The 71844-nt window shown below is 37.8% G+C and overlaps 4 protein-coding genes and 1 long non-coding RNA gene across 7 annotated transcripts; 1 reads left to right on the top strand and 4 right to left on the bottom strand.

Moving 5' to 3' along the window:
* Window positions 1-15487: 15487 nt before the first annotated feature.
* LOC112193550 (cytokinin riboside 5'-monophosphate phosphoribohydrolase LOG7) lies at window positions 15488-19791 on the top strand. Its single transcript, XM_024333735.2, has 7 exons — window positions 15488-15595; window positions 16670-16767; window positions 17474-17504; window positions 17715-17814; window positions 18017-18087; window positions 18761-18904; window positions 19355-19791. The coding sequence occupies exons 1-7, from the start codon at window positions 15488-15490 to the stop codon at window positions 19448-19450; spliced, it is 648 nt and encodes a 215-aa protein (XP_024189503.1). The 3' UTR covers window positions 19451-19791.
* A 17879-nt stretch (window positions 19792-37670) lies between these two features.
* On the bottom strand, window positions 37671-40219 carry LOC112194279 (zinc finger MYM-type protein 1-like). The gene is made up of 3 exons (XM_040516996.1): window positions 39443-40219; window positions 39213-39371; window positions 37671-38999 (listed from the first exon to the last, which is right to left on the bottom strand). Exons 1-3 carry the CDS (start codon window positions 40217-40219, stop codon window positions 37671-37673), a joined length of 2265 nt encoding a protein of 754 aa, XP_040372930.1.
* Window positions 40220-40514: 295 nt separating this feature from the next.
* Window positions 40515-48129, bottom strand: LOC112191303. Of its 2 annotated transcripts, none has more exons than XR_005808040.1 (3): window positions 47723-48129; window positions 45574-45992; window positions 40515-41254 (listed from the first exon to the last, which is right to left on the bottom strand). It is a non-coding gene; the product is annotated as an uncharacterized LOC112191303 (long non-coding RNA). The 2 variants fall into 2 exon arrangements; XR_002932908.2 differs by lacking the exon at window positions 47723-48129 and adding an exon at window positions 47188-47234.
* Window positions 48130-59762: 11633 nt separating this feature from the next.
* LOC112193319 lies at window positions 59763-60922 on the bottom strand. Of its 2 annotated transcripts, none has more exons than XM_024333407.2 (4): window positions 60484-60922; window positions 60250-60371; window positions 60099-60162; window positions 59763-59994 (listed from the first exon to the last, which is right to left on the bottom strand). In XM_024333407.2, exons 1-3 carry the CDS (start codon window positions 60812-60814, stop codon window positions 60100-60102), a joined length of 516 nt encoding a protein of 171 aa, XP_024189175.1. In that variant the 5' UTR covers window positions 60815-60922; the 3' UTR covers window positions 59763-59994; window position 60099. The 2 variants fall into 2 exon arrangements, with proteins under 2 accessions (XP_024189175.1, XP_024189174.1); XM_024333406.2 differs by having other exon boundaries at window positions 59763-59989; window positions 60484-60918.
* Window positions 60923-61195: 273 nt separating this feature from the next.
* On the bottom strand, window positions 61196-63960 carry LOC112193318 (2-Cys peroxiredoxin BAS1, chloroplastic). Its single transcript, XM_024333405.2, has 7 exons — window positions 63655-63960; window positions 63492-63566; window positions 63319-63400; window positions 63134-63213; window positions 62041-62166; window positions 61824-61937; window positions 61196-61673 (listed from the first exon to the last, which is right to left on the bottom strand). Exons 1-7 carry the CDS (start codon window positions 63865-63867, stop codon window positions 61557-61559), a joined length of 807 nt encoding a protein of 268 aa, XP_024189173.1. The 5' UTR covers window positions 63868-63960; the 3' UTR covers window positions 61196-61556.
* Window positions 63961-71844: the final 7884 nt, after the last annotated feature.

Genomic DNA, 71844 nt, shown 5'->3' with positions numbered 1-71844 from the left:
AAATATGATTTATACACAGTACAATGGTCAGATCAAGCTCTTTCGGTCTGACAATTGGGGGGGGGGGGGGGGGGGGAGTATATGAGCAATGAGTTCCAGGAGTATCTTTGTACACAGGGTATCATACATCAAACCACATGTCCTCAAACCCCATAACAGAATGGTGTTTTTGAGCGTAAGGATCGTCACCTTTTTGAAGTTGCTCGTTTGATTCTCTTTAGTGCAAATATGCCCAAGTATCTGTGGGGAGAAGCAGTTCTCACTGCCTCTCATCTTATCAATGGGATGTCGTCTAGTGTTCTCCAGAATCAAATTCCATTTGAGGTCCTTTCGTCTCATGTATCGCTTCCTTCTTTCTATAATCTTCCTGCTCGAGTCTTTGGGTGCATTGCCTTTGTTCATATTCCTAAGAACCAATGCTCGAAGTTAGAACCTCATGTCTTGAAGTGTGTGTTTGTCGGGTTTGGGACACATCAGAAGGGTTATAAGTGTTTCCATCCTCTTACCAAAAAATTCTATGTGACTATGGATGTCACATTTTTAAGAGGACGCCTGTTATTTTCCTCCCACTCACTCTTCTCTTCAAGGGGAGCAATATGGTTATTTTGAAGAGACAGTGAGTGACGGTGGCAGCAGTACAAAGGACAAAGAAGAAAAAGCAAACGAAAAAGAAAGCGCAAAAAAAGAAGGGAAAGAAATAGAAGACAAAGAAAGAGAAGAAAACGACAGAGCTGGAAAAGAAGGAAAAGAAATAAAGGGAAAATAAGAAGAAAACGACAAAGCTGGAAAAGAAGGAAAAGAAATAAAAGAAAAAGAAAGAGAAGACAACGGAAGAGCTGGAACAGACGGAAAAGAAATAGAAGAAAAAGGAAGAGAAGGAAAAGCAGAAAACGAAATAGAAGCTGATGGAGGCACTGAAAAGCTTGTTAACGGTGGCACCGAAGGAGAAACAAGGAACCCGACCATCTCTGGTCGACGTAGGCTGCCGGGAATGGAGGAAGGGGACTAGCGCGAACTGGATTGCGACGGTGAACTGATTGGAGTTGGTGATCTAGAGACGGGGAAGGACAGCGACGTAGTTTCTTCTCGTGGGTAGAACATTGTTTTGGATAACGAACAGGAAGACGTCGTTTCTGCTCAAGGACAGAATGACATTGTGTTTGACAACAGAGAATTTGACTTGGAAAACAGAACATCTCCCTCTCCTTCATCTCTTCCCTCGAGCCAAACTCTCCAAGATCCTGAAGGTCAACGTGAGGTAATACCTGAACCCAATTTATCTGTTTTACCTTTTCGTTCTACTCGTGGTAAACCACCAAAGAAATATGAACCCAGTCTCAAAGCTAAGTCTAGGTACCCGGTTGCCAATTATGTATCTACACATAGGTTGTCCAAGTCATATGAGTCGTGTGTGCATCAGATATCCTTTGTATCTATTCCTAACAAAGTGCAGCATGCTCTAAGAGATCCGAAGTGGTCAAGAGCGATGGAAGAAGAAATGGAAGCTCTACAAAAGAATAACACTTGGGAATTGATGGTCTTACCTAAAGGAAAAAAACCAGTCGGATGTAAATGGGTGTACACAATTAAACATGATTCAGATGGCTCGGTTAGTAGATATAAGGCAAGGTTGGTAGCAAAAGGGTTTACACAGACATATGGTGTAGAGTGTAGACTATGATGAGACGTTTGCACCCGTAGCCAAGATTAATACTATCAAAGTGCTTCTCTCTTTGGCGACCAATCTGGATTGGCATCTCAAGCAACTGGATGTGAAAAATGCTTTTCTACATGGAGATTTAGCTGAAGAAGTGTATATGAGTCTACCTCCCGGATATGAGACCGCTGATCAAACGGATGTTGTGTGTAGGTTGAAGAAGTCGCTCTATGGTTTGAAACAATCACCCCGTGCGTGGTTTGGGCGCTTTACACAGGCAATGAAGTGGTTTGGTTACAAACAGAGCAACTCGGATCATACTCTCTTCCTTAAGCATCAAAAGGGTAAAGTAACAGCGTTAATCATCTATGTTGATGATATGGTGGTCATAGGTGATGATCGAGATGAAATTAGAAGGTTACAGCAGCAGTTAGCTTCGGAATTTGAGATGAAAGATCTTGGTGACTTGAGATACTTCCTTGGGATAGAGGTAGCTATGGGGAGTAGCAGCATCTTCTTGTGCCAAAGAAAATATGTTCTAGACTTGCTGTCAGAAACGGGCATGTTAGATTGCAGACCAGCTGATACACCTATTGAACAGAATCACTGGTTAGCGGAGTACCCTGATCAAGTTCTGACTGATAGGGAGAGATATCAAAAGTTAGTTGGTAGATTAATCTATTTGGGTCACACTAGACCTGATTTGGCATATGCAGTAAGTGTGTTGAGCCAGTTCATGCATAATCCTAGTGAAGATCATATGGATGCAGTCGTGCGGATCCTGCGGTATCTAAAGAAAGCTCTTGGGAAGGGTCTCATGTTCTCAAAACATCATTGCATAGAGATGAGTGGTTATACTGATGCTGATTGGGTTGGTTGTATTAATGATAGGAGGTCGACCTCAGGTTACTTTTTATTTGTTGGAAGGAACCTTGTCACTTGAAAGAGTAAAAAACAAAAGGTGGTGGCAAGGTCTAGTGCAGAAGCCGAGTATAGAGGTATGGCACATGGAGTATGTGAGTTGTTATGGTTACGTAATTTATTGCATGATTTGGGTTTCAAGCCAAAAAGGGCTATGGAGTTGTTTTGTGATAACAAAGCAGCTATTAAAATTTCACATAACCCAGTACATCATGATCGTACGAAGTATGTGGAAGTTGACAAACACTTTATCAAAGAGAAGTTGGACGCAAACCTGATTGACTTCCCATTTGTACCAACTAAGGAGCAGTTAGCAGATGCTCTGACTAAAGGTGTATCTGTCAAAGCATTTCATGACTCACTTGACAAGTTGGGCATTCGAGATGTGTATGCTCCAACTTGAGGGGGAGTGTTGTGAGTCATAGATATTTTAGGATTACTATTAGGAATAGAATTATACTAATTATATAGAATCAGGATTGTAATTGTGATTTGATTACTTTCCTTGTTAGTCTAGAATTAGGGTTGTATAAGGTTGTATAAATATGCCTCTGTATATTGAATGAAAGTGTGAGAGAATTCATCCTCTAAAGCTTCTTGTTCTCTAGAGATTCTTAGTTTTAACTAAAATAGTGTCCTATTATTGGCCGTTACGAGTTTCAGTTAGTTCTGTAATTTGTGAGACACTACATAAAGATCGTCTGCATTATCTTCTTGCATAGAGTAACTTTCTGATCTGTAATTCAGGATTTCAACTCTGATTCTTAAATATTGTTCTTTCTCGGATTCATTGATACCATTCAGTTATCATGTGGAAGGTAATGTTTATATCTATTCGTCATTAAACGTACTATTGAAACCATGTGCCCTATCTACGTTTGCCCTAGCTCTATGCCTTGCATATCTACGTTTGTCTTTGAGTACTCTTGAATGGTCAAAATTCTGGATCTGACCGGCAACTGAAAATCTGGCAATTCATGATCCCAGAATATTATCCACAAACCCCATCTTAGGTTTCAAATACACATTGAAATAGGTATATATGGATCGAGTAGAACAAATTAGATGCTTTGTGACATAATCAAATCTTTTGTTTATAAAGTACGTCAGCTGAGGTTTGGCCAACCACTAAGTTCAATGGCATGTTGCCATGTTCTGCGTTTGCCGATCTCAATAAGATTACTCAATCAAGATATGAGGGATCCTAGTTTCTATATTCAACTCATAAAGGATTGCTTTTGGATGAATGAAATTCTAAAGGCGAATTGGAGATTATTAATTCCCAAGAGTTCTATCTACACGACTACTCATGTTTAGAGACTACAATATTATTTCCAACTCACTTGAGATTGAATATTGTTCCAACTTATTACATCGCACAATATTGTTTCGCAAACTGATAATTTTTAGTTTTTTTTTTTTTTTGACACCCTTTTTTCTTATTGATCACTGTATTCCAAAGACTTTATAGGCCCCAAAAACTAATCATCTGGAGGCCCTTGTTAATATGGCATTGCAGCCCCTTCCTTGGCCACGTTTGTAATTCAGCAATTACACTAAATGAATCCAGTGTTCAAACGCAAGACGTGGGGGTTTCATATCTTGAATGTTCTCACGGGAGGACCCAATACATCCATTGCATTGCATCACTTACGATGATTGTTTAATTTTAAATTTAATTTCTCTTAAATCGATAACATCATTTCTGGTCAAAATACCAAACATGTTCTCATTGTCTCATTTATTTATTACATTTACAAGCTCAGAAAATGAGCAAAAGAGCTACTAAAAAAATACTTACATTTAGAGAGAGTTTAAATTTTATGTGTTAAACATTCCTAGTACTCGATAACATTTATTAAGAATGTAAAGTGTATATCATACTCGACAAGTACAACTTCAATTAAGAATGTATAATTTGGTCTCTTAGGTTCCCACTTATCCCCATATGGTTTTGAGTGTGATGTTTTTAATTAGAATATTTTATTATGATATTAAAGAAGGTTAGTCATATATGAAATTGTGAATGTCTTGCGATAACACATGCTTCCCAGTATCTGGTATAAGTTATATACATATGACATATTTAAGGTTCGAGTCTCTCCATATATTGCTAACTAATTTTGAGTGTGATACTCGATAGAGTTAACTGTCTTCATGTTTATGAATTGTACAGAGCCATGAATCCAACCAAATGATAAGTGATCCGATCAAATGATATAGACATAAGAGAATTAGCAATGCTTCGCTGAGAGCTCAAATATAATAGACGGAAATGGACTATGAATTACACAAATGGAATTCCGAAGTCATACATAGGCCTGCATGAGGGATGCCACTTGAGGCAATCACCTCAGTCCACCGATCTCCCAGAGCCGTCTCAAAATTTTTAGAGGCCCTGTGCGAGATTGAGAATACGGCCCTCTTTACCCGGTTATTTTTTTTTTTGAAAGGGGGCTGGTGCGGCTGTCCTCAAGTCTTGATTAATGAAATTGCAGAATACATAGGGGGACATAGAGCCTAAACCCCATATTACAATAAGCATAAAAAGAGCATCCCCAAAATAATATCAGAATTCTCTACAAAATCTATGTATTCTAGCAAGCACCAATTAACAAAGAGTGCATCAATGGCTACTCTATTTGCTTTCATATAGCGGTGACATACCAGAAGGATGACTCTATCACTAAGAAGCATCATTACAAAAAGCACAGTTTTCCCATTATGTTGCCGCACGAAAATAAATCCGGCTACACTCAATTTCATCCTGCCACTAGGAGGTTGCGTCCATTTGATTAAGTAAATAGCTTGTCGCCTCGCTAGGACAGACGAGGCACACTGAGTGTGCATACTGAGACAAAACCCATATCTCCCTACCAAAAAAGAATAAGCAGTGGTGGAGCCAAGAATTTAAGTTTACTGGGACACAAAAAAAATATAAATATAAAAACATACAAAATCTTTAAATGTAATTTCTATCTATTACAATGGTAATTTTCCTTGACTAGATTTCATATTACATTAGGATGACAACTTAAAATTGGAGGATGATTTCCAGGATCAGAAGGATATTTTTCATTAACGTTGGGACAAGGCTTTTCAGAATTACTATCATTTTTCTTTGTTTTTTTGACGGGGGATGACTCCAATGAGGTATTTATACTCGACGACTCCTGTGCACCAAGATTTTCTTTTCTTTTAAAGTATCTTAACATATTTGAATGAAGAATAGAGAAGTAATGAGAACCAAAAGAAACGACTACATCAATACTCTTCACAAAAGAATTGATTGAGAATTGTTACTTGATGAGATATATATATATATATATATATATATATTGATGTAATAGAATATTTTGTTAATTGTTTTTCTATTGGACTTGAAAATCTAAAAGTAATAAAGAAATAGAAATCATTAAATGTAAAAGGATATAAGAAAGAAAAATATTATATGATTCATATAAAAAAAATTTATATGATATTAATAAAAGGTCAAACATGGGACGAGTAAAGCCCATCAAAAAAAAAAAGAAAAAAAAAAAAAAAGAGCACGTGAAGATGATTGAAAGAGTACATTCATCAGGTTGAGAAAATAATATAAAAATATAACGTATAAACCTGATATTAATATAATATTAATATTAATATGTATATGTATATATATATATGTTTTTTTTTTTTTTCTGAAAAGCTGAGTGGGGCACGGGACCCAGTGGGCCCCTGCCTCCCTCCGCCCCTGAGAATAAGGACTTATTGCTGGCAATAAGCCATTCCTAAATAAAATTGAAAATAAATCAATTAAAATAGTAAAATAGTTAAGGTCTAAGGCCCAAGCCCAAGCCCAGACCCAATAACGAGCTGGCCCAAGCCCAAGCATTAGGTTGCAGGACCCAAAACGCCGCCACCTCGTCCGCGCTATCCGTATCGTCCCTCCATCGGCAATGACGCCACCTTCATCGTCCTCACGCCCATTTGAAGCGTCGACCCTCCCCAGATCGAAGCTAGACAACCCAAACCAGCTCGGATCCAATAGATCCGATCGAACCCGGTCTTACATAAATATATTATTGAAAATTTTTGTTATATATCTTATATAATTAAGCCAATTCTTGAGTGAATGGTTAAATTTTTAAAGTACCATATATGCCCTCATATAATATAAATATTAATAAATAAATTATTTATATATGAGGATAAGATAGTCAATAGAGTATATTATATTTGAAAAAATTGTAATACCTCTCATAAAAAAATATGAGAGAAATTGAAATTTAAAAAAAATAAATAATAAAAACTAATTGACATGTGCAGAGCACATGTTAATGGGCTAGTATATACAAATATAAATATATATATATATATATATATTTTAATGTTTGTTTTTTTTTTTAGCCTCTTATATATCTTATATCACTATTCCACTTCTTTAAAAACAAAAAACAAAAGGAAAGAAGGGAGGACTAAAACTTGTAAACAAAAATTCCATTAAAACAAGCAAAACTACAACTGAATTATTAACGAAGATTAATACAATACAATACGATACTACTAAAAAAAATATAATAAATGAAAGAATGATCAAGGATAAATGTATTATCAACAAAAAATAAATTAAAAAAAAGGACAAAGGAGAAGGAAGATAAATATAATTTTTTGGGTAGTACAAAAATAAATGAAAGCAGACTATAAAAAAAAACAAGAAAATAGAGGAAGGAAAAGGACCCCCAGGAAAAAAACGAAAAAAAAAACAAATGATATGCAATGTGAATCAAACTTAACTGTTTTGTAGTACATTCATGTAATTGGGTCCCTTACAAACAAATATATAATAGTACAAAGAATTATATAGGGCCCATAATTTGGGGCTCTATTCCATTGCACATGTTGCACGGCATCTAAGCCGGCTCTGCGATCTCCGGTTGTTTAAGACGAGATTCAGTCATGATTACCTGGTCACCTACTGACCAAATATTATTTATTTGGTCAGTCACCGTTAGATTGACATCGGACGGTTGACAGCTACCGTCCGATGTCAATCGAACGGTGATATTTGGTCAGTAGGTGACCATGTGAACGGGGCCGTAAAAATGAGACCGCAATTTAATTTTTCGTCTCCGGCCTCCGAAACGCCCTGGTCATACAGTAGTACTGAACTGAATTAAAGAGTAGCACTGTTGCAAAATATGACACTGCAGCTACCCATGCAGGTGGTAATGATTAAAGCTACTCGATCTACTCTCTGTTTCTCTGGGCAGGGATATCAACACGATCCCATATTTTACTGCGGTCACTATCATTTCTCTCTGATTGATAAATATCTGTCCAAAACAATTACATCTCCACGGTCTTCATTCAGCTGCACCGCCGTACTTATTGGTTCTCTTCCGAACGCGTGGATCGATCTGGTCCAGTGTTCTCCTCTGAACTATAAACGTGACACAGTAGAATTCTGCAGAAACTGCGGTTCTGAAGAAAGTTTAACCTAGCTTCAGTTCCTTTGCCGTCACTATTCATCAGCAGTGATCGAACTGGCTTTTCTCTACACAAATGCCATGTGAATGACTTAAGGCCCACTGCTGAGCTCCACGTACGAGACGCCATCCTCGAGCCGGCTAGCTACTGACTGTGAGAGAGACAATTAGCCAGCAGACAGTATTGACTATTCATCAGCAGTGAACCGCAAATTAATCAGCTTTTTCTTGGATGTCACGTGAGATATCTTAAGGCCGTACGGTGTCTGCATTCATGGAGATATATCTTTGCCAAAGAGGGAAAAAAAAAAAAGGATCGATGGAGATAGCAAGCACACGTGCGACACGCCACCGGCAAGCAACCGACTGACATAGAGAGAGGCGCGGAAGAAGAAGAAGAAAGCAATTGACATACCTATTGTCGTTCGAAAGTAATGGGGCTCTGCATGCCTCGAGATGTGCAATGTTTTCCCTCCAAATCTATCTCCTCGTTTTCTTTAACTTGTTTATCTGTTTATCAGTTTATCAATGAGACAATGACTTCTCGATTTCTTTTCTGTCCTGGTACCGAGGCTGCATATTCCCTATTCTTCACTTCAGGTCTTCAGCTGATTAATTATGTGAATTTTTCTGTCGACAAGGAAGGTGCAGTACTTGGTATTGCGAGTGACATGATCTATATTTCAGCTGATGATGTTACTAATTAGAGAAAGGCTAATATAGTTGGCTTCTTCGTGAAATCGTCGTATAAATTAATAAGTCCAAATTTTTTGTTTTTGGTTAAAATATAATTGGAGAGAGCAGGTCTCCCAACCTGATATATTAAAAGAGTTAGATGTTACAAACAGAAGAAGGGTGAACAACGCCCATGCCCCTAGCCAAAAATAGAAGAACAACAGAGGTGCTAACCTCCAGTCTAACAGATTACAAGAGATAAGAGAACTACAACTCAAATAAATCGAAAATTCGGAAACTCAAGTTAAACTCAAGCATGAACGATTTCATAATTATTATGCTCGATTTAAATCAAGCGAAAGAATAAAATTTAAAAATAAATATATTTTCCCATGCGCAAGTTTACTAAAATAAATCAGAAATTCAGAAATCCAAGTTAAACTCCTGAATGATTTCTTAGTTATTATGCTCGATTTAGATCAAGCGAAAGAACAAAGTTCAAAAAAAAATATATTTTTCCTTGGCTACATTGGGGCCTTGATTCTCCTTGACTTTTAATCCAGACCATTAACTGCATATCCAATGGCTTATATGAAGATTAAATACAAAAGTTGGCTTTCTAGGTTAACGTCATCTTTTTTTTTTTTAACAGAAGACATCTCATCTGCCATTAACGCTTCTTGGATATCAAGATTTTTAGTTTTTCTACAATGACCCCACGATGCCGGGTAAAGTATCTACAATAGGATGCCTTTTCCTCTTTATTATTATGGATTTATGACTATCTATAAATTCAGCCGATTTGGGTTAGGTTTGACTGAGGTTTGGAATCATAGTTGGATTTCTCATGAGCTCCGGCTGATTCGGGGTAGAGTGAAATGATTGAGGTGGAAATAAATTGTTTGCTTTATTTATTTATTTTTGTGATTTTTGATTGATTCAGAGAAATTGAACAAGAAAAGATGCTAGAGAGAAATTTTCAAAAACCCTAAATTCGTTCATAGCTTTGACAAATCTAAAGATTGAAGATGGGATTCCAAATTTTCAAAAGGAAGGATAATTGATATCAACAAAATGAACAGACCTGAACATGTAAAGATGAAATGATAAGAAACAATACATGTGCAAGCCGTTGTTCATGCCGTTCATGGCAGAAGAGGGAAATTTCGGAGATAGAAAATGAAAAAGAAAGCAGAAAAGGAAAATAGAGAATAAAAGTTGAACATATGAAATTTTTTTTCTCAAAATTACATATCTCTTAAGGGCACCATAGCTACCGCTATCGTTCTTCACCGTGACCCAGGTGTTTTTGAATCTGTAGTGGAAAGAGATGAGGGGAGAATATGATGATTTTTGAGAGTTAACGCTGAAGTCGAAGAAAATTGACGGAGTTATGTTGTAAAAGGGCATTTCTTTCAGCAATTAACAGTGAAATAGTGAGGTGGATAAACACTAACCTTTGGACACTTAATGGATGGCTCAGACTAATAGTCAAGGAAGCCAAGGACTAAAACTAGCCAAGGAGAGGATCTGGATCCTAGATGGTGGTGCTACCGCCAAATAAGCTCAAATATTTCAATTTTAACCTTACGATTAAGAAAAATAAAATAAATTAAAAAAATGAAAAATTGCAACAATCCCCAGCACTCTTGCTACGACCCGCACCTCTACCTCTGCGGCACACTAGCCTCTATCCCTTTCTTCCTTTAACGTTATTTTGTTCTGTTCTCTTTTTTGTTGCTCCATCAATCAAGTGTCCTGCGAGAATGGTGAATCCAATTGTGACGAGCCCTGTTCATTTGATGCTACCTTTTTTAAATTTCAGATCAAAAACAATTATGGATTTACTTTGTATTAAGCTTTTTAAAAGTCAAAATCATCTCCACTAAACGAGCCAAATGGGATATTGTTGACAAAAGCACGAGATTTGCAAAAAGGAAAATGGGGAGAGAGAAGTAGATGCTAAAGATTTGGTTGTTAGGATGAGAGAGTCTACCGAAGGTTTAGTTGAGAATGTCTTAAAGCAACTGGAAATCTTTACTGACTACCAGCTAAAACTAAAGAGAGATCTATTTAAGAAGAAGAAGAGGTGGCACTGCGGTTTGGTTCAACAAATGTGTGGTATGATATCTTTGCAACAGGCTAACGGGAGACGGCAGTATTGCAGTTTTTGTTTTATGTTTTGGACTTAAACCAAAACAAGGGTACTGGAAATTTTGGTGAAAAAAATTAGATGTAGAGTGAACTGAGAAAATTATTGGGTGAATATAGCCTCACCATTTTTATTATAGTTAATCATGGCTAACCTCTATACAATATGATAAATTTTAATTGGGAATTTCCTAGCAAATTTGAATCTCAATTTAATAAAGTGAACTACATATTTCTTGGAAGAATTGAATATACAAATTTGCTGAAATGACACTTGAGAGTTGAGAGTTGCAAATTTACCCTTGGGTGAATTTAGGGATGCATTTTAATCCCAAAGTACAATGGTGTTTGGCAATCCAATATTCAAAACATGCGAAGCAGTGTATCACTCCTCCGACATATAATTGAATTCCTGTTCGATTAATTTTTGGGTGTGGCTATTGCTACCCTATTATTTTCTTTGTTCACCCTACTTACTCGTTACACATACGTTTTAATTTCAATTATTAAATTTACTTATCTAAACCATTTATCTTTCCAAAAATATCATTATATAACATATTCAATTATAAAAAAATAACTAAAATCTCTCAATTAATTTATACCAATAAAAAACTAAAATATGCTAAATTTTCCTAATAAAATCATAATCTGATTTACTTTCATTAAAAAAAAAAAAATTTAAGTATCATCGTTTGTCTATTTCCACCTATATTAAAAGATTAGTAATTTAACAACTATAAGCAAAAAAGAAGAGATTTGTTTTTTGTGTTTTAAATTTTTACTTTCGGTGTTCACAAAGGGTATTGCAAAGATTTTGATGAAATTAACATTAATAGTTTTGTGAATTGAATAATAAACTCACTGAGGAGGCAAGTAGGCAACAAAGAGACAAAAAAAAAATTTAATAAATTCAAATTTGGATGAAGAAGATGAAGATTAATGTTATCCAATGAGAAATTAAGTAGTTTTTGTATTTGATTAATTGGTTATGTATACAGTTTTCCTTATAGATTTGGATTTTAGAAAATTAGTGTAATTATTAGTCATTTTGCACTTGGGTAATATAGTTATTCAATAATTCAAATGTTTATAAGGTGAACTAAGAAAATGGAAGGGTGGCAATAGCCGCACCCCCTTAATTTTTCTCTCCCTAGAAAAAACAACTTTCTAAATTCTATTATAATATTTCTTAATAAAGAAATCATATTTTCAACCTTCCAAATAGAAGAGTGCTATAGTTCAAGGACTAAAATATTGAATATTGAGGAAATATCGATAGTTCAAAAAAATGAAAATTTTGATGGAAATATCGAGGAAATTTCAATCTAAGTAAATTTTTGAAAAAAAATGAGGGAAGTATAGAAAGTAACATGGAAATCATTAATGAATTTTCATGAAATGTTTACATGATCAATTCCTTATAGTATTTTTAAAAAAGTGTTTGATAAACTTAATTATATAATGATTGTAGTAATTTAGAGTATAATAAGATACACCGACATGACAAGGAAATGAAATTTTACATGAGAAATCTCAAAATGACTTAAATAGGAGATTAGGAGAGTTAATTATTAATTATAATAAGGTATAATTCAATCACAACTAGGAAGATCAAAATGCTCTCTCGTTCTCTCGAGAGAAAAACCCTAAGGCTGCAACCTGCTTTGATTGGCGGTGGTGGGGCTGCAAATGTATTGACTCTTGGTAGAGAGGTTTCCCGACTACGCAGTGGCTCTATAGTTCGGAGTTGGAAGGGTGGAGGCGCTCCTCTTTCTTCTCCTCTAATTGGTGGCGACGGCGAATGGCTTCGTCAGTGTCCCATGATGGTGGTCAGTTTCGTTGCGAAGACCCGAGATTTCCTCTCGTCGGTGTCACGCAGGGCTGGGCCTTTCGCTTTGAGGGAGGTCAAAGGGGGACTCGTTGAGGGCTGGGCTCATGTTTATCTGGGTTCAGATCCAATCGGGGGCACTTTGGAAGTGATGGATTGCTGGGATCGAGTAGTCTTTGAGGGTGAGATGCGTTGTCCCAGGGGCTATGCGTTGTCAAAGGGTGGAATTGCTGCGGATTTGGCTGTGTTCGGTAGGCTTTATGGGGAGGACGAAGATGATGGTGCGGCGGCTTTGACGGCGAGTGTCGGCGGCGACGTGGCTGATGGCTTTGGGCTGGCAAAACACATGTGGGCTTATTGGGTTAGGGCTGCTCTTTGGGCCTGCATTTGGAGTGGATGGGCTGCGTGCGCCTTGATCTGGTCTGTGGGCCTCAGCTTTGGGCTCACCGATCTAGGGGTTCAAGTGGGTTGGATTACCCTTTTGCTATGGGGCGGGATGGATTGGGTCTCTATGGCCCATAATACTGTTTCATTTTTGTTTGGGTCGCAAAAACCAGAGCCTTAGTTGGAACCTTTTTATGTAAGCTTCGAGATTTTTAGGTTTTTGTTAGAATAATGGTGCGTGAATTTCCTAAAAGGTGGGTGTACTCGAGATTTTTTGGGATGTTATTATTCTAGAATAGGGTTTCATGAGATTCTAAGGAACGATTCTTTCTGTCGACTCCATAGGGGTGTTTCGTTTTGTATTGCTTGCTGAATTTTAATGAAAAGGCTGACCTATTTCCATTCAAAAAAAAAAATTATTAATTATAATAATATTTTACAATTAAATAGATGTATTAAAATAAACATCGGTCTTCAAACAAACAGAAAAAGAAATAGAAAATGGTCCATAGAAATACATATAATTTTTTTTTTTTTAATAGAGCCAAATGTTTTCTAGTTAGCAAATTAGATAATCAAAATATTTATAAGCATGGAGGGAAAAGACTCAAAGAGCGATACATGACCCTATAAATTTATACAGTTTAGTCGGATTGGATAAGGACATGGCTAGTTTTCAAGCGGTATCAGGTTCGAACCCTAACCTCTTCAAAATTTGGTTTCAATTTTGGTCAAAATACTTTCTGAGCAACCCAAATATTGTGAGAGATAACAATAATCTCGTAATTTCTGGAGAATATCAGGAATTTTAAGAAAATTTCAAATATTTCCGGAAATATCGTGAAAATTTTGAATATTTCTGGAATATCGCGAAATTTCAAAAATTTCTCACGATATTCTCTTGGTAAGTTAAAGATTTTTTTTTTTAATGAAAAAATGTCAGCCCATTATATAGATTCAGCAAGCAATACAAAAACGAAACACTCCTATGAGGTTGACAGAAAGAATCGTTCATTAGGGAACCCTAAACACCTATTCTATGACAAGAACAAGCCCAGGCCGCCCCGAGTACACTCACCTTTTAAGGAAAATAACGCACATTTATTTCAAACAAAGATCAACATCCTCCGAAGCAAATAGTAAAATAAATCCTAAGAGAATATGATTTTTGCGACCTAATAAAAATTTAAACAGTACCCTGGGCCCCTATCCATCCAATCCCCCAATAAAGGGATGGTCCAAGCCTTGTGAAACCATAATCCAATGAGGCCATAAATGAGGCCCACAAACCACTTCAAGGCCCATGAGGTCCAATCCATCAAAATTTCCAGCAGAGGAGAAAGAGAAGCTGTCATGCCGCCTGACCAGACACCATCACCACTTCCATCTCCACCTCCATTGTTACCGTCGTTATCTTTGAAACTTTGATCCGGCATAGACCATACCGATCCGGTGTCCGCCAGCCACCCCAAGGAAGTGCAGACAAAATCCACTCTTTCCCTACTGTAAACCGAGAGGTCCCTGACCCAAAAGACAACACACCTCCAGCACCATAGAATCCTTGCACCGACAACCTTCCTGACACAGCAACCCACGAACCAGAAAACTCCGGCCAAGAGAGGCCAGTGCCCTTCCCACTACCACCCACGATGCTAAAACCGATCCAGACCCCAACCAACCGCCTTCAGAGACAAAAGATCCACCTAGCCAAACTGGATTCCCCTAGCCTCCGCCATGAACTTTTGCCTTCCCATCACCTTGAGACACCAAAATTGCCCCAAAAATCACCAGCCACGATCGAAAACTACCTGTCTTTAGCCACAAAAATGCAGAGAAACTCTACAAAGAAGAGGATACGACATAAGCCGACCTTGATTTACCAAACATCGAAGAAGATGTTGGCACAGTACACCATCAAGGATGGTGAATGGTGCAGAGGTGCTAATAACCTCCCAACCCTAGCAGAGCGCTGCTAGGCATTTTATCAACTTTTTGTCTCTTATGAAAGAAGCTACCTTATTTTGTTAAAAAAAAAAAACTATCAATAATAAGTTAAAGATATATCAAGACTCTAAAAAAAATATATATCGAAAATATTATCTATTTTTTCTCTCTCAAAAAAACAACTTTCTAAATTCTATTATAATATTCCTTCATAAAGAAATCATATTTTCAACCTTCCAAATAGAAGATATAGCGAGTTATATAGCCTATAGCCTCTCTCCTACATATAATATATAAAAAGAAAAATGTCAATTTACTTGGCAAAGGCGTTATTGATATATAAACAAATACCCACTTTGTTTTCATTCTCAACCATCCCCTCCACCTTTCCTCAAGCAGATCATTATTCTCTAAGATCACAGAGAGAGAAGGAAAGAGAGAGAGAAGAGAGAGATGGAAGAGACAAACTCGAGATTCAATAGGATTTGTGTTTTCTGTGGTAGCAGTTCAGGCAAGAAAGCTAGCTACCAAGAAGCTGCTGTTGAACTCGGCAAGGAGCTGGTAATTGCCATGTCTATTTCTCATCTAAGTTTCTTTCATTCATTCATTCAGTCAGTCTCTCATTTTATTTCCTTCTCCCTCTATTTTTCTTTCTTCTATAAATTCACCCTCATCCCCATCCCTTCTGGGTTCCTTTCCTAACATTTCATCAACAAAAACCAATCTAGACTTTCTGCATCTAAATGGGTCATGGGTGTAATCATCATTAGAAATCTATTTCCTTGAAACAGTGGGAGGCCTATACAGAATATCCATATGGGTTTGCTAGCCTTTGTGGGTGCATTTTGTTCATCGATCAGTTATATAATGGGTAGAATTTGCCAACTCTTATCATGAGAAAAAGAAAAATTCTTATTCTTCAAAATGATGTCTTTTGGTCTGGATTCTCCATATTTTGTGTTCCACCTCATTTTATTGAACTTTTTTTTCCATCGTTTTGTTAAATTTTCATAACTCCTTTCTGGGTTTTGCTCTGAAATTATTTTCTCATTGTCAAGACTGCTGGGTGTGAGTGGTTGTTGCGTGTTGTAACCAAACAAGCTCTCAACGTGGGCTTATGATTGTTGGAGACCTTAGGCTTCAAATTAGGGTTTAGTGTGGCATGAGAGAGAAGGGTGAAAGAGTTGAGGTGCTAGCTGTAACAGGGCTGTCAGTTGAGCAGCCTTCTTGCATGATCTTAGTTTTTGATTTTTAAACCCCCCTTAATTTATTTTTATTTAATAATAATCACAGGCTCCAGCTGCTTCTTAATTCTCAACTGGGGGAACCAAACGTGCTCTCTCGAAATCATGAGTCCTTTAAGCGTGTTCAGTTTTCTTAGCCTTCCATTCCATCCCACCCATGATTTTTGTTTATGGGGTTCCATGAAATATTATGACCATAACTTCACTCAACAGCCTCTTGACCTATGCTATCTGCTACTAGACTAAGGTTTTTCGTTCATTAATATTATTATTTACCATGTTCTCTCTACCCAGCTCGTTCAATCAATCATGTTTATTTATTTTCTTTTGTGATGGATGAATTGGGTTTCTGACACGTGTGCATGGGTTTGGCTTTCGATGTGCCTTGAAGGTGGAGAGAAGGATTAATTTGGTGTATGGTGGTGGAAGCGTGGGATTGATGGGTCTTGTTTCTCAGGCAGTTCATGATGGCGGGCGCCATGTCCTAGGGTTTGTATTTTCATCTCTCTCTCTCTGACGCACTAATTTTAATGTTTCATCATTATTATTCATTGGACAAACAAAATGAAATGTTTTACATTGAAATCGGAAAGCATTATTTGTTACTTCAGAACCATACCATGCAGATTAACCCCAGATATCTATTATAAGGTGGGTTCTCAAAGGCAGACAACATATATAGGATCAAATGCTGTCCCAGATGATCTTATAATAGAATTTCTGCATTCCTTTTTTATTGAGCCAAAAGATTCATATTTTTATGGCAAATTATTGTGTCTTCTAGATATTGTGAACATGGTACTAAAAACAGTTGAGTTGAGCACTTTATCCGGTCTAAACAGTTGAATCTTAAATGTGTTTAGATTAGGGGGTTGTCTCTTGAAAAGCTCTGATCAGTTTGGATAAAGTTAAAACCCCTTTACAATTCATTCCTACCTGAAGTTTCAGTTAGATAGAGACTGTAGAAAGTTAAATGGTAAAAGTATGGGGACGGACCTTTAGAAAGTGGTAGTTCCATGTTAAAACTGGAAAAGTAAAAGCCTGGCTGCCTTGTAATGAAAGAATTTGTGGTCTTTGTATGCCAACAATTTAACATGTCCATGGTCCTTTGCTACTTTGAAGGGGTGTCCAAACTTTTTTGTCATTATGTGTAGAATTTAACTAACAAATGCTCATTGTGTATTTATTTTTGCAGAGTTATTCCAAGGACCCTAATGCCCAGAGAGGTAATATTCAAAAACCTGTGTTTTAAATTAGTTCTTATTTTCTGAAAATGGGTTTTCTGGGGACAGGATCATGTGTGATTACCGAACATTTATTGTGAATTTGTGATTGATTCCTTTTTTTTAGCTTACTGTGTTCACTTTGAGTGACATCTGCTGACATAAATTTAAATTGACATAATAAATAATGTAAGCATTGCTTAAATATTGCAGATAACTGGTGAGACTGTTGGAGAAGTGAGAACTGTATCAGGTATGCACCAAAGGAAAGCAGAGATGGCTCGTCAAGCCGATGCTTTCATTGCTCTCCCGGGTATGCTTTTCATCTTTCATACATTGAAATAACACTATAATAGGATGATATAGATCATTGTCCACTCTTGTGACTGTGGGACTGTACATGTTGATGCAAATGGATGCTAAATCTTGTACAGATGAGCATTTGATAGTCATCCGCACGCATGATTTTAGATACATATTCTCTATAGAGATTAACTTGGAATTAATATCACCAGGCGGTTATGGCACCCTAGAAGAATTGCTTGAAGTCATTACCTGGGCTCAGCTTGGAATCCACCGCAAACCTGTAAGAAATCTACGTTTTACTTTACGGTTCTTGAATGTCATAAATAATTCTATAAATCATTCGAACCTCTCTGATGAAGCAAACACTCACATGATGCCATGTACTTATGTTTGTTCAAATGTAGTTGTGATGTCTCCAAAGCCCTTCTAATCCCTGATTATTAATCAATCAAATATCAAATTAACAATATTTTATCGTGTCCCTTGTCTCCATGAATAGAACTTTATTATATGTGGCTACCATAAATATATAAGTTCATCATGTTTCTCAAGTACACGACTCTCATTCCATGATATTTTGGTTTTGGAGTCAATGTTATTGAGTGGTATGGGTGTAATGAAAAATTTAAGTATCATATATAGAATAGAATAGAATCAATGCATGTGGGACTTAATTCTATTTCACATGGAAAGATAGCATAAGATTTGCCATTTGATTTTGAGTTGGGTCATAGTCGTGCTATATGATTAGGTGGTTTGATTATTGGGAGGATCTCCGTTTGAATGGGAGAAAGGTTCTTGTGAGTTTAAAATAAGAGGTTGTTGGTCAAAGAAAAGAGTTTTTGGTCTTGTGACAGTGAGAACACACATAATTAACAGCATCCATAAAATATATGATACTAATCAGATGGAGGATTTGGATATTATACTTAAGTTGGTATTATTTTTTGTAGGTGGGGCTTTTGAATGTGGACGGCTACTACAATTCCTTGTTGAGTTTCATCGATAAGGCCGTCGATGAAGGCTTTATTTCTCCTACTGCACGTCATATCATCGTGTCTGCTCCAACCGCCAAGCAATTGGTTAGACAACTAGAGGTAATTAATACATCAATTTCATCATGCATCATCGAGTGGGATCATCACCATGATAAATATTTGACGCTCCTGACTGATGTCTCGGGTATAAGGATATATTTCTCTTGATTGGTAGAGCTGCAATCTCTTGGTCTCGTTGATGAGTTACTGTTAACTGGGTATCATTAACGGACTATCCTGGTCTTGACCTAGCTCGAAGATATTCCCAAACCTTGTCTGGTCCGGTCTAACAACCATGCCAGGCCCCGTCCACAATATGACAGCAAGGCCTAAAAAGATTATGAAGTGAAAATTGACAGAACAAGTTTAGCTTATTTTGATCTTCATGCAGTTGTAGTCGTATGGCAGAATTAGGAAAGTAGAAACACAAGCATAGATCGATACAGTTCTTATTTCATCACACCAGCTTCATCTATGATGTTAATTTTCCTTTTGTTTTTTTGGGTCCAGGAATATATTCCAGAGTATGATGAATTAACGTCCAAGTTGGTGTGGGAAGAGGTGGACAGGATAAATTACGTGTCTGAGTCGGGGGTCGCCACGTGAAAGGGGTGCAGGAATCATGCATGTCCCCCTTTTTGTGTTATGAAGTGCAGTGTATACATCATCAGGAGTGGAACTTTGGGTCTTTTTGTAGCCGAGCCGGAGAAGGCTGTACACTTCCTCCCAAAAGTTTCTAATATATATTAATGTCTGAACGAAAACAGAAGAAAAGAGTAGGATTAAGAAAATTATTTTTATCGTCCATGGCTTTCCCCTTCTGTAAAAGTTTTACAGTAAAACTATGAAGGAATCAATTCAAGTTTCTTCTTTCTACATGTTTCATACTCCATTTGAATTTTATGTAACAATGGCTTGCACAGTTTATACAAATTTGTCAAAAAGAAATTATGAGAGTACTGAAGATGTAAAGGAATACAAAAGTACTTGCAATTTTTTTTCTTCTTTTGTAGATGAGGTGAAACTCATGATATGGGGGGATTGGAGTCGTCAAATTTGTTCAATGATTTGGTATATATTACTTAACATATTATATATATATATATATATATATATATATATCGTATCAAATAAAGTGTTCATTAGAATTTGAACAAATATACAATATCTGTTGTAGGAAAATATGATTAGAGAGAATTGTGAGAGAAATTGTGTGTGTTCTATTATTGTTAATAGGAGCCCTTTATATAGGGATTTACAAAGTACATAATCTTGTCATACAAGGAAATAGAATCTAAATATAATTAGGAAATCTAGAACCTTCTCTCCTATTACAACTCTAGAACTAAACCCTAGTTTGAAGAGGCACACACAATGTCGATATCCTTCAACTCTCCACCTTGTGCCGCTCAAACTTGGTGATGACGCTTTGATCGTTGCCTCATTAAAAACCTTGTCAGGTAACAAAAATCCAGTGGGACAAAAATAACTCTGGTCGAAGGACAAAAAGAGCACAACACGTCCTTCACTTTTCGAGATTGATCATGTAGTCATCATTCCTCCCCCTGATGTTGACATCTCTCCCTGATTGCTACAATCATGGGAGTTCGGATAATTTTCTCAATCCGAGGCTCTTCACATGTTTCTCGAATGTGGATTTAGGTAACGACTTAGTGAATAAATCTGCTACATTATCCTCTGATCGGATTTGATTCACTTCAATCTTTAGAAGTGATTAATGTTGTTGCTGATTGTAAAAGAATTTAGGCGATATATGCTTGGTGTTGTTGCCCTTGATGAAACCTAATTACATTTGCTCAATTCATAAATGCATGTAGGTTTATCTGTGGTAGACTTCAAACCACAAGTTCCTCGAATATGTCTAATTACAAACCTTAGCCATATGCATTCACGCACAGCTTTATGTAGAGTAATAGTCTTCGCATGATTCGAGGAAGTAGCAACAAGGGTCTGTTTTATAGACGTCCGAGATATCGCGGTGCTTCTCATGGTAAAAACATAACCCATTTGGGAGTGACCTTTGTGAGGGTCAGAGAGATACCCGGCATCAGCAAACATCACCATCGTTTTGGTGTAAGGGAGGAGGATGACGCCGGCCACCCTTGGCGGTGGCAGCTTTGCCTGTCATGGCGTCTTGGATGACGCCTCTTGGGCTAATGAGATCCGTTCTCATTCTTCCGTCATTCTTCTCTCTGCAGGGATAGAACAAGCCCATATCTATCGTACATTTTAAGTAACGAAAGATTGTCTTTATACCAGTCCAATGGTGTTGCGTTGACGCAGGGCTATATCTAGCCAACAAGTTCATAACAAATGAGGTGTCCGGTCTTGTATTGTGTCAAGTACAATAATGCGCCTATTGCACTTATGTAAGACACTTCTGCCAATTAACACGTCTTCGTCATCATCCCTGGGATGAAACGTATCCCTCTTAGGGTCAAGACTACGGACGACCATGGGAGTGCATCTTTGACTTTATCAAAATGCAAACCATTTATTGACACGGTATACAAGTTCTAAATCTAAACAAAACCGTGTTCTCCCCAGGTCCTTCATCTCAAACTCGGATTTCAGGTGTTCGGCGGTTTCCCTTAACTCTCAAATGTTCCAATTATGTTTATCAACATGAACCGTGACAATTGCAAATCCAGAACTTGTCATGAAAACGTAGGGGCATAGTTCATCACATCCCTTCCCAATCAAGTAGTCACTTTAGTAAGCGTTTCACCCTTATTGCAAACGCTCTCCGTGGTCAAGAGCCACTTGATTTGGGTAAATAAAGTACACAAGACCCTTCATTATATTCTGTATCTAGATCCCCATAGAGATACGTAGTGACCACATTTGTAAGCTGCATGTTCAGTTATTCAGAAACTACCAAACTGACAAGGTAGTGGAGTGTAATGACATCCATTACGAGAGAATATGTCTTCTCGTAGTCGATTGTAGTGCGTTTTGTGAGAAGCCTTGCGCCATAAGGCGAGATTATCATCTCTTTTTTTCATCACTCTATCTAACGAAGACCTATTAATGTCAACAGGTTTTATGTTAGGAGGTGTTAGCATCTCAGGCCCGAAATCCTTCCTCTTCGTTAGTGAATCCAATTCAACCTGGATCGCATATTTCCATTTAGGCCAATTTTCTCTACGTTGACATTCTTCAACGGAGTAAGGTTCAATGCCATTGGTCTCAATAATTCCACGTCTTCATGTACACTAGTGTAATTCATAGAGATCTCAATATTCTCCAGAATTGGTTCTAACATTGAGGCGTCCCTCAATGATGTCTCGTGGACATAACCACAATCTAGAATATTCTCATGAGACGGATTTTGAGTATCAATGATCAATGGATCAAGTTGTGCCAAAATCGCTCTCTTCCGAGGGCGAGAATTCATCGAACCTATGGGTCTCCTACGCTCTCTAGCAGAACCCATGGCCTATGACGCCATTATGCCACATTTGTGGCGTCACCATACCACCATCCATGGTAGTGGGGTGCCGTACCCATCTCCTCTAGGTGACACCATGTCCTCTTATGGGGACATCAATCCTGGCAGACTTGTTTGCAGCAGGTATATGTGATCTCGTTACTTTTAGGGGATCAAGATGAGACATAGTGGGGACAGATCACGACAATTCCTGTCATTCCTGTTGAACATTGACGTTCTAATCTCCCCCTAACGACTGGAAGATTATCTCATCAAAGTGACAATTCGCAAATTCAGCGAAAAAGAAATTGCCTGTCAAGGGTTCTACATAGCGGACTTGTGGTTGGAGACGTATGTCCAACACAAATATATATATATATATATATATATATGCATTTGTTGCAATGACTCATGTTAATGCGCTGTGGCGGCGCAATTGGCACATAAACCGCACACTCAAATATGCATAAGTACGAGATATTAGACTCGAACCTAGTCACTAGCTGTAACGCAAATAAAAGTTGAGTGACTGCTATGAGTCGTAGACGAATTAGCATAGCTGTATGCGATATTTCATAACCCAAGCGGAAATATTAGTGCGCATTACCAAAGTCCGGGCTACCATCGTAGTTTTTTAATGGTGGCTTTTCCGCAAGACCAATGGGGTGTGTACATGGGAATATGATACTTGATATCAATACCCAATTATATGGAATAGTCATCGAAATTTTTTGATGTAAACTCTCTAGCATTATAAGTCAAATTGACTGAATGAGATGATCTGGGTAGTGAGCCCGTAGCCATATGTTCTGGGCTAGGAGTTCATCATAAGCAGCATTACGAGTGGATGATAGCGCGACACATGACCAGCGTGTCCACACATTAACCAACACCATAAAACATCTAAGCAGTCCGCAAGTTGGTTGAATCGATCCACAAAATCTCCTTGGATTCTATGTAAGAATGGAATTATTTCTTTAGTGTCCTTTGCATAGGATGATCTTGATCGTAAAAAAACATACTTTACAGAACGAAAGATTGGCCTTAAAATCAACCAATGAAGGTTTTGGTTGAGCCATGATGTCACAATTTACTTTGAGAAGTAGAGAGAGGAGCCAAGTCTCCTTACATGGCGTCAAAGCCATGATTTTGCCCCAAGGGGATCACGGCGCCGGCGTTGGCCGGCTGGTGGTGCATGGCGGTGGCACCCCCAGGCGCGGCGGCGGTGCAATGCTCTCTTTGAATCGACTTTTGATTCTCACTTCTCTTCGTTCTGAAGAAGAGATGTCCCTGTGAAGTCTTTAGTATCACGGATCATCGTATCATGACCTGGGTGTCTCAAACGGTCGTGCCAAAGTCTATATGTGTCAGAATCCCATAAGTCATCTCTCATGACATGGTTGGATTCAATGACTCAAATAGTGGTTGCATACAACCCACTACAACCCACTAGAGCGACACATAAGTTTCTCTAATACTCCGTTTATGTTCGTAGTCATTAGAGGTGATGCAAAGGAACTCTTGTCCATTCTCACAATGTGTTTCCACATGAAAACCATTAACTTTTATATCTTTCAAATAAAGTTCAAATTAAGGTATGTCCAAGACATTAAGTAAAAGAATCAACACTTTATTAATAGTCAATGATTACATCAAAGTTTCTTAACCAAAGTCTACTCTAAAATAAAAATCAAACTTAGACAAATCGTAGTCACTCTATCCATTTGGTGACTCCAATCAAATATGACCAGGGAAGTAGAGAGAGATGTCGGTGGAGCAAGGCTCTCTTAAGTACCACTAATCTCAATCACTTTCCTATACATCATACTTCATTGGATGCGCCACTTGAGAAAGAGTTAATACAAAATTGTCATTTATTGATTAAGGCATAATTGCTATTACATAATTCTTGGAAAAATAAAATAAAAGACTATTCGAAATAAAAATCTAAGGCATTTTGTCTTTATTGCCAAATTTAAAGTCTTTTTGAACTCGATGTCTTGATCACCATTGATCAAGTACTCCATAAAACATAATGTAGAGGATGCTCTCTTGATTGAGGCGTATTGACGCAATATAAATGGTCCCTAGGATCATTGGCGTTGGAATAGTGTTACCATGGCCAAAAGTGGCGCCATGGTGTCCAACCCCCAACCCTCAACGTCATGACTCCTTTGGTCATGTATTTGCCAACTATGGCGATTACCTTCATGAGCATGTTGATCATATCATCCATGGGGACTTCTTCTAGCCATTGAACGGTGCTCATGGTAGCCATCCTTGAGGCCTACCATATTTTCCATTCACAAAGTTCATGACTGTGCCTTTCAACACATGCCATAGCTCCAATTAGCTTATGGAAATTTGTGATCCGTCTTGCGTTACATGAGTCCATAATAAATCAGAGGACCTCATAGCATAGACAGGGAATGTATTGAGGGTTTTCTCAATCAATTGTTCTTCTATGATAGTTTTTCACAGGCATGCATCAATGTTTGATGCGGAGAGCTTCCGAACAATATTCCATAACTTTGTCAAAGTTAGAGAAGCAGAGATAATTCCATCATGCTTCTAAGTTTGGAAAATTGTGAATGTTGTTAAAACATTCACGAAGTGCTACCCAAAGGTTTCTATCGCTATCCTCATTCATGTACTCAAACTGGAGTGCCATCTCCATGTGGCGCTTTAGCAGGGTAAGTGCCCTGGAATTATCTATCTCAGTTTGTGAATCTTGAGCGGTTCCTTTAGAACATGGCTCTTGGATTGTAGCCAATAAATATCCCGTGCCCGTAGAATCCAATGGAATAAAATCGAGCTCGTTCAAGTTTCATATCCAAAAAGGAGAAACAAGAACGGATTAGTTTCGGAGTCAATGCTTCCACGAAAACTAATATTAAGATTTCCGAGCCTTAATGCTACCAAGAAATTGATTTCCAAGAAATTTGGATTAGACCGAAATAATGATGTTTAATATGGTCAAAAATAGATGCTTGCGGACGCTCTTAGTCCGAAGATTATGAACACTCATAGTCCATTGATTATGAATGCTCTTAGTTTGTTTAGCGTGAATCCCCACAATTCCGCTTATTAAATAATCGAACTCATGTTCGTATATTGCAAATCCTGCAGCAAATAAAGAAATTTAAAAGACAAGAAAGCAGGAACTTTAATCACAAAAACTTACTTGATGATTCAGGGCTTGAGAACACGCGCGTGTTGATGCAGGCATGTTAGGGCAGCAGTAGCAACAAGGGGCAACAAGTGGTAGCAACAGCAATCGGTGGTAGCAATCTGTGTCGGATGCACGGGGCAGCAGGGGCAGCAGAAACGTAGGGCTGCAGGTGCGTTGCAGGGACGCTGCTACTGGGTGAGCAAGGGCTGGGGGCTGTTTGGCTGTAAGGCTGCGGGGTTGCTGGGCAGGCTGGTGAGCGGGTTGCGGGGGACAGACGCTAGCGTGGGCTAGCTGTGTGAGGTGGTTGCGGAGGCAGCGGGTGAGTGTATGGCTACGGGGGAAGCAGATGCGGGGTGCGCACGCGGGGAGCAGCAAGAACAGGGGCGTGTGGGAGCTGCGGGGGCAGAGAGTGCAGGGGCAGCAAGCACGAGGTTGCAAGGCTAGGGCTTGCGGCAGATTTTGTGAGAAGAGTTTTAGGGTTTTGATTTTTAAGGCTAGGGTTAGGGCTCGTGCTGATAACGTGTTGTAGGAAAATATGATTCGAGAGAAATTGTGTGTGTTCTATTATTGATAATAGGAGCCCTTTATATAGAGATTGACAAAGTACATAATCTTGTCATACAAGGAAATAGAATCCAAATATAATTAGGAAATCTAGAACCTTCTCTCCTATTACAACTCTAGAACTAAACCCTAGTTTGAAGAGGCACACACAATGTCGATATCCTTCAACACCAAGTAAATATATACCATATAATGCTACTTAAAGATGTACAAAAGCTATGTGATCACATGGAAAGTGCACTAAGAATTGGTTGCATTGGTTCAAAGAGCAGTGTTTGGTAGGAGAGGAGCAAGTAACCAAGTGATTCAATTTTGGAAAATAGAAGTATTTATGAATAGCACCAAGTCCGACTTAGAGCTAACGTCTGTAATAGAGATGTCATTCTCTTTTCAATTTCATGTAATACAATTCAATGGTCGAGTTAATTCTTTGGCCTCTGAAATTACAGAATGTATATGTATTTCTCGACTAATGCAACTGATCAATATGACAATAACTTTAGGAATTAGTCTTAGGAGTGCAGGCCTATTCGCATCCTAATATAGGATTGCAGTATAACTTGAATCCTATTCGAAACTACAGATCAATCTCATTAAGTCTAATGATGTTATGCTTTACTCAATTAACCAAATCATTCAAAATAAACTCATCACACATAACACAAGATCTGTTGACGTAGTAAAACCCTCCAAAGAGGTAAACAATTGCTGGCACTATACTGGTGAACAATCCACTAGATGAATAGGAAAGTACATAAAGATCTTACACAACTCATCTACTAGAACTAATCTAGTGGGCAGCGGTGTCTTATCATCTTTGCTACTTTCAGATCAGTGAACTTGTTCTCCTTTGTCAATCTTGAGATGGCACAACTCTCACCTTGATTGTCAATCACCTCAAGGCACAAATCATGTATGAACTACCAACACACATGAATCATAAAACTAGAAAACTTTTTTGACAAAAAAAGTTTGGGATTTGATAATCCTTCAAAAGCTAAACAAGGAACAGCTTATGAAAGATTCTCACATGAAACTTTAGCTCAATCTTTCTGAAGATAAAGGCAGAAAACTCTTTATAAACATATCAAATATATGTTTTCTGTTCTAGTGTCCAAACCCTAACAATGTGAAAAACACATATATAAGATATGAATGAACTAGGGTCTCCTAGGGTTTCTAATACCTAAAGGCTTTTCAAAAGAGGTTTTTATCCATGGATTAAAATCAGACGTTTGAAAGGAAAAGTCCAAAAACTAATTTAAGAAAGTTTGAATGCTTTGGATAAAACCTTCCAAAAATTCGCATATCAGTACATTAGGATTGAAAAGATTTTTGCATCCTACAATATGATTTAAAGAAAAGTTCAGTCCTAACCACTTGACAAGCATGCACATGTATGCAAGACATACCTAATTGATGAGAGTTGTGCCTGAAGCTTGAAGCATTCCATTCTTCTAAGGATCCAAGAGTAGAAAGTTATTACATGAAAACATGACTCTGTTGGCGTGAGTCACTCTCCATAATTGTAGGAATTGTACTATAATTAGGATTGTATAGTTAAGGGGAGAATATCACGGTGTAATTAGTTTCCTATTAGGAATGGGTATACTTTATATATGTACTCCATCTTTGGAGAAGATCAATACATAAGAAATTCCCAAACTTTCTCTTTGTCTTTGTTCTGTTTGACTTGGTATCAGAGCAGAGATCCGTTTGGACTCTGTTCGTTTGTTTCCACTGCAGATTTGTCTTTGTTCTCTTTAAGAGTTTGTCCTTTGTCTTCATCCTCTGTTCCTTTTGCCCTAAAACCCTAAAGTTTGCAATACCTTGCCGTCAGCCTCTCCTTCCTTAGCCTTGTCAAATTTTGTGGTTTGTGTTGCTGCTTGAAGAAGAAGAATGGCAGATTTGTCCCATAGTTCATTGTTCAACATTCAGGTGACTTGCAACTATTGTAAGACCGTTGGCCACTATAAGATTCAATGCCCCAAGTTCCTAAGACTCAACTCCAATAACTCTGGTTGGAAAAGAAGTAACAATGGTTAGAAAAACAAGGTGGCAATCCAACTAGTGCAGGAGCAAGAACCTGATTTCTATGATGTGGAGGGTCAAGATCAAACTAAGGGTAGTGTTTCCCTAACTCAGGAGAATCGAGGTAAAATTGGTGTCACTTTAAATGTTTATGGCTTTACTGGTAGTAATACATGGATAATTGATTCTGGTGCGTCTGATCATATGACCTATGATAAGTCTTTCTTCGTCACGTTGTCCTCCCCATCCATAACACATGTCTCTAATGCCAATGGTGAGTCATTTCTGGTCTTAGAAATTGGGTCAGTCCAGGTTACATATACAAAGAGAAAGTTTGAGAATTTCTTATGTATTGATCTTCTCCAAAGATGGAGTACATATACAAAGTATACACATTTCTAATAGGAAACTAATTACACCGTGATATTCTCCCCTTAACAACATGATATCCTCCTTAACTATATAATCCTAATTATAGTACAATTCCTACAATTATGGAGAGTGACTCACGCCAACATTCCCCCTCAAGTTGGAGCATACAGATCACGGATGCCCAACTTGTCAAGTGAGTCACAAAACGCCTTGCTAGAAACTGCCTTTGTAAGAATGTCCGCCAACTGCTCCTCAGTAGGTACTAAAGGAAAAGAGATGATTTGTTGATCCTGCTTCTCTTTGATGAAGTTTCTATCAACCTCCACATGTTTTGTGCGATCATGTTGGACAGGATTATGAGAAATTTCAACTGCAGCTTTGTTATCACAGAATAAGGGCATGGCTTTCTTCTGCTTGAACCCAAAATCCCTCAACAAGTGCCTTAACCACAATATCTCACAAACTGCACGAGCCATTCTCTATATTCTGCTTCAGCACTAGAACGAGCCACCACCTTCTGTTTCTTACTCTTCCAAGTAACTAAATTCCCACCTAAAAACGTAAAGTATCCGGAAGTGGACCGTCGATCAGTTATATAACCTGCCCAGCCTGCATCTGTATATCCCAAAACATCCAAATGTCTATGCTTAGAAAACACCAACCCCCTTCCAGGAGTAAACTTCAAGTACCTTAAGATCCGAACTATAGCTTCCATATGAGCCTTACTAGGATTATGCATGAATTGACTCACAACACTAACTGCATAAGCTAAGTCTGGTCTAGTGTGTGACAAATAAATTAATCTTCCAACTAACCTCTGATATCTTGCCTTATTTGTGGGTACTTGATCTGGATACTCAGCTAACCGATGGTTTTGCTCAATCGAGCATACCCGTTTCTGCTAATAAGTCAAGGACATACTTTCTCTGGTTCAACATAATACAATCTTTTCCTCTAGCAACTTCAATTCCCAAGAAATATTTCAAACTCCCCAAGTCTTTCATTTCAAATTCTGCTGACAATGCACTCTGCAACTTCTTAATCTCCTCAAGATCATTACCTGTCACCACCATGTCATCCACATAAATAATTAAAGCTGTAACTTTACCCTTCTGATGCTTAAGGAATAGGGTATGATTTGAATTGCTCTGCCTGTACCCAATCCTCCTCATGAATGTCGTGAATTGACCAAACCAAGCTCTTGGAGATTGTTTGAGGCCATATAGGGACTTCCTTAAACGACACACCACCTTGACTCCAATGGAAGTACCATATCGCGAAGGCAAGTCCATGTATACTTCTTCATTCAAATCACCATGCAAGAATCAAATTGTTGCAGAGGCCAATCAAGATTAGCAGCTAGAGACATAAGTACCCGGATTTTATTGATCTTTGCTACTGGTGCAAAAGTTTCATCATAGTCCACACCATACTTCTGGGTATAACCCTTCGCTACTAGCCTTGCCTTGTATCTGTCCACCGACCCATCTGAATTGTGCTTCACTGTATACACCCATCGGCACCCAACTGTTTTCTTTCTAGGAGGTAGTGATACTAACTCCCACGTTTGATTTTTTTTCAAGTGCATCCATCTCTACAGCCATTGCTTTTGCCCACTTCTCATCCTTCATTGCATCCTGCACTTTACTAGGAAGTGACACATAAGATAATTGATTAACAAAGGCTACATATGGTTTAGACAACCTATGAGTAGACACATAATTAGCTACAGGATATTTGGTCTTAGCACACATACTTGGTTCATATTTCTTGGCAGGTTGGCCACAGTTGGACCGTTCTGGTAAGACTAGTGTTGGAACATGTGTAGAATCAGTTAAAGGAGTAACACTATCAGACAAAGGTGGGTTATGGGATAAAGGCAAACTACTACGTACCTCAGATGAAGATTGAACAAGGGAGACCACTGATGGAGAGGGAGAGACTGACTGATTAGGAGCTTCTTCTTGTAGGGTAGACGATTCGGCAATTATCTTTTCTGTTTCAGAATTCACAATGCTCTGTTCAGCAGTTGCATGGTGAAGAGTAGACGATTTAGTAATTGCCTTTTCTGTTTCGGAACTTGTAATGCTCTGTTCGGCAGTTGCATGGCGAAGGCTAGATGATTCAGCAATTTCCTTTTCCGTTTCGAAACTCACAACACTCTGTTCGACAATTACCTTTTCTATTTCTATAGGTGTGCCGTTGGTTTCTGGGGCATTGGACACTTCCTCTTCACTAATCGATCAATCATTTGAGATAAATCGATCGATCATTGGCCCTGTTTGGCATTGTCCTTCATAAAAACACCCTGCTCCCCCTGACTATGAATTGTAGAAGGTGGAAAATAACATGTATCCTCACTGAATGTCACATCCATGGTGACATAAAATCGTTGAGAGGGAGGATGATAACACTTGTATCCTTTCTGCTGAGTCCCATACCCGACAAAGACACACTTGAGAGCTCTTGCATCTAACTTAGAACGTTGGTTCTTATAGAGATGGACATAGGCTACACAACTAAAGACACGAGCAGGAAGGACATTAAGAGATGGGATAGAGACATAACTATACAATACCTCGAATGGAATACGACCTTGAAGAGAGGAAGATAGGAGACGATTAATAAGATGGGAGGCACACAACACTGCCACTCCCCAAAGGTATTTAGGCATATTGGCACTAAGGAGAAGGGCGCGACCAATGTCTAACAAATGAAGATTCTTCCGCTCAGAGACCCCATTCTGTTCTGGTGTTTGTGGGCAAGTGGTTTGGTGAACAATTCCATGAGATTAGAAGTAATCACGAAATGAATGATTAACAAACTCCCCACCCCCCCCCCCCCAATTATCAGACCTAAAGACCTTAATACGAGCATCATATTAGGTGCGAACAAGATTATGGAAGGCTGTAAAGGCAGAGAAAACTGCATCTTTTGACTTAAGCAAAACAACCCAAGTTAATCTAGTGAAGTCATCAATGAATAAAACAAAATAATGCATTCCTGAAAGAGTTGAATTTTTGGAAGGTCCCCATAAATCGGAATGAATTAATTCAAAAGGAATTGTACTAGACTGAAAGCTAGAAGGATAACTAGACCTCTGACTCTTGGCTAAAGAACAGGTTTCGCAATTTAGACTAGAATCACTTATTCCTAAAAAAAGGGAAGGCATGGACTTCTTCATGACACCAAAAGGTGGGTGGCCCAAACGGCAGTGCCACAACCATAATTCATTCATCCGATCAGAAGTCAATGTCAGGGCAACAGGACCTTGTGGACTTGATGGTGCTTGTGTTGGTCCTCCGTACATGCAATCCAAGTGAAACAGTCTCTCCCTCAAATCTCCCTTGCCAATTATCACCCGAGTACACAGATCCTGAAAGATAACATACATAGGATAAAAGGTGACAGAGCATTTGTTTTGTGTGTTTAATTGAGACACAGACAAAAGATGATGAGATAAAGAGGGTACATAGAGGACATTATAAAGAGTAATGGACGGTGTAACCTAGACTGACCCAATTCCTAAGACCGAAAAGGATTCACCATTGGCATTAGAGACATGTGTTATGGATGGGGAGGACAACGTAACGAAGAAAGACTTATCATAGTTCATATGATCAGACGCACCAGAATCAATTATCCATGTATTACTACCAGTAAAGCCAGAAACATTTAAAGCGACACCAATTTTACCTCGATTCTCCTGAGTTAGGGAAACACTACCCTTAGTTTGATCTTGACCCTCCACATTATACAAATCAGGTTCTTGCTCCTGCACTAGTTGATTGCCGCCTTGCTTTTCTGACCATTGTTACTTATTTTCCAACCAGAGTTATTGGAGTTGAGTCTTAGCAACTTGAGGCATTGACTCTTGTAGTGGCCAACAGTCTTACAATTGTAGGAATTGTACTATAATTAGGATTGTATAGTTAAGGAGGATATTATGTAATTAAGGGGAGAATATCATGGTGTAATTAGTTTTCTATTAGGAATGTGTATACTTTGTATATGTACTCCATCTTTGGAGAAGATCAATACATAAGAAATTCCTAAACTTTCTCTTTGTCTTTGTTCTGTTTGACTGACTCTTGGTTGTTGTGCTTAGGAAATGTCAATCAATTAAACATTGCACTAACAGCCTCTCTACAACGATTTGATCAAGGGCGTGTAGACATCTTAAAGGATGATTAATGATTTGATGATGAACATCGATCTGCATAAAAATAACCAAATAGCAATTTTGCTTTGTAGTTGCATGTAGACATCTACAATCCATCAGAGAAATCTAAAATGACAAAGACGATAATCAAATGATTTCTAATTTAGTTAATTTTGCGCAAAAATTATTTGTGATGAAAGACTTAAAAAGTGAAAGGTTGGATCATTGAGCTACAGAGTCCACAAAAACAGACATCCTTCATCCTCCCTTCGTGTACGTTCCAATTCTAGTGTGTGAGTGTGTGTATGTCTTTTTTCTGGAATTATAACAGTACAAGTTCCAGGTTATATCTGTCTCAACTTGAGAATCTCAAGTACGTACTAATTAAAATGTAATAAAAAAGAATAAACAAAAAAAGTTTTGAGTTATGACACTAGAACATCCACTTCTCAAATTATATATGGAGGAGTCTCCAAGATTAAGGAACCAATTACAAGGCTCTTAGTTATTTTGTAAATATATAATGTGTTTCATGCATAGCATATTTAGACTTGTTAAAAAGCAGCTAAGCAGCACAACAACTGAGTTGACAGATGACCCTTGACCGGTCCAAACAATGTTTGATTTCATTTTACAACAGCAAGAGGCATATGTTAATTAATTAGTCTTATACTCCTTGTATTGTTAGCTCTCTAATCTCTACTATTAATTGTTAGCTAGTCTTATAAAAGGGGTTGTCATCTAATTGGAAGGCAGTTTGTTACTTGGTTTCTCAAGGCCAGGTGGTGTTAGCATGTGAGGCACATGAAGAATATTAATCTGCAACTGCATTTTGATTAGATTATTTATACAGATCCAATGCAATCCGAACTAAGATCCTAATCTTTAAAGGTCAACCAAAATATAGTCAAACAATCTAAGGCTCCTAGCTTGATCCTTTTTTGTTGGTAGAAGAACGTCAAAATAAAGCAAAATGAATTTTTCCAACAATGGATAGACTCGGCTCTCTGCTGTAAGTCATTAGATCAGCTGCTATCATTCCTTGATCAACTAATCTAATCATAAATAACTCAAATACCTGGTCCTAGTATCTATCTTTTGATGTAACATAGATAGCTCGTATCCTAGCTCTTTGGTGTCTTTTAATAAAATCTTAGGAAGAATGCCAAACATGCTGCCCTTTTTTTTATGAACATGAATGACAAGATAATGATTAGCTATCACAAAATGGGTTAAGCTTTGTTAAAGAGAGGAAGTTGAAATTGGTTAGATTTAGTTAATGAGATAAGAATCACGTGAACTTTGAACACAATGATCTCTAGTTGTAATGGCTTAAATTTTCAGATTGAACATAGTGGGGTGGGTTCAGTTTGATTATGTTCGATCTTTGGTCGAAACTGAGAACCGAATCGAACTTGGACTTTAGTTCGGTTTTGCGTTTTTTAAAAGTTGAAACTGAAAACCGAACTGACTGATTCGATTCGGTCGAGTTCGATTTTGTTTGTTTGTTGGTAAAACAGATTTTTACCACTTCTACTTCTACCTCTTTAGTATTTTAACTCGGGATGTTTTTTGTTTCTTCAAACCTATAATAATAATTCATAACAATGAGTTTACAAGTTCACTAATGCATGCTTTATACTTCAATAGACAATAATCTATACTCCATACTTCATAGTCCATATCCATAGTTCATAACTCAAACTTCAAAACTTCAAAATAAAGAATTTAGTCCAAAATTTATAGTCCATCAACAATACAGTCCATCAACGTATGAAATGGTCAAAAAGTATAGAGTCTAAAATTAGTCCATCAAGTCTTTAACACTAACCTCACAAATTAAAAATGTTTAAGTTCACTAAAAGATTAAACATCACAAAGACAATGAACAAACATCAACATATGAAGGAGGGCATGAACTCAAGCTAGGAAAGATGAAGTCTTTTACTTTGGGGGTAACATACCACCCTGACTACTCCCCACTGCAGCTCCACATGGCATCTTAAGCAATTCTACATTGGCATAAGAGAATAATAATAAAAAGAAAAACATTAGAAAAGAAATACATACAATCATATATAAGATAAAAATTAGAACTTCATTAACCCAAAAAACATTAAATAAGAAAATAGAACAATTACCTCTTTCTGCTTCTTCACACAACTCCATCTCCTCAATGATAGGTACATGTTCTAAATACACATTTTCATTCCTAAGCCAATTTTGGCTACATATCAAGGCCTCCACCATTTTAGGACTTAGGGAGCTACGATATAGATCAATAATCCTCCCAGTACTTGTGCTAAAGAAAGATTCTGAAGTTATGGTTGACACCGGAACAGCTAGAATCTCCTTTGCAATGCGAGCCAATGTGGGATATTTACAAACTCTATTCACCCTCCACCAATTCAACAAGTCAAAGTCTTCACCATCACCTTCAATTGAATCTCTAAGATATCTATCCACATCATTATTGATGATCTCGGTTTTATTTGCTTTCTCCTTTGCTCCTTCTCTTTCAACCTCTTTTCTAACTCCATACAACCTTTACTTGAAGAAGACACCCCCTCACTTGATGCTTGAGTACCACTAACCTCACTAACACCACTTCCCCTTCCCTCTTCTTCATACACCTTGTAAAGGTCATACAAGAGATCTTTCACACTCTTTGTGTTAGCTTCCACCTTTTCATCGATCCATCTCCCATCAATAATCTCAAAATAATCAACCACTTTTTCAAGCTTATGACGTGGATCGAGAACAATACCAATGAACAAATAGGGATTCAACTTTTCAAAGCTTGTTAAACTTGTCTTGCATGGGTGATGCAATCTCCAACAAGCACGGGTTAGATTGTTCTTGCAAAACACCATAAATATGAAGTAAATCATCAAAGGTGTTATGAATAGTAGGAGAAGTAGAACAACACACCGTTAAAGTGACTTCATAAAATGGTTTCAAGAAATACGCAAACTGCTCCCCATACTCCCAATCAACACTTGTCAGTGGCCCTTCTTTTGGCTTTTCATTCATGTCACCTTGGAGCCATGCCCAAAAATTACCGACATCATCTTCTGTCATTCTATCAAAGGCTTTTTGTAGTTTCAAAGCCCGTTCCAACATCAAGAATGTGGAATTCCACCTAGTAGGGACATCCAAAATCACAATCCCTTTGCACTCTAGTTTCACACTTTCAACACACCCTTTGAAAAAATCAAGTCTTTGTGGGAAGGATCTAACATACCTCACTGAATTCCGAATGGCCTTAATGGTCATCCTCATTACATTCAACCAAGGTTCTAAAAAACGCTAGGCGCTAGTCTGGCGGAGACCCGGGGACTAGCGCCTAGGGGATTAGACGGGAGCCTAGGCGGTTTTTTATTTTTTAAATTTTTAATTATTTTTATGACATAGAGTTATATATAATTAAAAATATTTAACGTCCAAAAATTATTTAAAATTAATCAAAATAATTAAAATAGAGAAAAGGGTATTTAGGAATTTAACAATCAGATAAGTACCAATCATCCCACATTCAGAACCTCCCATCTCCAGTTAGACTTAAGCCAAAAACGCAAAGATCATCGTCTCAACTAGCTTAACTATTTCACTATCTCTGTGGAAAGCTCAGTTCGTTATAGTGCACTCTTTCAATTTCAATCTCAACACCTTCGCTCTAAACCCAAAACCCCATATCACAATTAATGAAAAACCCAATCCATATTCTGTTTCTCTCATCATAAAGTTTCAATCTTTGCAGTGCTCTTTGAAATTTCAAACACCCAGAAACAAACTCAAAACAAAATTCGTTATTTCTCTGTTTCTGTGTTACCCAATTCACTAGATTTCAATTGTTCTATGTGGGTGTTTCTGGAAATCAAGCTTGAAATCCAAATATGGCTGACGTAGAGCAAATCATTCAGATTCATGATACATCATCGCTAACCTCAATCACTCAATGTTCTCGTTCTCCTCCTTCGAAGACATCCCAAACTCTGCGCCGACAAGCCGCCGCATCCCGTCACAGCCACCAAGAAAGCCTCCATAATCTTCAACCGCATCTGAGTTGGTAACTCACTCCTCCGTGCCTGGACCCTCCTTTACGATGCAACTCGAGTCGTCGTATATCAAGAAAAGCCTAGCGCCCAGCGCCCAAATCTAAACACCCAGCCGCCTAGACTCCGCCCAGACCGCCTAGGCAGCCACCGAGGAGCCAAACCCCTACCACTCTCGCCTAGCCTATAATCGGAACGGTGACTCGACGCCCAGTGCCTTAGAACATTGCATTTAACCCATCATTCACAATCAAGTTTAAAATATGGGCTACACACCTCACATGCAAATTCTTCCCTCCATGCAAAAGTGCATTAGGGACCCGCCAATCATCTATCCTCTTCTTCAACTCCCTCAATGCAACACCATTTGACGAAGCATTAGCAACTGTAATGGTGGGAATCTTCTCTATACCTCACTTCAACAAACAATCATCTAGAAGCTTAGCTATAGATTCTCCCCTATGATTTGCGATCACACAAGAATTAAGAATTCTCTTATGCAACACGCAAGTGTCATCAATAAAATGTATAGTAAGAACCATGTAATTAATGTTTTGAATACAAGTCCATGTATCGGTTGTAAGACACAACCTATATCTACTAAATTGATCCATCAATTTTTTCTTTTCTCCCAAATAAAGCTTAAGCACATCCTTTGCTATTGTCTTACAAGAAGAAATTCTCCAATAAGGAAGAGCTCTACCCATAAAACGCCTAAACCCAGGGCCGGTCCTGAGATTCTAACGGCGTGAAGCGAAGAATTAAAATGTGGCCTCCTCTATATATATATATATATATATATATATATATATATATATATATATATATATTGTGCCAAATAACGTTATAAAATCATGTATTTTGAATAAAAGTAAATATGAAATCAATAACAATACAAAAGTATATGAATATTTATTCCTTGCATAAAATTCTAAATTACAAAACTAGTTAAACATTTTTTTTTTATGGCTGGAACCCAGTGGGAGGCTAGGCCATCACGCCTTTAAATTTACAAAGCATCACTTAAACCTTGCTCTTCTCGCATTTTTAGCTGCGAAAGTACAAATAATGTTGTTATAATCAAGTTTATCTCCCATATTTTTTTCAATAGATAGCATAGATAAATCATTCAATCTTTCTTGTGACATGGTTGACCGAAGATAAGATTTGATCAATTTCAACTTTGAGAAACTTCTTTCTGCAGAAGCAACTGTGACTAGTATAGTCAACAAAATTCTATAAGCAATCCAGGCATTTGGGTAACAACTCTCCATCTCTTTTAAATAATTCAACACTTCAATTGCCCTTTTTGCCTCCTCTGGTAAAGTGTCTTTTAGATGTTTCAATTCTGAATATAGTTCTTCCCCATTAATGTTAGAGATCCCGCCATGTGTCAAAGAAGTTTCAAGATTAGCACAATACTTCTTCAAGCTATCATTATCTGAACACTTCAACTTCTCTACGTTGAATAAGAACCCAAAAAGTTCTTCATATTTTTGAAACTGTTCAAACCGAGTTCTAAGTGAAGAAAGAGCTTGATCAACTATATATGTGAAGCAATTAACTCGGAATGATTCTTCAGCTGATTGTGTCACTTCTTTACTAGCACTCTCATCAAATTGTCTCCTTCTCCGAATGACTCGCTTTTCACGAAATACAGCTTCAATCTCCATTTCATTCGCGATCTTCTTAGCGTCAATCATGGCCTCCTCAAACCCAATTTCTCTAAAATTCTCAAGAGAAGAAATAAGTTTCTTTAGTTCTGTGATGGCAAAATCAATATGCATGTCTTCAGTTTGAAGAATTTTGCTAACAGTATTGATGGCAGATGATATTGCTAATGACTCAGTATTGCTAACCATGCCAAGCAAGAATTCAAAGTTCTCCATTTCAAATATTGCTAATGACTCAGCTTCACTCTTTGTCTTCGGATCTTCACTAACTTTTGCCAAGTGAATTAAAGCATCTCTTATTTTACGAGCTTGAAATCTTATGGGTTTAACACTTTCAACATGATTCTCCCAACGTGTCTGTGACAATGGCTTAATTGTAAGACCATCCACAAAATCTTTGAAAACTTGCCATTGCTTTGTAGATGATGAAAACAATGAATATATCCTTTGAATCAGTCCAAAAAAAGACATAGCTTTGGGACAACAATTTGCCATATCACAAAGTGCAAGATTGAGACTATGACAACCACATGGAGTGTAGAATGCCTTAGGATTTACTTCAAGAAGCCTCTTTTGAACACCTTTGTGTTTTCCTTTCATATTAGCTCCATTGTCATATCCTTGTCCTCTTATATCATCAATATCAAGTTGAAGAGTGCTCAATGCATTTGTAATCTCAGTAAAAAGCCCAAGACCTGACGTATCATCTACTTTCAAGAATTCTAGCCAGAACTCTTCTACCATTATAGGCTTTGAAGAAACATCCACACACCGTACTACAAGAGACATTTGCTCTTCATGACTTACATCGGGAGTGCAATCCACAATAATGGAAAAGTATTTTGCTTCTTTGATATTTGTAACAATTGATTGTTTTATCTCACTTGCTAACATTTGTATCATTTCATTTTGAATTCTATGACTGAGATAATGGTAGTGTGTCTGATGACTTTGAATGCGTCGAACATGCTCTTGCATTATTAGATCAAATTCAGCAAGCATCTCAATCATTTGCAAAAAAATTCCATTATTCTCCACATAAAGCTTCTCACTATCTCCACGAAATGCCAAATTATTTTTGCAAGTCTTTTGACAACAGCAATTATCCTGAGTAATACTTGTCTCCAATGCTCTTTATCTTTCGCAATCTGTTCTTGCCAGCTTTTATCAATTGTCTGATTCTTTTGTAGTCTCTTTTTCAATTCAATCCATCTACTCATACAATAATCATGCACATTACTTGTTTCATGATCCTTAAGCCTCCGACCAAGGTTCTTCCAATCTTTGTATCCTACACCAGCTATGTTGCCCAAATTAATTTTCTGCTCGTCCTTCTTAAACAACTTGCAACAAAAGCAAAATATTCTATCTAGAGACTCTGAATACACTAGCCAATTCCGATCTTGCTTCTGGCCATTTGGTAAATATCGAAAGAAATTTTCTGAAGAAAAATGTCTGCCTCTACTATCTTTGGGAAAATTGTAATCATCGTCTCTTTGAGGACCTCTTTCAACCAAAAAGTCTCTGATATTATAGTCAATCTTATCCCAATTACCTGGGTCATCAACAATCAAAGGAAAGTTAATTTGCTCATTGAAATCTTCATTTTGGACATCTTGATCCATACTATCATTATCTTCCTCATCCATGAGTTGATCTTCATTCTCAATGTCAATCATATGCTCTCTTTCTTCTTCACCATGATTATCATGAGCATTCATGGGTTCATCATGTTGTTCATTATTATACTCATCTTCCTGATCATTCACCACATTTTGAACTGATGTTTCTTCCTTTTTGTTTCCCCCAAAATACTTATCATGAGTTAATGCTTCTTGTCGTTCCTTTTCTTTTCTCTTCTGAGCTCCAGACTTGTGTTTTCTAATGGGAGACATCTTAACAATAAAGAATCGATCTTGTTTAATGTGAGAAATTTTCTATGCATACACAATCAATATATAGGGTTTAATTTAGGTTAGTTTTCCATAAGGAGAAGGAAAAGGAATAGTTATTCATATGGAAGAAGGAATGGAAAAGTTTATATGGAAAAGGAAAAGGCAAAAAAAAAAAAAAAAAAAAGAAGGGTGTTGGGCCACGGGTCCAAGAAAAATTACTTTCCCATAATTGATTGAAAAAGAAAAAAAGACAAAAAGGAAAAGAAAAAAAAACTGAAAGGAAAGTGGCAATTGAGTGGCCCCTGAATTGATTGAAAGAAATTTAAAGAGTTGTGCAGACCGTGATTCAAACCTTGGTGGACAAGGGATCAGTTTGGCTTCACTTCCGCGGGAGCAACGCGCGGCTTTGTGCTTATTACAGCAAATAGTAATATATATATATATATATATATATATATTATCTTTAGCTTATATACAGAAAATCCAAATTCCGGAGGCCCCCGAGAGCCGGTGGCCTGAGGCGGCTGCCTTAGGCGGCAGCCCTCAGGGCCGGCCCTGCCTAAACCCCTCTCCCTCCATATGAGAAAATGGTAACTCATCTAGAATAATATACTCCACACATAACAATGATAGCTCTTCTTGAGTGCATTCTACAGTACACAACTCACTAGTTGGTTTTTTAAAAGAAAAAATCCTTTGCCTTTTAGCTTTCATCATCTCAATATTCGGGGGATACTTTGGACACTTTTCCTCATGATTTATAAGAGAGGTTGTACCATTCTTCCTAGGATCAGCACAGAATTCTTTTCCGCAATAATTGCATGCACCCTTAATTCCACCCTCCACAACCTTCCTATCATAATGATTCCAAATATCTGACGTTTCTTTCCATTTCAATGCCTCAAGGATGCTTTCCACACTTCCGTCATCTTCAAGATCGATTACTTGACTTCCTCTTTCTTCTTCCAGAGTTGCAACATTACTTCTTTCGTTAACCGGTATTGGTGTTGTCGATTCACTAATACTAGTGTTGATCTGCAGTTTATAGAATTTGATTGTTAGACTATATCAATACATAGACATCAAAACAGAAAACATATTGCAAAACAGAAACAATTTACATAAAGCATTACATATTGCAGTAACAATTTACAGAAAGCTGCACATATTGCATAAACAGTTTATAACGCAGAACTGTGCATATTGCTGAAACAGTTTACAGAAAACTGCACATATTGCATAAATAGTTTACAAAAAGCTACACATATGCAGAAACAGAAACCAAAACAGATTGCAGAAACTGTTTACATAAACAGATTGTGTTTACATAATGCAGAAAATGTTTACACAATGCAGAAACTGTTTACATAATGCTGTTTATAATGCAGCAAACCAGCAACACGTGCAAAATGTGCAGCAAATGCATTACTTGAGCAATAAACAGATAAATGTAACACACTTACTTAGTTACTTACAACAATATTTAACAATCCAAAAAAAAAAAAAAGTCACTTCAAGTTCAAACTTCAAAGTGCAATAGTTAAACACACTTACTTAGTTACTTACAGCAAGTCAACAACATTTAACAATCTAAAAAAAAAATATAAAGGAATCACTTCAAGTTCAAACTTCAAAGTGCAGCCCCTAAACCCTTATATACCAAGAAGGCAACAAATCATTCAGCACATATATACTAGATAACCAGCAGCCCTTTAGGACAGAAGAACACAAACTAATATACCAACAAGCCAATTCTAAGCTTAAAGTCTCAACCATTTATAACAAGTAGAATCTGCCACAGAAACATACAAAAGAATAATGATTGCTCAAAGTCACCTTCTCTAATTTGCAAACCAGCATGTATTCAAAAGTTATAAATGCAACAACAAGTCTCAACACATCTAATCCAAATATCCAATTTCCACACAAATCCTAAACCTATAGCACTAAAAATAAACAAAATTGCTACCTGAGATGATGACGTTGATTTTGGATGAGCACCCAAACTAGTAGCAACTGATTTAGATTGCCTCTTCATTTTCTAGATACGCAGATTACTCATATTCAAATAAGTAAACAGAACCGTGACTATAGAGGTCAAGAAAAAACAAAGTGACTTGTTATTCCAAAAGCAAACAAAATCTAGAACTACTCGACCAAAACAAATGCAGAGTACCTGAAACCAAAATACTTAATTCCAAGGTTCGATTTCGGCCAAGGTGCGAGGAAGACAACGACTGTCGAGACTTGATGCGGTTATGACCGGGCTCCGATTGACAGAGACATCAGAGAGTTCACATCGATGAGGTTTTGCTGAAGGAAAACACAATTAGAGACTGAAGTGAATGAATGCAACACAAAGAAGGGAATGAACAATCGACTTATCGACGAGAGCTTCGATTTCCGGCGAAGGTGCTAGGGAGACGATGGCGGTCAATGTAATGAGGTTATGACCGTCGAAACGTGATTGAGATTCGAGAAAGAGGTTAGAGATTAGGAGTCTGAGAGAGAGTAAGACTCGGGAATGGGATTACAAGGTTGTGAGGTGAAGGAGTGAAGTGTCTTAGGCTTTTAGGGTTTGGCATAAAACTATACAAAACGACGTCGTTTCGAAGCAAATTCAGTTTTCGATTCTTACCGCAACCGAAAACCTAACCGATCAGGTTTGGTTTGGTGAGCTTGTTTGCTTTTCAGTTCGATTTTTTTTATGCTTCAATTCTGATATATATTGGTGCGATTTTTTCGATTTTCGGTTTCGCAAGCCCACCCCTAGAATACACATGAGAACAGAGACTTAGGATTTTAGTCTTCTACAGGCTACAACTTGAATAAATAAAGAAAAGATATATACAGGTTAATCAAAGATTCACAAAACATAACAGTTTGCAATTGGCTTCAGATATATTGTAAACATTGTTGAAGAATGTTGACTTTAGGGTGCCTTGTCAAACTAGGATTAATTCTATAGTTGTAATAGGAGAGAATTTCCAATTCAAATTAAAATAGGAATCCTTGTACACCAAGAAATTGTACTTTGTAATCCATATATATAGGACTTATATTATCAATGAATTGACACACCAATTTTCCCTATAATCTCTCTTGCATCCTATTTCGTTAAACATGTTATTAGCACGAGCCCTAACCCTAAAACTAAAAAGCCAAAACTCAAGAAAGGGAAAAATTTCATCTACTGTTAGCCTCACCTTCCCCTACAGCCTTGCTCACCCACGCGCCCGTCGGCTAGCCTCACTAGCCTTTCAACCACGTTAGCCTCTTTAGCCACCTTCTGGGTTAGCCTCGCTAGCCCCCGTACCAGCGCCAATCTCGCACGCACTCACGTGCGTTCCCCCGCTAGCCTCGCTTGCTCTGCAAGCTTTTGCCGCACCCGCCTGTACGCTCACAACTAGCCTCTCCGCTGGCCTGCCTGCACATCTCGGTTAGCCTCGCTTCAGCAGATCTCGGCTATCTTCCTTGCACGCATGCATCAACACGCTCATCCTTCAAGAATTTCAAGCTTCGAAATTCACAAGTAAGTTTTATATTAAAGTTTTTGATTTTTTTTAATTTAAATTTTATTTTATTTTTCTTCGGGGACTTCCAAAATCTCTTCTCCTACATCCTACATTTCTTGTAACATGGGTTCGATTTATAAAAACGGATCCGTGTGGAGTTCACGCTAAATTACTAGCTAAGAGCGTTCATAAACCATAGACTAAGAGCGTTTGTGAGCATCGTAATATTACGAACTAAGAGCGTTTGTGAGCATTGTAATAGCATTCATGAGCATCAAAATTTGACCACTCAAACGTCATTGTTTCAATCCAAATCCAAACTTTGGAAACTATCAACAAAGACAGTGGTTATAACTCTTTCTCAACTAGGCCAATCCAATTAATTGTGATGTCTAGAAAAGGTTTGTTATGAGAGAACGGTTTTACAAGTGAGCATTGCTCCACCAAAATCTCGCCTTCCCTTACCTGGTCACTACCAAATTGGAGTTACTGAAAGAATTGAGTAACTACTACTTGTCTAAGCTTGATTATTATTTTGGATTAAATTTTGATTTAGAAACTTTGACGTCACCATTGGCTTTCATTAAAATAAAGTGTCATTTTTTATTCAAACTTTATTCATTCAAGTATGTTTCTTGAAGAGCTAGAATGCCTCGTAGATAGTGGTACTAGGCACACCATACTTCGACATAGGCAATTATTCCTTGATATGACGCCTACTTGATATTCAATGACTACGATGGTAGGGTCATCTAAATTGATTCATGGTCGAGGACCAGCTCAATTCTTGTTGCCAAATGGCACAATCATTAATGTCACTGAAGCCCTCTACGCTCTTAGGGCCGGAAGAACCCTTTTAAGTTTTAAAGATATAAGAGCCAGTGGTTTTCATGTGGAAACACATTGTGAGAATGGACAAGACTAAGAGAAGGGGACATAAAGCCTAAACTTCTCCTAGTAGAAGAGAAAACAAAAGAACAAAAATGCAACTACTAAATTAATACAAGAACTATATCAGAGCTAGCCCATATGAATATCAAAAATCACTTGGGCACCAAAGAGATAAGCAGCATTCAACAACCGAAAAAGAAGCCAACGAAACCAGTAGATCGAAAGCCGCATCAGCATATTGCTTGATAAGTAAAGAAAACAACTCATGCTTCTAACTAAAAACTGAACTGTACGTCTTGAAGTAGCTACTAAACTGCAACAAATAAAAACCTAGTAGCAATTAAACCAAAGGAAAAACAGTTAATATGAAATTAGCATAGTACCATTCTAAGGGAGGACTGGAGGAGGCTACTTTCAAGTGTTGCCTATATACAAAACTACCAATTGCAATGATTAAAGAAGAAATCAATACAAAAACAAATTTAAAAAAAAAAAAAAAAAAACAGTTGCTATCATATATATGTGTGTGTGTGTAGTTCAAATATTGCCACCCATACTAGACATGAAAAAGAACAATAAGCATGTACACAGAAGGAGTACGAATTGCAATACCTCACCTACAACTGAATTGACTATTCTTGAATGGCTCTTTTACTTCAAAGCAATCCACTTTGAACAAAATATTACGATATAAAGTTCAAGACATAATTAAGGAATCTTGATATAATAGGTCTATATAAAATGCAAGAAAAGATTTGTATTTTATCAAAAGACACAAGCAAATATTATCCTTCTATTTCATTGTACATGATGGATTTCTTTGTTTGAGTACGGAGAAAGATTACTCCCTTCACACCCCAAAAATGAATGCAACACGCTTACTCAAAAATATATAAGAAGAAAATATTATGTAGAACACCAAGGAATACAAATAGAAAGATGGTGTACCTTAGGCTTGCTTGCTTGCTGCTGCTAAAATAAAGTAGAACAGATGACAGGACCCGCCCCAAATTTCAACCCGAAATCCGAAGAGGCCCTGTGGGGCCCACCTTAGAAGAAATTCTACCAAAAATTTGGCAGAACTTCCCCTAAAAATGGACTACCCAAAACCTGTAGAAAACATTTACACTTCTAAATCATTCATCCTTATTCTCCTGGAGCCACCCTGCTCCCCAAATAACATCAACTTCCAATTTCACAAATAACAATCTCAACCCACATTACAAGATTAATTTCACAGGTTATCAGAGCAATACTATTCCATTAGGTAGTAAAGAACACAGAAATAGAATGAGTACGCGGAAGCAATGCTGTTGGCTATGCCTCGACTCCATGTACGCCCGACCTCAATTAACCTAGCCTGCAAACTGGGCATTTGAAAACCAAAGGGCCCAGGGGAAAAGTAATTTAAAACACGTTAGCGTGAGTGGACAAAAATAAATAATTTAATATGAATAAAACAAAATAAAACTACATACTTTCCCACATTTTTCGATATATAAAAAAAAAATCCGGATGCATGCAACATTTATAAAACACTTAAGAAAGTAATCCGAAAAACGTTGAACTCCAGAAAACCGACTAGCCCCGCTAGCCACAACAACAGAGTAAAAGATTGAAATTTCAATACTCGAAAATATAAGACCAGCCCCGCTGGTTAAGAAAACTCAGACTAGTCCCCGCTAGTCAAAAATAGTATAAGTAGGGGAAGATGATAGCCATACGAATGAGCCTCCCAGGCTCGGGTGATAGCCTCCCAGGCTAAAGTACTCCCATTACTCTCGTAATATACCCTTACGCCACTAAGTGTAGCGATAGGATACCGGGCTACAGAATTACTGTCACAGAGACAGTAACCTGCGCCACAAAGGCGGAGGGCTACGGTGATCCCATCACCGCGCCACAAAGGCGAAAAATCCAGTAAATCCAAAATAAATAATCCCATCACCCCTCAGTATGGCACAGGGAAACATAACCGAAAATCCAGTAAATCCAAAATACAAAAGGCTTCCCCCATCTCTCGTAAAAGAATTTCCAACGACGTGTCCCACACGCCAAAAGTATCTCCCAATCAATAGCAAAAAGGCGAGAAATAATAATAAATCGTAATCCCCGTAAACCGAAACAAAACCAATTCTCAAATCATCATCAAGGCATTCCCAATGCCAAAATCGAAAGTCGATAAATAAATAGGAAAGATCAATAACTCAACGGCGTGTCCCACACGCCAAAATATTCTCGGGTCAATAATGAATAAGCAAGGAAGTTCAATAATGAACTAATATTTCATTTTGGAAAATACCATGGAAAATACTTTGTTGAAAAACAACATAATTCAAAGTTTCGAATCCGGGCATAACAAAATTAATATCCAAAAATCACAACCGGAATAATTCATAATCACTTCATGAAACTCATCAATGAAAGTAATTCCTCGTCATAAATCAAAATCAGGAATCCGAAAACAATTATATGCTCAAAATGTAATATAATAAATAACTAGAGCATTACTTTAAGAAATAAATGCATGCATCATTTTTTTTTTAAAAAAAGTCCACTCACAGTACTATTCCGACGATCATGCATTCGAGTTCCGTCATCGAGCAATAGCTCGGTACGACGCCCTATACATAAATATATTCCGTGAATAACTATTCTAATTAAATACGATTCTCAAAATCGAATCCTCATAAATCATCTCCCCAATTCTTCTCGGATTCAGCCCAAATTATACCACTAATACCAATTCGTTAATTTAAAGGTTCCAAGGCAGAACCGAGAGATATCCGACGGTCGGATTCTCGTAATTTAATAATCAAAACCACCCTAAACTTCAAAAATTCATAATTAATTCCAAGTTTCCCCAAAAATTACCAAACTTCACATACAAGCTCTACACAATTTATAGGATTTAATGGGCTAAAAAAAATAGAATTTAAATTACTGTTTAAACGCCACTAGTGTTCACGCATCGCACTGTTCACGCATGACACTGTTCATGCGGCGGCCAACTCCTCCTCCGGCCACCAAATTTCAACCACATAATCATCTCAACATTCTAAGCATTTTTCATAACTGTGACCAAGTGAGAAAATACCTTGAAGTACTCCAATTTTGCCGATGAACACAAACCCGGAAATCTCCAAACCCACCAATTTGGAAATCCTTCAAATTCACCTTCCAAACGTGGAAATTTCAGCTAGAAGTCTTGAGGGAATATGATCAGTGACTCGAGGCGCTCCTAATAGAACCAATTTTCCCTCCGGAGATAGCCGAAAACTGGAGAATTTCACCGGAGAAGCAAATTGCTACAGTAACAATGATTGCATAAATTCGGGGTTTTCCGGCCAAATCACCGATACCCACTGATACCATCGTATAGAGGAGGAAGAGACGGTCCAAGGACAACTGGAATCACATCGATCGGACGCCGGACTGTGAAGAAATCGGAAAAAGAAAAAGAGAGGGCGACGCGGGGGAAGAGGGAGAGGGGAGAGAGAGGGTCAGGGTAAGTTCTGAAAATGGGAACTTACCTCGGTAAGTTTCCTTATATATAGAGAGTTACCATAAACAGTAAATTCACCTTTTCACTTATAACTTTCACATACGAACTCCGATTTTTACGTACCATATATGCACACGCTCGGTTTAACGTCCTCTACAACTTTCATGAAGGAAATTTTCTCAAATTTTGACCCGAACAAAAAGTCAACTTTTATGGCCACTAAAAGTACCAAAACGATAGTAAAAGTGAAAATAGTTGTCGTTTACCGTCCAAATGACTAGTAAACGGATAAATTAAGATACGGGATGTTACAACATAATAGAAAGATTAATAACAAACATTGTAATTATTGCCATTTCAATGCTTCTTGACAAACTCTACGATCCTAGAAATTAGATATTAAACTCTGAATTTAGAAATACGTGCCTGGCTTCATTACTGCTGCAAGAAAAAAGCATGACCCATTCCGAGAGACTCAAAACTACACACCCTGGTTAGCATTCGAAGAAGGCTAGAGAGGATTGTATGCACCGACAGTGCAAGTGCACTGTAGATTATTTTAATCTCTAAAAAAATAACAACCACTCATCTAATCCACTCCTTTATATATTTTAATATCAAAAAAATTACATCCATTTACATTGCAAGTACCCATGCACTGACGGTGCATGGAATACACTCCCACTCATAATATTCCACCTGAGCGTCCTTAAAGATGTCAATCGCCCCAACGAAAATAAGCACCAAAAACACATAAGAAGAAATATGATATCACTAAAACTAATAGTTCTAAGATCTAATTGAATAAGTAGGAAACTAATTAGCTGTCAATTCTCGCTCTTTGATCGTCTTCTTCTTTTTTCTTCCTTTAGCCTATTTTCAACCACGGCTTATTGCTCTTCTCCTGCCCCATTTTTTGTCTTCTCTCGTTTCCCCTCTTCACCTAAACTTAACCCGCTAAAGACTCTTATTAACCCTAATCTTAAATGAATCTTAGCCATCCATCTAAAACAAACAATTTCAGCCATATAAATTGGTGTCGGCCTAAACAAAAGAAAAATAATAACTCTGATAAAAAAAAGGAAAATAATTATGTAAAAAAATAATATCAATTAAAAAAAAAGGAAAATAGATAGCAACTATATAAATAGTGTAGCAACTAGCTAGTAGCAAACCTATTATCAATAATAACGATACACTAAATTCACTATGTGTGTCTATATATATATATATATATATATATGGTTCTTCTATTAATATATTCTTTTCTGTTTTTGTCATTTTAAGAAATCATTTGTGGGGCTCATATTTTGATCACGTATCGACAAATTGATTATTCAATTTTTAGGTTTCTATGAGTAGATTACTTCTGCACACTTTCAGCCAAATTGATAATTGTTAAGGTGACTAACTAGATGTACCGAATATGTCCAACCTTAACCTTTCATATTCACTTATGGTAAATTAGTGGATCCCATAAGCTATCCCTTAAAATGGCAAAAGAAAGACAAAAAAAAAAAAAAAAAGGATCCCTTAGTAGGGACGATTCAAGAGGTTCAATAGCTATGAGGACAATGAATAAGAACTCAAGAGGCACTTGAACGGAGACGATTCAAGAGGTCTCATAGATTGAACCTAAGATAAGAGGTCTCTTAGATTGAACTCAATAGGTGACTAGAATGAGTCAACAAGATTGAAGACCAAAGATATCCCGATGCAAAAAGACAAAAGAGTCATCTTCAAACTAATGTGTTAGTCTCAAAGGGATCATTATGCACAAACTAAATCAAATTTGAGATTTTTCAGTTATCAGTGATTAAAAAAAATAGATGGTTAATCTTAGTATTTTCAATTAAGCGAAAACACATATAAGCAGTCATGACCTAATTGTTTTTATGCGAGAAAGCTTGAGTTGTATAACAAATATGTGAGAAAGTTCAAGTAGTCACATACGCAATGAGCGACAACACATAGAACTTGTTGCCTAATTTGGTATTCTGTGAGGAATTTTCACTTGTTACAGAAGCATAAAGAGACAATCAGTAGAAGCTACCATTTAATTGGTCTTTTGTGAGAAATTTAAAGTTGTCGCATAAACATTAAACGATAATTCATATAAGTTGTATGCGAGGAATTTCATGTTGTCACATAAATATAAAGCAACAACCAGTAGAGGTCGTAGCCTAATTGGCCTTTTGTGAGAAAATTAAAGTTGTTACATAAACATTAAGCGACAACTTCTACGCCTAATTGGTTTTTAGTGAGGAAGTTCAAGTTGTCACATAATCATCAAGCGACAACCTGTAGAAGTCGTCGCCTAATTGGTTTTTTGCAAGAAAATTAAAGTTATCACATTAACATTAATCAACAACTCGTAAAAGTTGTCGCCTAATTGATTTTTAGCGAGGAAGTACAGGTTGTCACATAATCATCAAGCGATAACCTGTAAAAGTCGTCACCTTATAGGTCTTTTGCGAGAAAATTAAAGCTGTCACTTAAACATTAACCGACAACTAGTAGAAGTCGTCGCCTAATTAGTTTTCAGTGAGGAAATTCAAATTGTCACATAAACATTAAGCGACAACCTATTAAAGTTGTTGCCAAATTGATTTTCAGTGAGGAATGTAAGGTTGTCACATAATCATTTATCGACAACTCATAGAAGTGGTCACTGAATCAGTCTTCAGCGACAAAAATCTAGTTGTCACAGAAAGATTAAATGACAATCCGCAAAAATCGTCGCATAATTAATCTTTTGTGAGGAAGTTAAAATTGTCACACAAACATTAACCGACAGTTTGTAGAAATTGTCGCGTAATTGACATTTTGCGAGGAATTGGGTGTCGCATAATGTCAAATTGGCAACAACTGTCAATTTGTCGCAAATACCTACTTTATGCGACAAATTGGTTGTCGCCGATGGGGTCATGTGCGACAACTGAAATTTCCTCGTATTTGCCAAGTTTTTGCTACGATTTTTGGGTTGTCATAATGAAATTCCTCGCTTTTGCTATTTTCTCTTGTAGCGCATCATCTCTAATGACTACAGATATAAACGAGTATTAGACAAACTTATGTGTCATTATGATGGGTTGTATGCAACCACTATTCTAATCATTGAATCTAATCATGTCATGAGAGATGACTTATGAGATTCAGACACATATAGGCTTTGACATTACCGTTTGGGACACCCAAGTCGTGACATGATGATTCGTATATTAAAGACTTCACACAGACATCCCTTCTTCAGAACAAAGAGAAGTAAGAATCAAAAGTCGATTCAATTAGTGCATTGCACCGAACTGCCGCCGGCCAACGCCAGTACCGTGATCCCCCTGAGGCAAAATCATGGCTTTGACGCCATGTATGGAGACTTGGCTCCACTCTTTACTTCTCAAGTCGATTATGACTTTATGGCTCAACCAAAATCCTCATTGGTTGCTTCTAAAGCCCATCTTTCGATCTGCAAAGCCTACTCTTTAGTAAAATTACGATCGAGACCATCCTATGCAAATGACACTAAAAAAAATATTCCATTCTTGCAAAGAATCCAAGGTGATATTTGTGGACCTGGTCAACCACCTTACGGGCCATTTAGATATTTTATGGTGTTGGTTGATGCATCGACACGTTGGTTACATATCATGCTTTTGTCCATAAGGAACGTTGTATTTGCTAAACTCCTAGCACAAATTATTAAGTTAATGGCTCACCACCCCGATCATCTTATTAAGTCAATCCGTCTTGACAATGATGGGGAGTTTATATAAAAAACTTTTGATGATTATTGCATGTCCATCAGGATTGAAGTTGAACATCCAATTTCTCATGTTCACACCCAAAATGGTCTCGTAGAAGCTGCCATTAAAAGACTTCAAAAGGTTGCTAGAGCATTGGTTATGCTCACCAATCTCCCTGTTTCTGCTTGGGGATATGCAATATTGCTTGCAGTTGTGCTTATTTGTCTGAAGCCTACTGCCACTCAACCTTTTTCCGCATCCAGATGGTTACTGGATATGAGCTTGATGTCTCACACTTACGCATATTTGGGTGTGCAGTTTATGTGCCAATTGTGCCGTGTCACAGTGCACCAAATTGGGTCCTCAAAGACGATTAAGCATTTATGTTGGATATGATTATCCAATCATTATCCACTATTTAGAACCCTTGATAGGCGATCTCTTTATCACTAGATTTGCAGATTGTCACTTTGATGAGACAGTCTTCCGGTCGTTAGGAGGAGATAAGAACAAAAATATTCAACAAGAACGACAAGAATTGTCGTGGTCTGTCCCCACTTTGTCTCATCTTGATCCCCGAATCACACAGTCTGACATTGAAATGCGGAGATCTTCAGAACATAGCAGATTTGATGCCTGATGCGTTTTACTGATATCGCTAAAGTGACGAGATCACATATACCTGCTGCAAACGTGCCTGCAAGGATTGATGTCTCTAAACATAGAGGACAAGACGTTGTCCCTAGGGTTATTGAGGACGGCGCCACCGTCCATATTGAGGATGGCGTTGTGGCTAAGGCCATGGCTCCCACTAGGAAGCGTGGAAGGCCCACAGGTTCAATGGATTCTTGCCAAGAAAGAAAGTAAGTTTGGCACCAAATAGTCCATTAATCATCAATATAAATAATTAGGCCTAGGATCTGGAACAAGAAGAAACGCACCAAACTGCAACGAAAATCTCAGTTCAGTTCAGTTTTACAACATATGTGCTTACATGTTTATCGGTTCAGTCCCTGGTGATGCCTTCTCTGTTCGGTTCCGGTGCTTGTTTTTAAAACTTACTTGGAACTAAAATACAGATGCCAAATTATAATTGAATAATAGGGCCAAGCTTATTCCTGTAAAATAAACCCCTTCTCATGTGATCATGCACTAACTTAGTTCCAAATGCGATCAGAAATTTCCCATCTCATCTCCTATCCATTTGATCGAAATCCTAAAAAACTATCTCCTCTCTCAAACTCTTTCAAACCCGCCTCATGAACACGAAACATGAAACCCCAATTCTATTGATCAAAACCTATACGATCGTCTCACTTCTCTCAAAGTCTGGAACCCATAAACTGGTAAGCTCATTGTACTCTCAATCTCTCATCGATCTGCAATTTTAAATTTTCAATTATAATAGGATGTTTGGCCATCACTTTTTGTCTGTGAAATCTGACCAATTTATCCTCTTCATTTGAATCCAGTTCCCATGATTTCTTCCCGTTTCTGACTCACAAACCTCTAGAGTCCAGAGACTTCAGCCCTTGATTTCTTCCCGTAAGCTCCTCTTGAGTGAAATTGAAAAGATCCAGGCCTCCAACAATATCTGTTTATTGTTCTTGTATGTGTTAATTCTTACATCGTGGTCTTTGAGCTTATTTGTGGTATGGTTTCATTTGTATGTAGGCCAACATGGATTCAACAATGGTTGTTGATATTGTCCCTGTAAATGGAAGTGGAAGTGAAGAATCAGGCAAGTCTCCGAAGAATGCAGAGGAAGTGCCTAATATGTAATCGAAGAAGACAAAGTCTGCTACAATGAAGAGGAAAAGGAAAAGTAGACTGTTGTGACAAAAGAGAGGTCCCAGGTCTGGCAGCACTTCACCAAGGAAGATCATCTCATCATCTAGACTGTTGATGGAAAGGAAACTATTGTTGGGAATACCAAGAGGGCACAGTGTAAGTATTGCCCTACTCATCTTGCTTGTCATTTTACTAACAATGGAACTAGCAGTCTTAGAAAACACATTGAGCAAGTTTGCACTGGATACCCTGGTAGAACAGATTTAAGCAAGGGTCAGACTTATCTTAACTTCGATGGGTTTGATGATGTTGTTTTAAATTGGACTCAAGATAATTGTGTCATAGCTGCAACTAAAATTATTGTAATTGATGAACTCCCATTTAGTGCCATTGAAAGACTAGGATATAAAAAGTTATGTAAGGTAGCAGTCCCTAATTTCACCATTCCCTATAGGAAAACCATAGTGAAAACCTTCTTGGGGATGTACGACGCAAAGAAGGCAGAGCTGAAGAAGGAGCTAAACAACCATTATGTGTGTTTGACAGCCAATCCTTGGACATCGGTTCAAAACATAAACGTACTACATGGTTATTACAACTCATTTCATAGATAATAGATGGAGAATGCACAAGATGGTGTTTAACTTCTGTTTAATTCCAAACCATCAGGGAAATACCATAGGTAAGATTCTTGAGTGTTCTTTGATGCAATGAGGAATCAAGAGGGTTTTAACCATTAGCATAGATAATGCTTCAGCCAACAAGGTGGTGATTGATTACATTAGGAAAAAATTGTGCAATCTTGATCAACAACAAGTAGTGGGAGGGAAGTTTCTACATGTGAGATACTTGGCTCACATAGTGAACTTGATCGTTAAGTCTGGTTTGCATATTTTGGACAAGTCTATTGCTAGCTAGCATTAGAAACGCAGTTCAATATGTTAGAAGCTCACCATCTAGGCTTAATGCTTTTAAGCTTTGTGTCGAAAATGAAAATTTAGACAGTAATAAAGTTTGTGTTTTAGATGTTCCAACAAGGTGGAATTCCACCTACATAATTTTACTGCATTGCAGCTTAAACGAGGGTTTGATAGGATGGCTAAGGAGGATTGGAAGTGAAGGAGTTACTTCGATGAGAATGAGGAAGAATATGAGGAGGAGGAAGATAATTTTGGTGAAGCAAGGCCGCGAAACTCAACGAAAAGGATAAGGCCACAAAATGAAGCAGATTGGGACAAGCCTGGTGTTTTTCTGAGTTTTTGAAGGTTTTCTTTGACATAGTAGTGAGGGTGAGTGCAACAATCCACCCTAATGCACCCAAAGCCTTCCATAACATGGTCACGATTGAATCATAAATTGAGGACTTGTGTATGCAGCCCTATTCATCGGATGGAAGTGAGTCTGAAAAATTGTTGTTTCACATGGCTGTAAAAATGAAGAGCAAGTACAAGAAGAACTTTGGATCCTTAGATGATTGCAACCAACTGCTGCTAGTTACTCTAGTCTTGGATCCAAGGTATAAGCTGTTAAACTTCCAAAGAGTTTGCCAAAAAATGTTGAATTTCGATGATGAAACAGTGAAGAAAAAAGCGGGAGAAGTGAAGGACTTGGTGACCAGTCTAACAGATTTGTATGCTTCTATATTTGGTACTCAAAGTAGCCAAAGAGGTAGCAGAGTGTTGGAACAAGTTGCTGGCAGCACCAGTAGCAGCTATCATTCCAAAAATGTGAGTGGCAAGATGGCAGAACTTCTTGAGGATTGGGATAGGGAGTTAGAAGAAGGTGATGCAATTGTTGTAGGACTGATTTCAAGATATGGACTTGGTGGAAGCTTAATGGAAGCAAGTATCTCAATCTGCAATTAGTTGCTAAGGATGTTTTAGCAATTCAAGTCTCCATCGTGGCATCTGAATCATGCTTCAGCACTGACAAGAGGGTGATTGTTCCACTTCGGAGTTCATTAACTCCTAGATTTGGGGAGGCCTTAATTTGCCTCCAAACTTGGCTAAAGTTTGATAGCATTCATGTGAGCCCTAGAAAAACTATCGAGATAAGGTGAGATCGTTTGGAATAAATTTGACGATCTCGGTAATTGTTAAAATCTTTGGGAATAATTATTGAGATTTTTCACAAGGTGAAGTCTTCAAAATTTAGACTCTATAATAAAGTACATGGCACAAAGAGTTCGTGGTAATTTTCAGGGAACTTTTCAGACACCCAGCCTATTTATTATGAATTTCTGAAGTTTGGGAATTATGCAGTTTGGGGCGTTATAATTCAAGGCCTAGAATACACTCCTACACCAGAGAAAATGGTGTGGCTTGAATCTGTTGAGAAAGGTAAAATATATGTATGAATGTTAGACTATGATGTTTAAGTTGTTATGTGTTCATTTTTTATAATCATTGTGCTTACTGCCTCTTTTGTGTCTTTTACTTTTGTAAATGCAAAACAAGAGAAAGAAGAAATAGAAAAAAGAGAGAAGAGTGATGCAGAAAAGGCAGCAAAGGCCCCAAGACTGCACAAGAAATCTGATGCAGCAAAAGCAGCCAAAAAATGAACTTGAAAGAATGTAAGTATAAAGTGTATATTCATGTTGTGCTAGTTGCTATATCATTTAAAGGTGGTCCTCCAATTATCATTTTGTGCCATGTATGCTAAAGAATGCAGATTTCATTTGCTAGAATGTTGTGAAAGTGAAATGTGTGTGTATGAAACTATGAATGATTGAATGCAGATTTTAGTTGCTAGAGTGTGAATGCAGGTTTATGTTTTGTGAAAAATGTATGAAGTCTTGTGAATGCAAGTTCCAATCTTGTGATGCAGATTCCAGTTTTGTAAAAAAAAAAAAGTGAAATGTGTGTGTAACTATGAATGCAAATTTCAGTTGCTAGTGTGTTGTGAAAGAATTGAAAAGTGTGTTGATAAATGCAATATTGCAGTTGCAAGCTTGATAATGCGCGCTTAGTGAGATGAATATGAATGTTTTAAGAGAATGCAGAAAATCGTGTCCTTATTAATGCAGTTTCTGTTCAAACAGGGGTTATTCATAATGATATTGCATTATTGCTTGTCGTCTTGATTTCAGGCTTGTGGAAATATTGAAGTTGGACATGCTTGCTGCCTTGGAGATCTGCTTGCTTTCTTGCTGCATTCCTACTTCAAGATTCAAATCATGAATTGAACTTATTCACTTAATGTCTTTTCTGTTTTTCATCTAGGCTTGCAAAAGTAGCTTCAGTACTTTCACTACTTTGGAAGTTTGGATAATTGGATCTGTTGGTTAATTGTAACTTTTCAATTTGTTAAGTTTGAACTTTGATGTTTGAAATGGGTGTAACTTAACTTAAAAGTGAATAAATTTGTATTTATGATGTCTTTGCACTATGAAATTAATTTTTTATGCAGCCACTTATTTGTGTTATTTAGAAACGGCTCCAGGCACAAGAACAAGTTCTTAAGGAACCAAAAAAAGACAAGAACTGAACCATTTAGAGTCGATTCGATTCCAAAATGGTTCCAAGAAATTTGTTAACACAACCAAACCGATTATAAGAGTTATTTTTCCATCTCTATTCCACAACTTTTTCACAGGAACCGACCTGATCCCAGGCCTACAAATAATTCATCTTATGAGAATATTCCAAATTATGGTTATGTCCAAAAGACATCATTGGGGGACGCTCCAATGTCAAAACCAATTTCAGAGAATAGAGAGATATTAATAAATTACACTAGTGTACATGAGACATTGAATAGAGATTCCATTATTCTTGAAGATGCCTTTGCATATTCTGTTACAAAATGAATTATAGAACATGATGATATCGAGCCTCGCTCTGTTGAAGAATGCCAACAAAGAGCAGATTGGCCTAAATGGAAAGATGTGATCCAGGCTAAATTGGATTCACTAGCAAAGAGACAAGTATTTGGGCCAGTAACGCTAACACCCCCAAGTGTAAAGCTTGTTGGCCATAAATGGGTGTTTGTTAGAAAGCGTATTATAAAGCCCGCCTTGTGGCACAAGGTTTTTCGCAACTGCCTGCAATCGACTACTAGGGGACATATTCTCCCATAATGGACGTCATAACGTTACGCTATCTTGTCAGTTTGGTAGTTTTTGAAAAACTTGACATGCAGCTTATGGATGTGGTTACAACATATCTCTATGGGGATCTAGATTCAGAGATAGATATGAAGGTTCCAAATAGATTTCAGTTATCCAAATCAAGTGGGGCTCTAAACCACGGAGCGCATTTTCTATAAGATTAAAACACTCACTATATGGATTGAAACAATCCGGACGGATGTGGTATAACCGTCTAAGTGACTACTTGATTGGGAAGAGATATGTCAACAATGAAATATGCCCATGCGTGTTCATTAAAAGGACAAGTTCCAGTTGCAATTGTAGTAGTTTATGTTGATGACATAAACCTGATTGGAACTCTAGATGAGTTAAAGGAAACTGCTAAATATTTGAAATCCGAATTTGAGATTAAAGATCTTGAGAAAACACGGTTTTGTCACTGATTAGAACTCGAGCACCGTAGCGATGGGATTTTGATCCATCAGTCAACATATACTCAGAAAATACTAAGGTGCTTTAATGATGATAAAGTAAAGCTTGTGAGTACTCCCATGATTGGCTGTAGTCTTGAGCCTGGAAAGATCCATTTCATCCAAAGGATAAGGATCAAGACGTTTTAGAGGCTGAAGTGTAATATCTAAGTGCAATAGACGCATTATTATACTTAGCTCAATATATAAGACCGGATATTTCATTCACTGTGAACTTGTTAACTTGACATAGCTCTGCGCCAACACGTCGCCATTTGACTGGTGTAAAGACAATCTTTCGATACTTAAAAGGCAAAATTGATATGGGCTTATTTTATCCCTACAGAGAGAAAAGAATGGATGAAAGAATGGATTCGGACTCCATTGGCCCAAAGGCCATCGTCAATACTGTGCGCCACTGGCCAGAGATGGGGGAGCACGCTCCGCCGCCGTAGGTGGCTGGCGTCCTCTCTTCGTCCTTCACAATAATAGTGATATTTTGATGGGTTTTGCTGATGTAGGGTACCTCTCTGACCCTCACAAATGTCGCTCCCAAATTGGTTATGTCTTTACCATGGGAAGCACTGCTATATCTTGGAGGTTTACAAAACAGACTTGTCGCTACTTCCTCGAATCATGCAGAGATTATTACTCTACATGAAGCTGTACGTGAATGCATATGGCTAAGGTCTGTAATTAAACATATTCGAGGAACTTGTGGTTTGAAGTCTACCACAGATGAACCTAAATGCATTTATGAGGATAATGCAACTTGTATTGAACAAATGAAGTTAGGATTCATCAAGGGCGACAACACCAAGAATATATTGTCTAAGTTCTTTTATAATCAGCAACAACAAACACTTCTAAATAGTGAAGTGAATCAAATCCGATCAGAGGATAATGTAGCGGATTTATTCACTAAGTCGTTACCTAAATTCACCTTTGAGATGTGAAGAGCATCAGATTGAGAAAGTTATCCGAACTCCCATGATTGTAGCAATCAGGGGGAGATGTCGACATCAGGGGGCGGAATGATGTTTACGTGTTCGATCTCGAAGAGTGAAGGACGTGTTGTACTTTTTTTCTCATCCTCGAGGTTGTTTTTGTCCCACATGATTTTTATTACTCTAGCAAAGTTTTTAACGAGACAACGATTGAAGCGTCATCACCAAGTTTGAGCGGCACAAGGAGAAGTGTTGAAGAATGTTGACTTTAGTGTGCCTTGTCAAATTAGGATTAGTTCTATAGTTGTAATAGGAGAGAATTCCCAATTCAAGTTAGAATAGGAATCCTTGTACACCAAGAAATTGTACTTTGTAATCCCTATATATATAGGGCTCCTATTATCAATGAATTGACGCACCAATTTTCTCTACGATCTCTCTTGCATCCTAGTTCGTTAAACAAACACTAAACACCTCTATATTCTTTTCTGAATTTTCAGTCTGCTAATACTAAACCCTGTCCACAATTAAGTTGTAAATGTAGACCACTGAGGCTACTGAAGTGATAGGCAAGTAAAGAGTTAGCCCAGCTGAAACTCATATGTGTAATCTGTTCAAACTCATAATTTCATCCACACATATATAGTTCTTTCCTTCAAAATTTGATAAGACATGTTCCACTTAAAAGACATTTATAAATAATTTTTGCCTCCAAGGCTAGCTTTATAGTGTCTTGCCTGGGGACCCAAGTTGCAAGTTAATTGATCATTTTCCCAGCTCCTGCTGTTGTAGGTAAGCTTCTCACTTTACTTATATATCTGAACTTCAACAACAAAGAATAGCTCAGAAAGAAAGCACATAAGCTTCAACTTTTATTATAGTGGAAAGCACGGCAAGGCCAAAAGAAACTGGTGGTAGTGAGTTTACCCTAAAAGTTTGCAGGGCTGTCATCCAGTTGTTTCTCATCTTCTATATCTACCTCCAAAATTTCCTGAGAAAGAACTGGGTCATATTACTAAAACAACCAGGCATTCATGCTCATTATCAAATTAAGTAATAGTAAGATATAATAACTCACAGGGATTCTCTGCTTCAGATAATTGGCCAGCCTAGCCAGAACAAGGCTGCGTTCATGCCAAAACCGGCCTTTGAGACTGATCTTCACAAAGGGTCCATCTAGGTCAGCAAGATCAACTTGTCCTACAAACCATTCACCAAGTATAACTGTATAAGCCGATCAAGTCCACAATATAACTAACAAAAAAAAGAAATAAAAAAGATGAAATGTTTGTGTGAAAGATAGGTGTTGTACCTGTCATGCCAACTGAAGTGTCAAAGAGCTGACCAAATTCGACTCTGGCATCGGCCAAGACCTGTCTAATGTTGTCTTCTGTTAGGTCCAGAGGCTGTGAAGGCTGAGCTGCTGCTGCTGCTAATATGCTTGGAAATCTCTTACTAGATTTTGATCCTAGTGTTGCTGGGATTGTACAAATCCTTAGCCTTTGCCATTGTGTGTGGTTTTGGTTCACTGTGTTCAGGATTTGGGTTTTGGAGAAGTGATGGGGAGTAATGGGGAAGACTGGTGTCGGGTTTGTTCCTGTTATGTGGTAGTTCTGGTGATGAAGAACTCCTTGGACCCTCATCCCTCTTCCCCCTTCCAAAGCTTCTTTGGAAAAAATCACTACCTAATTCAAAAGGCTCTAACTATTGGATAGACAAATTGATCAGGACCACCTGTTTGAATGGATAGAATTCAGTCAATTCACTACCAAGCAGTCCAAGCTCCACCAAGCTCCAAGTGTATATATTATTGTAGCTGTATTATGCAGTTATGTTATATTTCTCATTCAGACGGGAAGAGTCTTGGTTTGAATCCTATAAGCATGTAAGCCCAATGAATTTTTTTCCCTAATTTCGCATCTTATGTTGTTATTCTCTCAACCCGAACTATAAATTGAAGCAAAAACCCAATTTTACCTCTGATTCAGATCGGGGAATATATCAACATGCATGCCGAACAATCATTTTTTCTCCCTTCAAATTCTGAATAGGAAAAGAAAAGGCAAATACTTTTATTCTCTTCACCTTACAATTTTCTGATAAGATTTAGTTACACTGTATGGTTCCTTAGTGCTGCTGGCTTACAAGTATGCCACAGATGGACCATATCATTAGAACACAAATATGCTAAAAGAAAAAAGGAGGTGAGAAGATTGAAATTGTATACTACTTGAATGCGCTGAAAACTGGGCAAGTTCAATACATTGGGTTTATTCTTCACATTCTGCTGCTCAAAATTCACCAAGAACTCTAGAAAAGGACATTACATGAATACAAAACTCGTTTACACCTTCCTATCTCACATAGATATGCAGTGTGCTCCCACTATATTGCAGAGAAGTACTCTTTGCTGAGCTTGGGGTCTGGCTTCATGGACTTCTCCCCAGGCTTCCACCCAGCGGGGCAAACCTCATCAGGGTTGTCCTGCACAAACTGCAAGGCCTGCAGGATCCAGGCAAGGAAACACACCGAAAAAATCCAATTATAACTAGTAAAATAAACATAATAATGAACAAGTTACAAGATATAAGGCAGATATTGGATGCTAAAAATCATCCCAATTTCTATCTTGGCCTCAAAGAAGTTGTTTACCTGGAGCGTTCTCTTAGTCTCATCCACACTTCGGCCGATGGCAAGATTGTTAATGGTGGAGTGTTGAATAACACCTTCCTTGTCAATAATGAAGAGTCCTCTCAATGCAATTCCCTATCACGGCAAAACCAAACTTTTAAATAATCCAGATTACAACATCACCAAGTCTCCCAAAATTTCTACTTCATTAAGTTCAGAACCAATTATCATCTCATACCTGGTCTGGGATCAGTACACCATAAGATTTTGAAATTGATTTGGTGACATCAGAGACCAATGGATACTTCAAGTCACCAAGACCGCCTGATTTCCTATCTGTTTGGACCCATGCAAGATGCGAAAACTACAAGAGAAAATGATAGTGTAAGGCCAAGATAATCTCAAAGATGAGTCTTTAAACAATTTCACTTGAAATAAATACATATAGGTACAAGACTTAGATAAGCATAAGGCTCAAAGGTGGTGCTCATCATTCATCATTTATTTTAAAAATTATGGAATCAAGAAAACAGTTTCCTGATATTGCCAACCTTAGTTATTCCTTTTGATCCAACCTTAGATACTATTTCTTGTGATTTTTTATTTTCCAACTTTGTCTATAAAAGTAAGACATTCTTCTTCACCAACACTGAGAATTGACCATTTGGCTCAACCAAATGCAAATGTATTCTTTAATTATGAGTCCAATTTCAGTTGACAATCAGCAAATGCAACTTGTAAGTTCACTTTCGTAGGTATAGCAAGTTGAAGTGGAAAGCCACCCTCTTCTAACATGTGTATATACAACTTATTGACTTATTGTAAAATGCAACAACAAATCCAAACATGAAACAAGTGAATGTGCATATGCAGAATATTGACTTTAAGTAATCCGAGACAACAGACCCACGGATCGAATAAGTTCTGACATGGGAATAATCCACTAAAACAGACCAACAGATTGAACAAGTTCTGACATGAGGATATGCAGGCCATTGACTTATTGTGATATGCTACAACAAAGGAAACATTGAACAATTCATCACATGTAGATATGCAGAATATTGACATTTTGCGACATGCTGCAAACAATCCAAACATTGAACAAGTTATAACAAATGCATATGCAGAGCATTGACTTTTTATGAAATGTCAATATGATTTTTTATGAAATGTCAACATGACCTTTTATGAAATGTCAACAGAACAAACTAGTAGGCAATCAGCTGCAGGTGGGTAGTCTGATAATGCATTCAAAGATTACAGCTGAATTTAAACAAGGGCTATCCAATGCACATTATGAAGATAGCCGGAGCAGAAAATCAACTTACAACACTGTCGACTGAAACACCCAAGACTTCTGTGTTGAGTGCCTCGAACTCAGCATGACGGTCACTGAAAGCAGTAATCTCTGAAAAATAGTTCAAAGATACAAACAGAGAAGTTAGATTCACGACCCGAAATCTCCATTAAAAAACTGAAACTGCGTAAGAAACAGATTAGTCGAAAAACAAACCTGTTGGGCAAACAAATGTGAAATCCAACGGATAGAAAAACAGAATCACATATTTCTTCCCAATGTATTCAGACAATTTGACCTGGGGAAATTGCAAATCTTTTAAGTTTCAAAAAAAAAAAAAAAAACCCAAATATGAATTCAGGAGACAACAATTTGAATAAGATTTTCACCTTGATGAATTCCTGGTCAAAAACAGCCTCAGCTTCAAAATCCGGCGCAACGTTTCCGACCAACGGAAGCTCAGCCTATACAAAACCAAAACGAAGAAATGAACTTGACAGCAGAATCAGAATCCATAAGCAATTACAATGAAATAGAGCGAGAAAGACTAACGGAAGCTTTGACGGCGAAGGACTTGGCGGAATGGGAGCCGCGGGAGAGGGAGATGGAGCGGGAGGGGGATGGGAGGCGGAGGCCGGTGAAGGATTTGGGGAATGTTAGGGTTTGGGATTGGGGCTTGGAGATGGAAGAGGCGGCGAGAGATGAGGATTTGGCGGAGGCGAAAGCCCTAGGGGTGGAGGAGATGAGAGCGGTTGAGGCGGCCATGGTGGTTCTTGGTAGCTCACCCACTCAAACTCGAACTGAATAATACTATCTATCAGTCAGTCACAGTCTGTGTGTGTGAGATGAGTCTATGAGTCTTCTTAAGGTGGAGAAATGGTAAGAGACAAGTGAGAGGATAGGGGGTTGGTGGACTGGGGCTCCATACATTTTGGGGCAACCGGAAATCTACCCTTTTTTTTTTTTTAAGCTGGCATTTACAAATGGGTGAAAGGTAAATGGTAGAAAGGACTGAGGTTGACCTTTGAAGATTTGGTTTCAAAATGGGATCTTGAACTAGAACACTATGGTTTGCCTCTAATTGGAAGGGTTGGGGTGGAAATCCTTATCTTTCAGAAGGGGTGTGAACCACAATTAGGTTGGAGAGTGATGGATCATTGGCATTGAGGAGCGGTTGTGGCACCAAATTATGATAAATTCACAATGTGTGAACAACGACAACTATGTACTATACTCAAGTTCAATAATATTAAACCCCAAGTCAATAAGGAGCAATCTTTTCCTGCTTTTGATTTTCGGAGGTGCAGATCTTAATACCCCTTTCTTCTTAGGTTAATTTTTGGATCCCTTTGGTCCCTAACCTTCTTTTTAGCCGAAGAAATCTTCGACCGCACATCCTTTAGGGAAAGAGCAAAAGACAAATCCTATTAGGAAAAGAAGGGAGAGCAACCAGTTTAGTGCCGACCGAGTTTCCAACAGAAGGCGGAGAACCCATTCCGGCGTTGTCTCAGCCAGGCTGCTGGGTTTCTCTCATAGGTTTCTTCATAGGAGAATGGCAGGTTTTGTTTTGATCCCTGACGGTGGGGTTGATCGGCATTTTTGATTGGTCGAGATCTGATCAGTGGACATTGGATTGGCTTTCCATCAAGGTGGTGTCGGCGTCTTAGGCTGCATCTAATCAGTTTTGGAATCGGATCAAGGTCTCCCTTTCGTGGTTGAGGTCGACGATGATCTCCAGATTTTGTGGTGCAGTGCTGAGTCGCTTTTGATAGAAGGAATGGATGCAAGGATGGTTGCCTGGGTTGGACGTCCACCGAACTAGGCGGCAGGCTGGCAGTGGGGTGGTACTCTGGCCAGCGGTTTTGTCTGAGTTTGGGCCTTATGGGCTGAAACACTTCTGGGTCCATTTGAGTAGGTCTGGTTCTTTTCAGAATTGGGTCAGGTCAGAGGGTGCTGTGATACCCTCATTTATTACTTAGTGCTTTGGGCAGGCCTGACCCGAGAGTTTTGACCTCCTTGGGTGATGTTAGGCCTTTATGGTCTTTAAAGTGTCAGTCGTAATTCGGATCATGGTTCTACGGAATTGGTAATTACCTCGAGTTGGACTAGACGAAGCGGCTTCAGGATAAGGAATTGACTCTTATTTGTTTGCTGAGAAGTAACTTTCTTTTCGTACCACAATTGGTGTGTAACGTCCCATATCTTAATTTACCTGTTTATTAGTCATTTGGATGGTAAACAGGAATTACTTTCACTTTTACTTTGTTTTAATACTTTTAGTGGCCCTAAATTGTTGACTTTTTGTTCGGGTCAAAATTTGAGAAAGTTTCCTTCATGAAAGTTGTAGAGGACGTTAAACCGAGCGCGTGCATATATGGTACGTAAAAATCGGAGTTCGTATGCGAAAGTTATAAGTGAAAGATTAAAGTTACTGTTCATGGTTACTGTTCACGGTAACTTTCTATAAATAGCTGAGTTACTGTGGTAGATTTCCATTTTCAGAAATCTACCGAATTTTCTCTCTCTTCTTCCCCGACTTTCCTTCCCCTTCTGCTTGTTTTCTTCCACCTGTGAATTCTTCCGTTTCCGGCCACCCCACGACGGAATCCGGGCATCGGCAGACTTGCCTCCTCCTCCTTGTCATGCCTGGGGTGGTGTTTTGCGGTGGCTCGGCCAAAGGAGCTCGGAATTGAGCCGCGAAGTTTACTGTAGCCGAACGGAGGTTTCGTCAATTTCCGTCCACCAAACCACCGTCGAAGGTGCGGTTTTTGCCAAGGATCATTTTGCCCCTAGCCATGAGCCACGATTTGCAATGTAAAGGGAGAATCGATCAGAACCCGATCCTAGAGTTCTTGGATTTTCTTCACCAGCCGATTTCGAGCACTTAAAGGTAAAATTGGAACATGTTGTAGTTATGAAAATTGTTGGGTTTGTTGAGTAGGTGGTGCTACCAAAATTTGGTGGCCATCGAAGGTGGTGGTCACCGGCGCGTGGGACCCACGCGCTGCCACTTTGGGTGGCGCGTGGAGGCGTGTAGGGTTGGTTTTTAATTCTTGTTTTAGCCTAATTAAATCCTATAAATGTTGTAGAGCTTGTATGTGAAGTTTGGTGAATTTTGGAGGAGTTTGGAATTGTTTGTGATTTTCCGAAGTTCGGAGTTTTGTGATTGAATTGTGGGAAATCCGCCATTGGATTTCCCTCGTTTTCGTTGTGGAATATGTAAATCGAGGAATTGGTGTTATGGGTGTGATGTGGGTTGAATCCGAAAAGAATTGGAGAGATGATTTATGAGGATTCGATTTTGAGAATCGTATTTAATTAGAATAGTTATTCACGGATTATATTTATGTACAGGGCGTCGTACCAAGTTATTGCTCGACGATGGAACTCGTACGCGTGATCGTCGGAATAGTACTGTGAGTGGACTTTTGTTTCTAAATAATGATGCATGCATTTATTTCTTAAAGTAATGCTCTAGTTATTTATCATATTACATTTTGAGCATATAATTGTTTTCGGATTTTCTTTTTGCCATACTTTGGGTGATTAGTTATCATGCTAGCATTGATATGTCCGCCTTTGTGGCGAGGTGATGGGATCACCGAAGCCCGTCCGCCTTTGTGGCGCTGGTTACTGTCTTTGTGACAGTAATGCTGAAGCCCAGTATCCTAATCGCTACACATAGTGGCGTGTGGGTATATAACGGGAGTATATGGGAGTACTTTAGCCTGGGAGGCCATCACCCGAGCCTGAGAGGCTCATTCGTATGGCTACCTTCTTCCCCTACTTTTATATTATTTCTGGGCTAGCGGGGTCTAGTCCGATGATACGATACTCAGCGGGTTTGTTTTACAGTTTCCAGTTTCCAATCTCCTGGTTTTAAGAAATAAAGTTTTATAAACGATGCATGCATCGAAGTTTTATGAATTTAAATCCATGGGAAAATAATACAACTTCATTTCTTTTAAATTATTTATTTGGTTGTTTATTTTTGTCCACTCACGCTGACGTGTTTTAAATTACTTTCCCCTGGGCCATTCGGGTTTCAAATGCCCAGTTTGCAGGCGAAATTAGTTGAGGTCGGGCGTACATGGAGTTGAGGCATAGTCAACAGCATGGCTTCCGCGGTTTCATTTGAATTAGGTTTTCCTTATTTACCATTTTTATTAGAATTGCTCTGATTACCTGTGGGATTAATGTTATTAAGTTGAGATTTGTTAATGTGAATTGGAAGATGTTGTGATTTGGGGAGCATGGTGGCTCCAGGAGAATAAGGATGGGCAATTTAGAAGTGTAAATTTCATTTCTCCAGGTTTTGGGTAGTCCATTTTAGGGGAAGTTCTGCTAAATTTTTAGAAGAATTTCTTCTAAGGTGGACCCCGCAGGGCCACTTTGGATTTCAGGGTGAAATTCGGGGGCGGGTCCTGTCAGCGTGTCTGGCGGATGAAGGGCTAGAAGATGTTTTTTTCCTCAGAAGACAGGGAGTTGCTCTTTGTTTATGGGTTCACTTCACAAAGCGGGCTCAAATTGACTTGTAATGAATTTATATTACTTAGATAGGAGCTTGGTCTTTATTTTACCATTTTTCTATCTTTAAGTATATGTTAAACTTTGACTTTTTGGCTGGTCATCTAATGCAATGAACCTTTATCTATACTATTACTAGCCTTTCTGCACGCGCATAGCGCGTGCGAAAGGGCCGCGCTCGCGCGTGCGATTTATTTTTATTTTACACATTTTTCTTTTTCAAATTGAAGACACTCATATCTAGGATAGAGACTTAAAAAAAAAAAAAAAAGAGAGAGAAGAAGAAAAACTAATCGCATATATGGCAGACGTTCATCTAGTTTCCGCGTGTGAATTTATTTTCTTTTACACATCCGTTAAAATTTATTTTTACATGGTGTTTAGATAGTAAGTGAGACAGTACTATGACCAACTATTTACAATTATAATTGCATAAAACAAATAAAATTATTTGAACAATATCTATTTAGACTTACAATAATACTAATATTAATTTTGATTTTCAACGGCTCATAACCTTACACAAAACTTTAGATTATCCTCAAATGCCATACTATGGAGGATAGCCCTCTAACTAATTTTGCCTATTGTGGATCCATTTCCTTCAACTTTGCCTTCAGCCCTGCCCCCACTGGGAGAGGATTTCCCCTATCTGCACTTTAGCCGGCCAGCCCTCAAAATTGAGATTGTGTGTCTGAGTCCTTTCATCTTTAAGATTAAGGACTCATGCCCAGCTGTAGCTCGAAGCATCATTCTCTTGCACTATCGTGAACTACTACGTTGTATTCACCTTGAATGCTACTTCTCTGTACACTTTTGAGTCCCCAAGACAGACATTGATTTAAGAAATTTCATATAGTAATGGTGCCACTAACTCTAAAACTAATTCTTCATCACCTTGAATTGTTAGTACAGAGCCAAACTTAAAAGGAAAAAAAGAAAGAAAAAAAAAAAAAAGAGAGAAAAAAGGAGAAATATAAACAACAGAATTATTTTAAATTGATTTGAGACAACTGCATAATCATAAATCAAGAGTCCGAGAGCAAACAGTACAATATCATCACTACAACTCATCTAAAACAAAAGTTAAAGATTTAAGTGCATGTTCCAGATTCTCACTTTCGAATAGTGAAACAATAGTATAGTTTATTGTACTTAATAAAAACAACAACTAATGAATAAAAAGGTTTAAGTGAGCAGGATAAAAGAATAAGAAAAAAAAAACGTAATGGGCATCAAATTAAGCAAGTCATGAACCGAACAGAAATCCCGAACTCCTGCATCTGTACTCCAATTAAAGAAAAGTAATAAAAGGAAAGAGGAAGTATCAATATATACGTTCACCTGAAGAACAATAAGGAGCAAATATTAGATATACAACAAAAAGTAATTGAGTAATTCATACATTGATTGAAACTTTCATTAAAACTGTAAGTCAAAAAAAAAAAAAAACATCAAATATGTCTGAAATCAAGCAAAAAGGCAATAGAGAAAAACAAACAGACATACATTGCCAGGAACTGAACTAATGCTTTCATTGAAAAAACCTACCAACTGGTTGTTTTTCGGGAATTTACTCTTCCTCTGAAATGCAGACACAACTAAAAGAATGGATGCATTCTCAAAATAAATAAATAAATAAATAAATAAATAAATAAATAAATGGATGTGTAAGTTCAATTGGTCAAAGCCTTATATAAATGAAATGATAAAAAAAAAATCAAGAATTACCACTACTGAAACTCTAGAAACAACCATGGGTCATCGACTCCAGTTGCATGATCGTAAATAGCACCTGCAGCCCCCTTTGCAAGATTAAAAAATGAGTGGCAAAAGGCTCACCAGCAACAAATATTGACAATTAAAGCATAAGACACAACTGATAAAGTGATAAGGACACCCAATCACACAATTTCCTATGCATACTTAAGGTAATACTAAAAAATCAAACAAACAAACAACAATATGATAAACTTACCAGCTATGTGTTTCTTGAATATTTATTTCTCTAATCTGCAGTCCAGTCTTGAGCACTGTAACATGAAATAGCAATCAACTTATATCAATCATGAAGGAGAGAAAGAACCTTCTTTCAGTACATAAGTCCCCATAAGACCTATATATAAACACCCCCACAGAATAATATTGGTTGAAATTGCTTACCAAACGGATCACTGAATAGAACCAAGCCTCTTGAAGCAAATCCACAGAAAGCACAGAGCTTTAGTTTTACCAAATATCAATCATCATAATCATCACTATTATAGAAGCAATGCAAGGCATAATGGTATGTGTCTTTAATCATATTTATCAAACAACAGAAAGAAAGAAAGCAATGTAATCCCACACGTTACACTACCTAATGAAAGAATATCAGACAAATTTCATTGAGGGCCATAATGATATTCAAAAACAGGAACAACATATCTTGAGATGAGATGAGTTGATGGGTTGATCTGGTTGCACAGTCAATTTTCTCTAGTTGCATGGCTGATCACTCCTGAAATGAGATTTCCATTCAAACTAAACATGGTGTTAATCACTCCTGGCTGTTTGAAACAGAAGAATCAAGAGATAAAAAAAAATAATAATAAAATAAAATAAAGAGCATCAAATACGTCTGAATAAATATAAATGAAAAGAAAAGTTAAAACTCAGTAATGAACTTAATGAAACCCAGATAATAGATTTAGGCATAACTCTGTTCTCCAGACTCTTTAATGGGTGCCAAATAACCACAGAAAAAACAAACGAAGCGCTTTCTGCAGCCCAAGAGAAAATTGAATAACACAAATAATAGAATCAATCACTACAAACCCATAGAATCACTTAACTCAACAAAAAGGGTGGACCTGTAAAGTGAAGTTCGAAAGTCCCTTCTTCCAATCCACCGGTATCCCTTCAAGCATTGTGTTTAACCAAACAAATCATGCTATCTTCAAACACGTTTGAACTAAAATTCAAAACTAAAAATTGGTATTTCAAATAATAATCAACAGAATGAAACAATAGGAAGCCTATCCAAAAGCCAAAATTGAAATTGATGACGAAAAGAGAAGTGTAATTAAAACCAAACCAGTGAAACACCCACCTGTCAATACAAAATCTCAAAAATAGGAACCAAATAACGTTTCGATTGGAGATTTGGGTGTATTCGAATTTTCTCTTTTCCCCTTTATATGTTGGTCATCACCTTTCTCGTATTATATAGATCATATCTGGTAGTTGTAACTGAGATGGGAATGGTGGTGAGTTCATCTCTCCTTGATCGACTCCCACGTTCCGTCGTGCGGTTTTCTTTTCCTCTTCGGTTGTGTGTATGTAGTGGGATGTAACTGTTCTGTTCGTTTCACACGTCTCTTTTTCACATACTTCTTTTTATTTATTTTCTTTTTTGTTTTACTATACTACCCCTCCAGATTTGTTTGTCTGACATAGCTTAACAGGGTTAATTGTGGTAGTTCAAATTTTGGTGAAGCTTTTGGAGGCTTCGCTTTATTGTAGTAGAGATTACGAGAGGAGGGTTTGTTATCTAAAACTGATTTTTTTTACTTTTTCAACCCTCAAAGATTAAAATATCATGGATAACATTTTATTCATCAGAGGCAAAAGTGTCAAAACATAATAAATGAAATAAAAAACTAATTAAAAAAATTTCCTAAAACTACCCACTCTAAGCATAACTGCCCACAACTCCCACACCCATCGGGTGTAGGCAATTTCTAGTTTCAAAAAAAAAAAAACCCAAAAAAAAGCTAGTTCCCACTTCCCACCTTATTAGTTTGGATCGTACCTTATTAGTTTGGATCGTGGTAAAAGCTCCCAACTCCGTGAACAGACTTGGACTGTTGATTAGACCCAGTTTTGCAGTGCTGACATTTCCTTTGCGGTTAGCTTCATGGTCAGGTCCATTACAGTTGGGCTGGGCTTATACGTTTTCGTAATTAGTCAGGCCCTTTTGCCTCTACATTGTGCTCTTTTTTTATTTTTTCTATTTTTCTTTGTTCTGTTTTGCTGTTTATTTTGTTTTGTTTTTTGGTCTGACTAATTTTGACTCTTCAGATAGCAAGCACTCCTCACTCACCAATCAGAATCCTGAAGCCAAATATTACAATTGTTTGAGCAATTTAGGCCTTATCCTCTCACCACAGCGCTCATGTCCTTCCCTTTCTTCTTCTTCCCCCCCATATCTCAGCCATGACCAGCACCCACACC

The sequence above is a fragment of the Rosa chinensis genome, chromosome 3 (genome assembly GCF_002994745.2).
Source record: "Rosa chinensis cultivar Old Blush chromosome 3, RchiOBHm-V2, whole genome shotgun sequence".
NCBI classification, from domain to species: domain Eukaryota; kingdom Viridiplantae; phylum Streptophyta; class Magnoliopsida; order Rosales; family Rosaceae; genus Rosa; species Rosa chinensis.
Note: the sequence above shows the minus strand (reverse complement) of the source record. Positions and strands in the feature narration are given on the sequence as shown.

What these genes read in the sequence shown, in the direction of transcription:
- LOC112193319 (XM_024333407.2), bottom strand. Translation starts at nt 60,814, where the DNA reads ATGAGGGTCCAAGGAGTTCTTCATCACCAGAACTACCACATAACAGGA. An exon ending in CACTTCAGTTGGCATGACAG is followed by an intron (nt 60,372 to 60,483) that starts GTACAACACCTA and finishes AATGGTTTGTAG; the next exon opens with GACAAGTTGATCTTGCTGAC. An exon ending in ATCTGAAGCAGAGAATCCCT is followed by an intron (nt 60,163 to 60,249) that starts GTGAGTTATTAT and finishes GTTCTTTCTCAG; the next exon opens with GAAATTTTGGAGGTAGATAT.
- LOC112194279 (XM_040516996.1), bottom strand. Translation starts at nt 40,219, where the DNA reads ATGTCTCCCATTAGAAAACACAAGTCTGGAGCTCAGAAGAGAAAAGAA. An exon ending in ATAAAGAGCATTGGAGACAA is followed by an intron (nt 39,372 to 39,442) that starts GTATTACTCAGG and finishes GGAGATAGTGAG; the next exon opens with AAGCTTTATGTGGAGAATAA. An exon ending in ATGAAATGATACAAATGTTA is followed by an intron (nt 39,000 to 39,212) that starts GCAAGTGAGATA and finishes CTTTTTACTGAG; the next exon opens with ATTACAAATGCATTGAGCAC.
- LOC112193318 (XM_024333405.2), bottom strand. Translation starts at nt 63,867, where the DNA reads ATGGCCGCCTCAACCGCTCTCATCTCCTCCACCCCTAGGGCTTTCGCC. An exon ending in TTGACCAGGAATTCATCAAG is followed by an intron (nt 63,401 to 63,491) that starts GTGAAAATCTTA and finishes CAATTTCCCCAG; the next exon opens with GTCAAATTGTCTGAATACAT. An exon ending in GTGTACTGATCCCAGACCAG is followed by an intron (nt 61,938 to 62,040) that starts GTATGAGATGAT and finishes TTGCCGTGATAG; the next exon opens with GGAATTGCATTGAGAGGACT.
- LOC112193550 (XM_024333735.2), top strand. Translation starts at nt 15,488, where the DNA reads ATGGAAGAGACAAACTCGAGATTCAATAGGATTTGTGTTTTCTGTGGT. An exon ending in TTGAACTCGGCAAGGAGCTG is followed by an intron (nt 15,596 to 16,669) that starts GTAATTGCCATG and finishes TGTGCCTTGAAG; the next exon opens with GTGGAGAGAAGGATTAATTT. An exon ending in TTGGAATCCACCGCAAACCT is followed by an intron (nt 18,088 to 18,760) that starts GTAAGAAATCTA and finishes TATTTTTTGTAG; the next exon opens with GTGGGGCTTTTGAATGTGGA.